General features: G+C 35.2%; 2 protein-coding genes, 1 long non-coding RNA gene and 1 pseudogene across 4 annotated transcripts in view; 2 read left to right on the plus strand and 2 right to left on the minus strand.

The window, feature by feature from the left end:
• LOC105632663 (uncharacterized) overlaps nucleotides 1-9,753 on the plus strand; it is a 13,925-nt gene extending 4,172 nt beyond the window's left edge. Inside the window, exons 4-10 of the mRNA XM_089716312.1 lie at nucleotides 1-41; nucleotides 441-541; nucleotides 4,473-4,539; nucleotides 7,329-7,556; nucleotides 8,040-8,498; nucleotides 9,263-9,335; nucleotides 9,429-9,753. The exon at nucleotides 1-41 is cut by the window's left edge and continues 368 nt beyond it. Coding sequence (XP_089572438.1) covers nucleotides 1-41; nucleotides 441-541; nucleotides 4,473-4,539; nucleotides 7,329-7,556; nucleotides 8,040-8,498; nucleotides 9,263-9,335; nucleotides 9,429-9,655 — 1,196 coding nt within the window. The 3' untranslated portion in view covers nucleotides 9,656-9,753. The remainder of the gene's footprint in view (nucleotides 42-440; nucleotides 542-4,472; nucleotides 4,540-7,328; nucleotides 7,557-8,039; nucleotides 8,499-9,262; nucleotides 9,336-9,428) is intronic.
• A 7,022-nt stretch (nucleotides 9,754-16,775) lies between these two features.
• Nucleotides 16,776-18,841, plus strand: LOC149492822 (uncharacterized). The gene is made up of 3 exons (XR_016318667.1): nucleotides 16,776-16,912; nucleotides 16,983-17,049; nucleotides 18,791-18,841. It is a non-coding gene; the product is annotated as an uncharacterized LOC149492822 (long non-coding RNA).
• A 10,684-nt stretch (nucleotides 18,842-29,525) lies between these two features.
• On the minus strand, nucleotides 29,526-58,188 carry LOC149492823 (uncharacterized; annotated as a pseudogene). Its single transcript, XR_016318765.1, has 20 exons — nucleotides 58,033-58,188; nucleotides 57,338-57,629; nucleotides 57,126-57,194; nucleotides 56,424-56,561; nucleotides 56,217-56,334; nucleotides 55,754-55,836; nucleotides 55,454-55,549; nucleotides 54,922-55,090; nucleotides 54,626-54,768; nucleotides 54,468-54,554; nucleotides 53,963-54,318; nucleotides 49,563-49,650; nucleotides 49,361-49,481; nucleotides 48,411-48,604; nucleotides 48,205-48,313; nucleotides 41,914-42,069; nucleotides 41,307-41,409; nucleotides 40,805-40,978; nucleotides 32,787-32,932; nucleotides 29,526-29,936 (listed from the first exon to the last, which is right to left on the minus strand). The product of XR_016318765.1 is annotated as an uncharacterized LOC149492823 (transcript).
• On the minus strand, nucleotides 44,502-47,866 carry LOC149492824 (uncharacterized). The gene is made up of 3 exons (XM_089716107.1): nucleotides 46,976-47,866; nucleotides 46,314-46,887; nucleotides 44,502-45,995 (listed from the first exon to the last, which is right to left on the minus strand). The coding sequence occupies exons 1-3, from the start codon at nucleotides 47,024-47,026 to the stop codon at nucleotides 45,961-45,963; spliced, it is 660 nt and encodes a 219-aa protein (XP_089572233.1). The 5' UTR covers nucleotides 47,027-47,866; the 3' UTR covers nucleotides 44,502-45,960.
• Nucleotides 58,189-60,948: the final 2,760 nt, after the last annotated feature.

The raw sequence follows: 60,948 nt of genomic DNA on the forward strand, positions 1-60,948 counted from the left end.
TGGTTGATGAAGTTCATCTACGCAGATTTGATGGCCTATTGGTAACTGACTCTAAATTTCACTCATATGACTTCAGAATTAGGAAAAATGACACTTCAAGTCACAAAACCAATTGACTTATGATATTGGCTTATGAGGGAGAAGGTTGTGTTCTTTGGGTCTATGTGGACCTAGATTCCAGACCTTTTAGAATTGTCATTTCGAAGGTTATCCAACTTGATTTGAGGGCTTTTCTTAATTAGCCTGTGTTTTATGTTTCATGTTGTGGGTTGTCTTTTCAGTTATAAGAGGATTTCTTGTCCTCCAGAGTGCATGCCATTTCTTTCTTTCCCAATAATAATTAATTTCTTTTCTAAAAAAAAAATATTAGTTTCATGTTAATTGTTTCAATAAGCTTCTTTTATTGTAGCAGGTGCTGATGAAATAATTTTGGACTGTAGGAAAATGGAGGGGTTCATCGCTGTGTTGTTGCTAGCATAACTGTAAAAGCTCCCGTTCGTGAAGTCTGGAAAGTTTTGACTACTTATGAGAGTCTTCCTGAGTAAGCCTATTTTTCCCCCTTGACCTTCTAATTCAAAGTTCAAAAATTAATAAATGATTTTTCAAACAGGATGAAGTGTATGTAATTCTGCATAAAGTTGTTCTATTCTGTGAACTTGAGGCTTTGCTTTTTCTTTTTGTCTGTGATATTTTAGACTGGCTTCAGCCTGGCAGCTTTACTCAGTCCATTATTGGTTTCCAAGGGTTTGTCTTCTTAGGTGTTGCAAGTGAAGTCAAATTAATGCGTGAAAGATAGTTCTTGGAGAAGATATATGAGAAACTTGTATGCAAAAATAGGAGAAATATTTCCGTACTAGGTGGGGGTATGAAGGAACCAAAATGTACAAACTTAAATCAAGTTAAGTGTATAAAATATTTGGACCAGACGATATTAGTGCAGGAAGAACAAAATAAAGGACATCAGTAAAGCTACTTTTATGGGCTCCTTTACGATAATCATATGGAAAACCTTAACAATTTTAGTGTCATAGTGGAAGAAAGGAATGTTAATTATTCTTGGAAAATTAGAACATTAATGGTCTGAGAAGCCTTGAAAAATGATGACGACGGATGTACACGATGGTCTGGAGGAATCTCATAGAAGTGTTAAAGTGTATCAGGAAAGTAGAAATTTTGTGATTAACCATGTTTGATAAGATTCTAATATCAAGAAAACACGTCCAAGAAGTGGAAGAGGATCATCCCCAGTCTTATTTTTAGTGATAAGGAGATAGTCAAAGATGCTCAAACTGTTGAGACGATAAATTAGTGAGTCACATTATAATGAATCACACTATGAAGATTCTAGAGAGTATAATGGTGGACAACAACTTATATGCATATCAATGATCTTTAAAACCAACTAGGTTTCAGATTGATTATGGAGGCAATCTCATAAAAGTGTTGTTGCAGAAGAATGGAGAAACCAGTAATGATATCGACGTGATTTTTTATATATACAAAAAGCATGTGATAGGGTCTTGACTCTTGAGAGAGGTTCCATCGAGAAGTTGGACTGGAAATGAGTATTTTTTTATATAATGAAGGGGAAATTACAAGGGTTGCCGTGTTTGTGTGTGATATGGAAGACTTTATTGTCAAGTTAGATTATACCAAGTATTTTCCTAGGGCCATGTATTTTCTCTTTGACCATGGATGAATTGGTAAAAAATATTTAGGTTCTCCTTGGAGCATCCTTTTTGCTAATGATACTGATCTAATCTCCAAAACATGATTTGGGTTTGATAAATTGCTAGAGAGGGGGTGTATCTTAGAGTTAAGGTTTGAAAATAAGAGAATAGAAATTGAGAAATAGGCATTAAAATTTAAGCAATTGAGGGCATTGGCAAGTGGAGTTGGTTGGGTGGTGTAGAAGTGCCTTAAAGCATGTTTTATACACCTAGATCTATCGTACAAGTGGAAACGATGAGGATTTAAATCGTATAAATGGGTGAAATGGAAAAGTATGCTTAGGGAACATTTTTAAATTTATGATGTGTAGTACCATGCGTTTGGTGGTTAAGAATCAAAACTATACAGGATAAGCATGTTAGAGCAAGGACACTAAAAATAGATGCTCAAAAGTGTGGAAAGATTTAATAAAGAATGATCGATATTGATGACATTGAAAGCAGCAGCGACTAAAGAGAAGTTGAGATAAAAATTTTAGATGATTTTGGTCATTTGGATGGTAAATCAAGAAATCCTCTGGTACCAATGGTTGAGTTATAGTGATTAGTAAAGCTGCAGGAGAGAAGAAAGTGAGATGAAGATAGTTCTAGACTCTTTTTTATGTACATTGAGAATACTAGAGCGGAGAATTAACTAACACAGCACACAAAAAGAAAACAGCTTCTATAAAATGAACCTAAGGGCAAAACACTTAACTATATTTTAATGTTTGTATAGATCTAATTACAAGTTAGCAACTGTGAAACTTGGTCAGAATCATGCCTCACCATGCTTGCCTTTTTACCATAACTAAATAGTGGTTCATACAAATAATCACATACAAACTAACATACTTGTTATCTAAAACCAGTATCTAACTTACTAAGTAAGCTCTTAACAAAAGACAAAATACAATATTTCTTGAATGATTCAAGATAACTTGAGAGTTTCTAAATAAATTCTCAACACTTCTTGTTGAGAATTTTGTTTAGACACACCAAGCATCTTGTTCAAAAATTCAAATATACTCTTAGCTAATGCCTTAGTAAAATATGAGCAATTTGCGCGTGTTCTATGATGCACCAAGTGTACCTCTTGTTCATTTTTACCCTCTATTAAGAAACAAAATTTAGCATTGATATATTTAGCTCTACATCCCAAATTGGGTAGTTAATTAGCAATTGCAATGGGATATTTGTTGTCCACAAGGAGTCAATTTGACGCAGGGGAAGAATTTGAGGCAATTAACTCTCAACAATTAGGCTAGAATAGGATGATTTTGGTTGGAACAAAATAACATATTGGCTTCAAAGAAACCCTTGGAATTAAAATTCTGAATTCATAGATAAAAAACAATCCCTAAAACTAATTATTGCTGTCCTATTTATATTAGTTAGGACAAATCCTAATTCTATATTGAAAAGTATTCCTAATTAGCTAATACTCCTATATTGAATAACATTCCTATTTAGCTAAATCCTAAATAAAGAAGGAAACTGAAAATTATTTCCCGATTAATTAACATTCTTTAATTTAATTAAGAATCCTAAATAAAGAAGGAAACTAAAAGAAAACTTCTTAATTAGTCTTGGATGCTCCTGCATCACAATTTCTCTCACTGACTTCATTTTCAAACATCTAGAGCATTTCTCCATATAACCTATTGCTTCTTTAAATTCTAGCTAAAGGTTTTTGAACCAAGTGTAAAAGCATATCCAGTGGTGCTGCTCAAATCATTAGCACAACCCTCTCAATCATTCTCTGCATACCTCTAAAACTCCTTCCATTTCCAATGTCTTCAAATATCATGTTCTGAGATTGCAATGTCTTTGACATGTCTCACCATTCATTTTGTTGTTCCTCTGCGAGTTCGATTAGTGTTTGCTTGAAACCAGATAGCAAGCCAGCAGTAAGCATCAAATTAGATCTTGACGGTGTGAGGCATATGAGATTGCCAATCGAGCTCCTATAGAACTAGTAATCTAGTTTACTGGCGCCATCTTCTTTAGTTAACTTTTCATCAAAAATTAGTGGAGTGGCAGCTAATTTGCAGCTTTCCATCTTGAACTTTTTTAATAATCCATTGCAATTTTTCTCATGCTAGGCACGTGTTAGTAATTAAATAATAATTCTGATACTAAACAAATAAAGAAAAGAAGGCATGCTCCTGCATTCATTTCCAACAGGAGCAGATTGATGGTGTAATTTATACTCCTAAGGTCTTGCATAACATCTTTCATAAATTGCCTCTTATGGAACAGCTAGTCATGATGCATGAAACTTTTAGCTATGGCAATTTCTGCATTTCGGAATGTTTCCCCGTGTCTGTTTTCCCATATAAAATACCATTTTTTTTTTTGTGTAAAATTATATTTTAAATGTCGTTTTCCCATATCGTTTCCACGTTTCGACGTTACTTCATTTCCATTTCCATGCAACATAGCAGCTTGTCTCCCTTGCCCCTCAAGGAGTGAAAAGAAAAGAATAAAGAAAATATAGGAAAAGAAGGAAAAAAAAAAAAAAGAGGTGTGATATTAGTCATTTCACAAGAGAGAAATGAAATTGGCATTTTATGTGTATTTGATGCTACACTAATGGTTCGTTTGGATACATGTGGACTTGAAATAATGTGCATTTAAATTCTTTTCCAAGTGAAAAAGTATAAAAAAATCAACATGATGAGAAGATCGGCTTTTTGACTTTTGCAATTAAGCTACTGTTATTCCTAAATTTTGTTCTTCTTATGCTACTATATTTTGCAGGATAGTTCCAAACCTGGCTATTAGTAAGATTTTATCACGAGAAAACAACAAAGTTCGCATACTTCAGGTAGAGGCATAATTTTGTATTCATAATGTTCCCTTCTTATTATAGTTTTGATAGTTACAAAGTGCACGATTTGATGAAAGTGGACATTTCTTTTCGTTTGCTTAACTAGGATTAAGATTAGCTGAAATTATAAGCCAAAATTGAGCATGATAGATAAGAGAGTATACTAATAAATAATGCAAGCTTATGATGCTTAGTGCTTCAAAGATTTGAGCCTTGAACCTGTGGCCGTCACCTAGGATTAGGGATAAACAAAATTTGCTTTTCCATAACATCGTTATCAGATGAGAAACAGACATCTTATTTATAATGTTTCTTATGACCATTCTTTTGAGACAAGATGAGAATAGGAGGTGGACAGGGAAGCATAACTAGGTACCTGTCTTTTCTCTCTTTGAAAAATGACTTTCCTTTTAGAACACCTACTCTGATATGGGCCTTCATTTGACACCATAGTGATGGGCCTTTTATGGTGATTTTCTGCTTTTTCTTGTCCTTTCTTTTAGAGGTCACTTTTTTATAGTAGCCTGAGTTATTGTTAAAATCACTTAAGCAACCAACGAATTCTCTTCTTGCCTTGTTTGTTATGAAAGAAGTGAGCTTAGAAATTCTACTTTATGGGCAATAATCCAAACCATTAGGGCTGCACATGGGTCGGGTTGGGTGGGATGATTGATTTAAAGTACCTGACCCTTTTGTGCAGGTCGATGATTTTTTTGACCCAACTCAACCCATTAAATGCGTGAACCGCGGGTTATAAACGGGTTGGGTTGGGTACGGGTTCAATGTAAATCTGCGGGTAAAATAAATGATAATCATAAAATTATTTTTAAATAAAATACAACTCTTTAAGAGGATTAGTTAAAAAAATTAAATATACTTAAAATCTTAGTTATACAATAATTTTCACAAACTACAAATATATTTCAATGACAATATTAAAATTAAATTTCTTAACATATTCATTATTATCGTCATCATAATCATAGTCAACAATAAAAAATTAAATTTTCTGATAAAAAAGACGACCAGTAAAATTAAAAATACTTAGTAATATAATTATATAATATGTTTAATTTAAAGTACGATATACTCCAAAAGCAAAGGTAATATCTACTAAATATGTAAATAATTTAGTATTTATATTCAAAATTGCAAATCAAATCAAATCAACTAAATAATTCATAATTTATTTATGGGTTGGGTCGGGGTCTACGGGTTTATATAGTGAACTTGTGACCCAATCCAACCCGTGAATTATAAAGATGTCGCGCAACCCAGTCCATTATATCTTCAACCCCGCTTGGCTGGGTTGGACTGGGTTAGGTTGCTCGGGTTGAGTCGGGTTATAACGAGTCATAAGCAGCCCTAGTATTTTTACAACATACTTCCTAGGAAGTCAATGACTACAACAAACAAAATTTGTGAGCTTGAAACGATGTACAAACCCTAACAAACCAAAATATCTAAGTTCCAAGGAAGTAACTTCTCAACAAAGTTAGTTGCCAGGAAATTAGCATGTTTGAACCATAAAAAGCCAAAATTTCTTTCCCCTAATCCAACCTCTAGCTCTAAGATGATCTTCAAACATGAACCTTAGGATTCAGCAATGACTTCAGATAAAAGCACTAAACTATCTTCTACCACCATTTCACTAAAAGATCTTTAATTTTTCAAACCCCAACGCTCAAGTACCTCATCTCAAGTGGGAAATGGTTGAGCCTATTTGCAGAAGACTATGTTCTTTTTTTCATTTCTAGATAGAAACTGTAAAACATGTTAGTTAATTTTTTTTGCTTTATCATTTTTTACCTATCCATGTTCCTTTTATGTTTTTTCTTTTTCCCTTTAAAGGTAAAAACTTTAGGATTAGGAATAAGAATTATTTTTTAAAGTGTGTTGGCAATGGTGATGGTAGCCATGGGTTGTGGGCGGTGGAGGGATGTTCGGGCTGGTAACATTGGAGCCTACACATATGTATTACAGAATTATGACACAAAACTAGTAGCACTGCTTGTTAATTGTATTTGCAATTGCATCACTGCAAATTAATTGTCATGGGTTGTCCCTCCAATTCAAAACCAACATCCCTCATTAACTTTAAGATAAAAAACAACCCTTCATATGTATGTAATTTGTTGCACCTGATGTAACTTTAGAAAAAAAATTATAGTTAAATAGGTGACTAGAAAATAAGTAGAACTTAAATATAGTAATCAAATAAGTATGCTATCCAAGTCATGTGTTTTGTTCAGATACAATCTTTAGTGAGGGGTTAAAAACTAGACATGTTGTTCATGTGTAAGTTTATTATCCCAATATTTGGTCCTGTTCGGTTTCGTGTCAGTTAATGTCATTTCAAGCACTAGATACAACACAAATGTGATTCCTAAACTTGAATTGCCACCTCCAATGATGATGGCAGTCAGTAAAAGCTATTTAATGTTATGGGATTGTGATGATGGTGGCAGTGCATGATGATTTCAGTTGTATTGCCATCACTGATAACAGAGTAATATTAGCATTGGTAGCATGGTGGCAGCTACAACTTATGTTTCTTAATAGCCACTAGCTTATTATTGATTCCCTACCTGATGCCAACCTTGGTTGCTTTCGTGGATGTATTGAAATATTACTTAACTTCATAAGTTGCTGACAGTTCGAATAGTCAAATGACCATTTTTATCTGTAATAATAATATGTACTTTCCATTGTCAGCTATTTAACTTTTTTTTATTAATAATTGATGAATGGAAAACTCCGTTGATCAAAGGATGACCCTTTTACAGGAAGGATGCAAGGGTCTACTGTACATGGTACTTCATGCACGTGTTGTTCTAGATTTATGTGAACATCTTCAACAGGAGATCAGTTTTGAGCAAGTAGAAGGAGACTTTGACTCCTTCCAGGGAAAGTGGCTTCTAGAGCAATTAGGAAGTCATCACACATTACTGAAATATAGTGTTGAGTCAAAAATGCACAAAGATTTGATTCTTTCAGAAGCTATTATGGAGGAGGTAATATAGCTTGACATTTTTCAGGATTTTGGCACTCTACTTTGGATATTTAGGATACTGTTTCTATATGATGGCATGCACTTATAAATTCGAAGCTCCTGTATGGAAACTTTCCTGGTTGCTTCTAGGTCAAGTTTAGGCATTATGCAATTGAGTTTGCTTGATTTTCATTTCAAACATTTGCATGACAGTGGCACCTTGAATGATTCACATACGAAACTGCAGTCATTGACAAGCTATTTACATGATGAGACCTGATAAGCAGAAAGTTATTAAACGTTGAAATCATCAAGTGCCATTGAATAGAGTAGCACAGATGTTTAGTTACGAATTTGAGGTAGGAACTTTTTTTGCTTTTACCATCGAAATGCCAAATCTCATGCCATTAATCTTAATGTTTTTTGGCTGGAAGATTTTGTTCTGAATATAGTTATCATGACCTCTATTTGAATTTGATCTTGAAATTTGATATTCCGCTTTTAGGTTATATATGAAGATCTCCCATCAAATTTATGTGCAATTCGAGATTATATCGAGCAACAGGAAGCCGCAAATTCAATGGAAATTCATGAGCTCAAACAATATTCCCAGAAAATTGAATCAACTCATGGTGACGGAGACACCAAGTATAGGAGGGCAACTGAGAGAGTCATTGTTTCGAATAATCCAGATTCACTTAGACAGAGACCAAGAGTTCCTGGCTTGCAGAAGGACATTGAGATTCTCAAGTCTGAGCTCCTGAAATTCATATCAGAACATGGGCAGGAAGGATTTATGCCTATGAGAAAGCAACTCCGTAAGCATGGTAGGGTGGATATTGAAAAGGCTATAACACGCATGGGTGGGTTTAGAAAAATTGCATCATTGATGAATCTTTCTCTTGCATACAAGCGCCGAAAACCGAAAGGATACTGGGACAATCTTGAGAATTTGCAGGAAGAGGTAGCATTTTTGTTGTTGTTTTCTGGTCTTTTACAACTTTGTTAATATTGAATATTCTAATTACATGTTTTAGATGCATAATGAAGTTTTATGTTTGTCTTCAAGATAACTGTGTAGAGTAGATAATAATTTGCTAGAAGAACTCTTCTGCAAAAAATTTTCCCATTTAGAAGAAATAAACTTTTGGAGGGAGAAAGATTGAGGAAGTTTCTGAAAAAATAAAATAATGAACAAACTGCTTGAGATTTGGAGTATGCGTGATTAGGATTTCCTTTTTGATGCATGCACTGTAAGTGTTTGTATTTCCATGTACATTTGTGTGTCAGTCATGAACCTTACAGAGAATGGTTTTTGCATATCTTTGCACATGATGATAAGTACTTTGGTGTAGGATAATTTTATTCAGTGTATTCAGTAAATTTTTTAGTGACTTCTTGCTCAAAAGACCATGTCACCATTTTCTCTTTTTACTTGCACTAGATTTCCTAGAATGAATCGGATTTATCTGAAAATCTGTCATCCCTCTGAGCTCATATAAAAGGGTGATTCAACATACGAGACACCTCACATTTTGTGTGCTCGGGAGAAGAGTTGATATAAGCAACTTTGCCTCTATATTTTTGCTGAGGAGCTGAGTAATTTTACTCTCATACCAAAGCCATCCTCTGATCTCATCTATGGCGCTAATTATCTGGTTGTTATGATGATATTTTGTTGAAATTGATTAATGCACGCCTACTAAACATGCTTTTCCATGAAAACAGATTAGTCGATTTCAGCGGAACTGGGGAATGGATCCTTCATATATGCCAAGCAGAAAATCTTTTGAGCGTGCTGGTAACTTCTGAGCTGTTTGGACTAGAATTTTAGATCTGTAATAGCATTTTTCATTTATTTTTTAAATTGTTGCTTGAACAAAAAAAATGGCAGGGCGATATGACATTGCGCGAGCATTAGAGAAATGGGGTGGACTTCATGAAGTTTCTCGTCTTCTATCAATAAAGGTGAGGCACCCTAATCGGCAGGCAAATGTTACCAAGGATAAGAAGCTTAGTGTGCAAGGGGAAGAAACCAGTCCTTCCAAAACTTCTGTACCACAAGATACGCAAAAATGGATTGAGAAATTGAATGATTTAGACATTAACTGGGTTGAATGAGAATGTTAAGTAGTTGCCTTCCATAATCTCTCTCTCTCTCTCTCTCCCCTTGTTTGGTACAAAAGAATTTTGATTTATAGAATTTATTTTTAAAGATAGATGTTGGTTTAGTTAATATTTTCATAATATTGAACTCGTAGAAGTACTCAGATAACTATTTTAATTGGTATCAACAAAAAGAAATTTGAAGTCACAAGTGAATCTTATAATTTTATATGTATATATGTAGGAATGGGGAGGGAGACATTGGGATTTGCAGTACAAAATTTATAAAATTGACTAAATTTATAAAGATTTAATTTTATTGGTTGAAAAATACAAGTATTTTAATTTGACTGTTTGTAATAATTTTCTATTTAAATTTAAATTTATTGGCTAAAAAATAAAATAAATTTTAATAGTGTACAATAATTATAAATGTGGAAAATATAGTACAATTCCTAATTAAAAAGTTTTACGCTAATTAAAAATTTTCAAAATAATGTCTTATTGTAGAAGTTTTGTCATATTTTAATTAGAAATTATAATCTTATGTAAAAATTGTCTTATCTTAATTAAGAATGGTATATATATAATTTATTTTTATTTATGCAAGTTTTATTTAATTTCGTCATCAAAAGTTTTATTACTTTTGTCTTGAAGGATTCGCTGGCAAAAATTAGAATACTAATTGTTATTATTGCGTCGAATGTTGATGTATCAATATGTCATTTGTTATCGATTGTAATTAAACTTTTAAATTCCCTAAATTTTAACGGCGTAATTTAATAAATGTCATATATTTGGTTTCAATTTTAACAAAATGTAAAAAAAATGATATTTATTAAGATAATAACAAATTCGATCGAAAAAAATTTTAATAATACCAAAATGACCTCACAAGAGAGAAAAGGAAAACACTGAAAAAAAAAAAAAAAGAAAACATTGAAAAAGAAAATATTGAAAAAATGAAAAACTAAAAAAAGGAAACATGAAATTTGTAAGAGCAAATCTTTATACAGCTTACATAATTCAACCACGACGATGAAACCAATAAATACATTGAATTAAAATCAAGTTAATACGATGTATATTTATATATCATGTACCAGTATTAATTTAAACAGAATTGAGAGTCCTATCTTGTCTCTTCAGAGCATAAACAACATCCATGGCGGTAACAGTTTTCTGGTGAGAATTAAACCGCTGATATGCAAACAAAAACGAAATTGCAGAAGAGAAACAAAATTAAAAAAAAAAAAGAAACAGTAGAAGAACATCATAGAATCGCAGTCAATACAAATGGAAAAGAAGACAATAAAAACAGAAACAAAGTATTAGAAAAACAGAAACGAAATCGATTTTCCAACGAAGACTTTGACACCAATCCCGCATGTGATGGCAATGGAGATAGAGTTCACAAAAAAGAAGAAGAAGAAGAAGAAGAAGAAGAAGAAGAAGATCACTCTATTAACGGAAACACTAAAAAAGAAACACTATAAAAATGAAATACTAAAGAAAAGGAAACACTGAAATATTAAAAAATGTAGCGTCCTAACAAAAAAGGGCACAATAGTAAATGTATACCGTAAATGACAATAATTTAAACCTCAAAGTCAAATTGACATTTTTTAAAAATAAGTTTCAAAAACCAACATTTAGTACAATATCTTAACTTAATTTGTGTTTATATATGAGCCAAACTAGTACTAGAGCCTAAGTAGTCTTAAGGTCACCGAAATCCGTAGTGAGCTTGAAACATAGTTTGTTCATCATTAAGCCTATTATAGAAAATAGAAAGGCGAGCCTTTTATGAACATGTACCTGGCAAACTCAATATACCTACAATTGATTAAACATCTTTCCAAGGCTCAATTCATTTATAAATATTTATTCGTCATTCATTGATTTGCATAGACCTGTGTATTTCAGGGTGCACACCACTACTGTTGACCTCATGCCACAGAGGTGCAGAAGCCCCCTATTTGGTTGATCCTAGGTTCCCCTCACAACCAAACCCAAAAATGGTGCTTTAAACACTGAAAAGGTAAAGAAGAAGATGAAGAAAGCGTTTAAAGGTCCTCAGGAACTACCTTTTGTGATTTCTTTGACGATTTGCTCAAAAATGGATGAAGGGAAACCCAACACTTCATCCTTGATCCAAAATCTGAGATTTGAGATTAGAGTTTATGTTTTTAAGATTCTGATTGTCTACAGGGGGTTTTTGATTGATTAACAACAAGTTCTCAACTCAAAGCCAAGGTTTCATCAAGTTGCCTTTAGATTTCTTGGTTGAGTTTTCAAAGTGCAAGAGTTTCCCCTTGTTTCCAAAAGAATCTCCCTTTTAACACACGTCCCAATTCCTATTTATAGGCAAATGAGGGTGGGTGGCCTTATTTTAGGGCTGGCGTGGCAAAAATACCACTGTCGAGCCCCACAATAGGATCGGGCCCACTTTTACAAAATTAGATGGAGTGGCATACAAAACAAGGCGGTGCATCGGGAAGTGTGTCTCGTGGGCTCGAGGCCCTTCTCGAGCCGGGTTTCGTCGCGAAACGCCCCATAACCTGAAAAAGTAAAAATGGTTAAACACATCGGTAATCTCAACTACGGACCATTGATCTAAAAGCTAGGGCGATCGGGAACCCCGATCCAATTTTACAGAAAAAAATGATGTATTATCACTGAACCTTTTTAAGACAAAATTTAAGCGTCTACACCTGCTAAAACCATCAACAATAGAAAAATAATTACGAAAACTTGTACATGAAGCAATAGGTGAAGGCCCCATAGATCAAGATGTATTATTTCCAAGCATGAGATACGAAATACATTCGGTTTTAGAAAGAAAGACGACTAGGTTTGCCTAGGACAAGTGTGACACATATGACATGAGTTTTGAGTACATGTAGGTATTGAAAAATGATGAAAAATAGTTTTAAGAATAGCATGGGAAGGGTGTCCAAAGTGAGCATGCCAATTTATTCGGGCTAGATTTAACTCCAAGGGAAGCGAATATGATGAGAATATGATATAGGCCATACAAGCTAGAACCAATCATAAAGATGTGACCCATGTGATGTTCCTTAACAATAAAGCAATCGAAAAACATTAGAAATTAGCAATTATTATCACGGCAGAAGCGACAGATGGAGATAAGATTTTTTTTAATAGCTGAAACTAATAAAACATGATTTAGATGAAAATGATTATTCTGAAATTGGAAATTCACTTTACTAGTATGTGAGATAAGTAATTTTTGACCATCAACAATAAGAATGGAGTCATTACCAGAATAATGTTGAGGATCAGAAAGATTGTCAAGTTAGGATGTCAAATGATGAGATGATCTGGAGTCAAGACACCAAAAAGAGTTATGAGGTGATGATGTAGCTTTCGCAGTGTAAGCATAATTCCTTCATTGTGGGCATTGTCGAGCTGTAGGGCGATTGCATAATTGACAAATGACCATGGGATTAATTGAGGGTCGTGTTGGTAAGAGAGAAGGTAGAGATGTAGCTGGTGTGTAAGGCCTGGGTGTGTATTTAGGAGGATGATAATTTGAAGTATGAGATCGATTGCCACGATAATTTTTCCCTCTTGACTGATGAAAGGAACCACGTCTGTAACATCCCTTCCCGGTCCACCCGTAAACCCGAATAAACCGAGTCGAGACGTTACAAACTGGTTGACTGTATGGCCTGACATGCTGAAGTCATAATGTATATTGAATATAATATCATGCTGATGTTGTTTACAATAATAATGTAATTTATATTTACAAAACATGATACTAGTGTCAAAATGAAATGGGCCCAACTGTGTGCCCTGTACATGCCATGAAAAGGATAGACAAAAGGTACACATCCAAATGAGTAGCTACCCTGAAGACTGAGTCTTCTACAGATGAACTGCAGCAGTTGTAAGCTGACTCTCTACGGTCCAATCTCAAAACCTACGAGTTAAACAGGTAACTCGCTGAGCAAATAAAGCTCAGTGGATATCTCAACAGATAAAGAAACAATTAAACACATACATGTATAGAAAGAACCATGTAAACACATATGGCACATATAAGCACACACATCATGATACTTTCATGATACCTTGATTATCTTTTGTACTGTTTATAATACTGTATAATTCATGAAATGTTATGTCAAGATATCTGTATGGCTCCATAAGGTTATAGTGAAACCGAAGTGATAAGAAAAACTGTATGAAAATGGATGAATACTGTATGCTTGGCTGCTATGGCCCATATATAATCATATCCACTCAACGGCCTGTAGCCGGAGTATCAAACTGTATGGGGTGCAGATCTGCTATCCTATGTCGCGACATAGCCTTATCTACATGGTTTCTACCTAACCTCAATGGAGCATAATGTTGGTATGTCAATAATATAACACAACATCATATTAATAGTTCATAACTTCATAATGTTTATTTGATTTCACATCATTTGCATGCTTGCATGTTGTTTTAATACATGATTTAATGTTGTATTTTGGTATTTAGATGATTGGAGGCATATAAGTGAAGCAAAGGAATACAATTGCATTGAAAAAGAAGTCCAAAAGTGCATGAAAACACAAGTCGCGAGCGTGCCTTGCAAGGTCGCGAGCGCGTAAAGCACCAGATGAGAGACAGTGAGTTATCGGGCACAAGTCGCGAGCGCGTAGAGTGCAAAATGAGAGACAGTGAGTTCCCAGGCCAAATTCGCGAGCGCGCGATGAAGGTCGCGAGCGCTTACAGGCCAAGGGCTAAGTACGCGAGCGCGCACTTGAAAGTCGCGAGCGCGAGAAGTGCCAAATGAGAGTCAGAGAGTTTTAGGTAAAAGTCGCGAGCGCGCATTTGAAAGTCGCGAGCGCGAGAAGGCAACGCGAGCTCGTCATGCGATTCGCGCGCGCGCTTCGCGTTTTCCAGTCTGCACAGTCTGTACTCTTTTGGATGATTCAAAAACCCATGTAAAGCTAACACATAGAGGAACAAATAACTCTTCTATGACACTTCCTAATTCCATCATTAAATGGGGTCAAAATCAAGATGAAGTTACTGGTAAAATTTCCAGCAAGCCCTGTTTCAGCATAAACTCACTATTTACTTCATTTATTCAATACCTCCCCTGTTCTCCCCTGTTTCTCACCATTACCAGTCCTCCCACTCAACATGAAGCAATATTGTCTCATTAGCAACGCACCACACAAATTCTCATGCAAAGAAAATGGTAAATGAAAAGAGATATCAAACCTTTACTCCAAAAGCTTGAGCTCTTCTTTAACTTCCTTTTTCTACTACCTTTGAACTCACTTCACCTATAAATAAGAATTCTTATGAATTCTAAAATAATAGCACCAATTGATTCAATTATGAACTTCAAGAAGGTTTACTTACTTGGATAGAAGAAAAATTGAAGTTAAGGCTTAACTACCATTAAAATTGAAAGGAAGGTGGAAGAGGAAAGGAAGAAGATGAAGATAAGCATGAAAAATGGGAAAGTGAAGTGATAATCACGGGTAGGCCATCAAAAATCAAAGGATTTTATGTAAAACTTCCTAAATGGTACCTCAATTAGCAAAAGGCTATCACTTAATACCCAAGCTTGATCTTTTAATGCAAATAAATCCTCACCCATATGCTTTGATCTTTTTCTCTCACTCAAGTAACTCCACTTATAAACCCATTCTACCCCAACCGGGTTTGGTTCAACTCGACTCAACTCGACTACTCAACTCTATGCTAAGACTCGACTCGGTAGGATGTCACAACGTCCTTGCTGATTTTTGGGACGGTGCGGTGGACGATTTCCTTGTGAATGTTGTGGTTCAGATGGAGAGGTATCGGAATTTTGTTTGGTTTGAGGTAGCAAATTTGTTGTATAGGCAAAGGCATCAATATTGGGTTTGGTTTTATTTTGGAGATGTTCTTGAAGAAGGAGATCATATAGTTCATCAAAGGTAGTTGATGGACGTAGATGAAGTGAGGTGATAAATTCCTTGTATTCAGTCCCTAAGTTATTAGTTACTGATTCTATGAGATCCTCATCACTAACCTGCACACCAGCCACAGCCAGTGCATCTACTATTATTTTGGCTTGGAGAAGATTTTAAAAAATGGATTTATTAGTGTCTTTTTTTAGAGATTGTAACTTGTCGCGAAGATTGCGAATATGGAGTTTGGATTGGTTAAGAACCATTTATCAAATTGAGGCCATGCATCTTTTGTTGTTTGACAGGGAAGAAGAAGTAGTTGAATTGAAGGACTAACTGTGGCCCTAATCTAGCTAAGTATAATTTTGTCCTTACGTTTCCTTATGGAGAAGGCAGATTTATCATTTTCAGATGGAGGGGAGTCCGTTAAAAGATGGGCATGAAGATCATGAATTTCTAAGACATCAAGGAATTGAGATTTCTAGCAAGGATAATTGGATCGATCCATTGGAGTTATGAAGAGATTGGACACATTAAAGTTGGAAGGAATGGAAGGAGTGGTGGAATTATTGGAAGCGGATGAAGTGATCGAGCTATCTATGGTGGCAGATTTAGTGGACATGGTAGTAATAGTATGAGAAACTTAGATGGAGAGATGGGATAAATTGAGAAATAGATTGGATTAGAGCTTGGATACCATAAAGAAAAATGAAATACACTTGATATGTGGAAGATCCACTTACTGGTTGTATTGTATTGACAGTACATATAGAGTACATTTATGGTATACATATGGAAAGGTATATAATTACAGATTTAATGCTATAATTTCCAAATATCAAGTAATATTTGATCTTAGCCTTGATTTGTTGTCTATGTTTTCTGATTGCCTTTGTGACATCCTACTGAATCGAGTCGTTGCATAGAGTCGAGTCGAGTCGGGCCGAACTAGAACCCGGTTCGAGCCATTTAACTCCAGAGTGGGGTAGAATGTGATGTAACTTAAATAAGTAAGAGAAGTGGACTTACTTGCATAAAACAAAAAGATTAAAGTATAAGGAGTAGGACTTACTTGCACTAAAATATTAAGTTGAGGTATTAAAATGTAACATGTAGAAAATGTAGGTATTATTTGGTAATTGTACCATACAATTAAAGAGATAGTTGGGAAGTATACGAGACTTCCATTTCAGTTTGCTTTCTTCATTTTCTTCATCTTCATCTTCAACGTCTTCTTCATCTTCATCTTCCTCTTTATCTCCTTCATCTTTCTCTTCATCTCCTTCCTTTCTCCATCAATTTTCATGTGATTTAAACACTAAATTCAACCTAGAACTCTATCCAAGTAAGTAGCTTTTGTTAAAGTTCATACTTTTGTGATATTTTAGATGATTTATAAGAGTTATTATGTATAGGAGAGGGGAGCTCAAAGTAGGAGGAAAAGGAAGTTAAGAAGAAGCTTTAAAGCTCTTTTGGTTGAAGGTTTGATATCTCTTTTAGTTTTTCACATTTTCTTGCATGAATACTTGTGTAGTGTGTTGATAATGAAAACATATATTACTGAATGTTGAATTAGAGGTCTGTAAATGGTGATAATGCATGGGATGAATTGAATGAATGAAATAGATATTGAATTCATGCTGAACCAAGTTTATTGGACCACTGACCAGTAACTTCACCCTGATTTTGACTCTATTTAACGATGGAATTAGGAAGTGGTATAGAAGAGTTATTTGTTCCTATATGTTTTATCTGTCCATGAGTTTTTGAATCACCTAATTTGGAGTTATAAATTGAGAGATATGACCAAAATAGTACAGACTGTGCAGGCTGGAAATCAACAGTCTGGACGGACTGGAAGTTGCTCATTTCGGTAAATATTTGACTACCTTACCAACGTAATTAAGAGATGTGGTAGAAGAAAAATTTGTAGCCTAATGTGTTATCTAACCATAGAATGTAGAATCACCTAAATTGGAGTTATAAATTGAGAGCTGTGACCAACATAGTATAACCTGTGCAGGCTGGAAACCAATAGCTGGGCAGGCTGGCAGTTGCTACTTGAGCTTAATATTTGACTACCTTACCAATGTAATTAAGAGATGTCGTAGAAGACAAATTTGTAGCCTAATGTGTTATCTAACCATAGAATGTAGAATCACCTAAATTGGAGGTATAAATTGAGAGATATGACCACAATAGTACAAACTATGCAGGCTGGAAACCAACAGCTGGGCAGACTGGCAGTTGCTACTTGAGCTCAATATTTGACTACCTTACCAACGTAATTCAGAGATGTGATAGAAGACAAAGTTGTACCTTAATGTGTTAGCTAACAATAGAATTTAGATTACTGCAATTGGACTTCTGAATATAGAGTTATGCTAGAATTTGTGAAACATGTGCAGGCTGCCCTGTCATATTTCAAGGCTACATTAGAAATGTTGTTGGCATGCATATGTAGCTTCATGCAACCTAAGATTTACTACTGAATTTGAACCTTCTGAGTTGAGTTACATTAACAGCAATAAATTCCTTAAACTGACTGGTAGAAATTAAGTGATCTAATGATTGGTACAAGATGCCTCACGGGTGCATCAATTAGATTTCCATGCAAATTATCACTTGTGTGCTTTTACTTCGATTTATCTATGATATCCTCTTAAAGCATGAAAGAATCAGACAGCATACAGGTAAACAACATGGGTTATGAATTTGATGAAGAATTGAATATGCTTTTGTTTTGTATTCTTGAAATACCGATAATATGCTCCATTGAGGTTAGGCAGAAACCATGTAGATAAGACTATGTCGCGACATAGGATAGCAGATCTGTGCCCCATACAGTTTGGTACTCCGGCTATAGGCCGTTGAGTGGATATGATTATATATGGGCCATATCAGCTCAGCCATCCAGTATTCATCCAGTTTCATACAATATTCATACAGTTCTTCTTATCTCTTCGGTTTCACTGTAACCTTATGGAGCCATACAGTTCGGAGATTATATTATTTCTCACTTATATGATGTAAAAATTTCATAAGTCATACAGCATAATGAACAGTAAGTAAACTACTGAAAAGCTAATGCACTTGTGCTTATATGTTTATTTATACATTGATATCATGAAAGTATAATGATATGTGTGCTTGCATGTTTATTTATAAGTTGAGATATCCACTGAGCTTTATTTGCTCAGCGAGTTACTTGTTTAACTCGTAGGTTTTGGGTCTGGACCGTAGAGAATCATCTTACAACTGCTGCAGTTCATCTTTTGAAGATCCAGTCTTCAGGGTAGCTACTCATTTTGATATTTTAATTCTGTCTATATTTATCATGGCATGTACAGGGCATATAGTTGGGCCCATTTCATTTTGGACACTAGTATAATGTCGTGTAAATATTAAGCACAGTACTAATGTAGAAAGCAACAACATGATAGTATAGTCAGTATACATTATGATATCAGTATGACAGGACATAGAGTCAACCAGATTGTAGCGTCTCGACTCGGTTCATTCGGGTTTACGGGTGGACCGGGAAGGGATGTTACAGCCTTGATCTTAGGTGTTGGATTTAAAGGGAGGGGAGAGAATAAAAAATAAAATAAATACTCAATTAAATATTGAACTTCATTTGAAATATTTATTTTATTAGGTACTAAATTGAAACTTTTACAACTCAAAAAAAAAAAAAAAAAAAACATTACTCACACAGTCTCACCACGCTCGCACACACCTCACATGTCTAATCTCTCTTTAGCTTTGCTATGTGTTGTCAAACGGGTTGCATGCCACCTATTTATAAGCAAAGTGTCTTGGGTGCAAAGACAATTTCAACGGCTAGAAATTGGCCACTTCCTCCACCAATTTCGAAGTGACACATGGATTTGCTTTTAATATATTTTATTTCCTTTTTTTTTTTTACTTTAATTAGTGATGAATTTTAACACTCCCCCTCATCACTAATTATATTTCTTCATAGATTCTCTTGAGACCATACCAAGTAGCTTTTGAAACTCTTCCATTTTTGCATTAGGTAATCCTTTGGTGAAAATGTCGGCCAACTGATCTTCTATCTTCACCTTCATTATCTTAATCTCATCTTTAACTACTTTCTCTCTTATGAAGTGATATTGCACCTCCACATGTTTAGTTCTTGCATGAAATACTGGATTCTCAACTAAGCTAATTGTTGACAAATTATCATAATACAATGATATTGGATAATTAATTTCTTTTTGCAAGTCCTTGAGCAACTGTACCAACCAAGTGCTCTCTTGTGCTGCCATTGTTGCTGCTCGATATTCTACTTCTAGAGTTGAGAGTGACATTGTCGGTTATCTTCCACACCGAGTAATTATTCCAGAACCCAGACTAAATATGTAGCCAATTGTTGATCTTCTTATGTCATAATCACCGGCATAATTAGCATTAGAATAGCCCTCTAATTTGCAATCAACTTTGCCTTTGTAAAATAACTTGAGATCAAGTTTTCCCTTAATATATCTCTAAATTCTTTGAACTGCTTCCAAATGAGGCTTTTTCAGATTTTGCATGAACTGGCTTGCTACTCCAACTGTGAATGCAATATCTGGTCTTATTAGTGTCAGATAGATTAAACTTCTAACTGTCTGTCTGTACATTTTTGAATCCTCTAAATCTTTGCCTTCCGAAATACTTAGTTTGGTGTTCACCTCAATTGGAAGAACAAGAGATTTACAATTGAACATTCCGTACTTTTGAAGTAGATTTTTGCATACTTTGGCTGACATAGAAACACTCCCTTCTTTGTGTGTTCCACTTCTAACCCGAGAAAGTGATTCAATTCTCTAAGTTCTTTCATTTGAAAACGAATTGATACATTCTCTTTTGTTTTTTGGATCTTAGTTTCATCATCTCCAATCATGATGAGATCATTAACATATTAGGACGATTGCTAGCTCCCCTTCTCAAGCTTTGAAAAATAAACTGGAATCAATTGGCGTAACTGTATAACCATTATTAATAACGAACTCAGCAATTTTTCCATACCAAGCTCTTGGAGCTTGTTTGAGTCCATATGGTGCCTTCTTCAACTTGCAAACATGTTGAGGATAAAGCTTATTTTCAAACCCTTGTGGTTGCTCCATGTAAACTTCATGATCCAACTCTCCATTTAGAAAAGTATTTTTCACATCCATCTGCCACAGATTCCATGACTTACACGTTGCAAGTGCAAGTAAAACACGAACAGTTGCAATCTTGGCTACTGGACTAAATGTCTTATCATAGTCTAGTACATATTGTTGTGAAAATCCCCGAGCTACTAATCAAACTTTGTATCTCACAATTGATCCATCTGGCTAAGTCTTGATCTTGTAAACCTATTTGCACGATATGGGCTTTACATCTCTTGGCTTTGGAACTAATCCCATATTTGATTTTCTTCCAAGACTTTAACTTCTTCCATCATGGCGTGTATCCATTTTACTTTCTGGGATGCCTCTCAATAGGATTCTAGTTTTTCAACTTCCATGAGTGCAACATTAGCATATTTAGGATTTAGCTTCCTCTGCCTAACCGATTTTCTTATTTGTGGTGATGATGGTTGTGGTGGTAATAACTCTGTCATTGGTTGATCTTCTAATGTACTTGTTGATTAGATCTCCTTTTGTCTTCATTGGTAAACACTTGTCTGCCATGGCTTTTCTTGTGGTGCTGACTGGAAGCAGCTTCAGTGCTTCTTGCAATTCTTCTGATGGTTCTTCAAACCTTTGTTGCAGTCTTTCCTCTACCTCCATGGTTTGAGGTAGTGCCACATACTCTGGGGTCCACCAGGATGATGTCTCATCAAATACAATATTGTGTGAGACATAGCATCTACCATTATTAGGATCACAACATCTCCATCCTTTTCTAGTTTCATCATACCCCACAAAGATGCATCTGATCACCTTTTTATCAAATTTGCTTCGAAGATGATCAAGCACTCACAAAGATCCCTCGGGTGGTGCCACAATCTGTTCTACGCACAACAATATTTTGAACTACTTCAACAAGTCTACATGTAAGATACACAAACACATAACAAACATAACCAAATACTTTGAAGTGACTTACAGTGGCTCTCATTTTTATCAATTTCTCAAATGGAGACGCAAATTCTAAATTCGGTTGTGGAAGCCTATTGATTATATGAGCTACTGTTCTCATACATTTGCCCAAAATCGGCTGGGGACATTTTTAGCATGCAACATACTTCGACAGACCTCTACAAGGTGCTTATTTTTCCTCTCAGCAATTCCATTACGTTGTGGTTGCTTGGACAAGTTAATTGTCGTTGAATCTTGCATTAACAAAGATAAGTAGAGAACTCATGAGAGGTGTACTCATCGCCATTATCTATCCGAAGGCATTGAAGTTTCTTCCCTACTTCACTTTCTACCATCAGCTTGAATTCTTTGAATTTTGCTAGAGTTTCAGATTTTTCTTTCATAAAGTAAACCCAAACGTATCTAGAGTAATGATCAATAAATGTAACCATATAATGCATACCATTTACTGATGACTGTTTTACTTTTCCAAATACATCTGAATGAATCAACTTTAGTGGTTCTTTGGCTTTGAAAGTTGAATCCTCATATGGTAGTTGATGCGCCTTCCCATACTGACATCCTACATATACCGTTTCAATATGAACATCAAGATTCGGTACTCTAAGTGAAGACTTGTTCATCATTAACTTCAGCTTATAATAGTTGACATGTCCAAGTCGTGCGTGCCACAAGTCCACCGTCTCACTGCTTCTTATTTTGTCAACATAGGCCTCCTCAGCTAGCATCACATACATGGAGTCTACTTTTACTCCTCCCATTTCAGGTGTATCAATAAGTTTAACCTGTTGACATACCTTGACATCATTTGGGCCGAAAATAACAAATTTGCCGGAGTCTGTCAATTCTAAGATCAATAAAAGATTTTTCTTCATTCTTGATACTCTGTAGACATCCTCTAGCTGCACTTGCTTTTTATTATGACAACAATCAATTACCATAACACCAATATGGGTAATTGGTAATTTTGCATCATTTGTTATTACCACAACTCGCTTGCCTTTGTATTCTGAAGCATTGTGAAGCTTGTCTTTATCTCCTGTCATATGACTAGAACATCCAGAATCAAAAATCCAGTCTTTCTCACAATTTAGTCTATGAGAATCAATAGCACTAGAAGCTTGCTCTTCTTCCTTCACTAATGCCATGAGACTGGGTACTTCAATTACTTCTAAATCGAAATAATCTTTTTGCATTATTGTTGTACATGTACAAAATGCCTCAAGATCCCATTCTGGCTCATTTTGCTAACATCTACTTGTTATTACCGCATTACTTTCTTCAGTCTTTTTATTATGCCAACATTCTCTAGCATAGTGTCTCTTCTTGCCAGACAAAACACTCATCATTTTAACGTCAATGGGTTTAGACTGTCAAATATTCTAGAATTGTCGTTGTTGAGCTCCTCCTAATTGGAAATTTCCTCGTCCCTGGAACTGTCTCTATTGAGCTCCTCCTAATTGAAATTTTCCTTGTGCCTTCCTCCCTATCTTGCCACGAACTTGATTCCTCCTGTTGGTAAAGAGCGCCACCTCTTCTGTATTTGTTGAAACTCCAACCATTTGCTTTGCTAGAGTTTCTTAACTTGCCAAGAGATTCTCCAACTCCTCAATTGAAGGTTGTGTGGCCCAACCTTGTACTACAGTAATAAATCCTCTATATTGGGGTCATAAGCCGTGAATAATTATTTGCCTCATCCTGTCATTTTTTATTCTGGATGCCTCATCCAGTTCTGCATGCCTCGTCCAGTTCTGCAATTTCTCTATAAAGAGACTTCACTTTGTGAAATATTGGCTAATTGTCATATCACCTTATGCGATTGACATTAGCTCACTTTTTAAAACTTATATTCTCATATCATTTTTCTTTGCAAAGCAAGAGGCAAATGCATCCCAAGCCTCTTTTGGTATGATGACTTCTCTGAATCATTTCATCTTCAATTGTTGCCTTAATAGCAAACATACCCTTCCCTACTTTAATTTTCCATTTCTTTAGAAGATTACCATCATCTTGCTGTGGTGGTGTGGTCTCCGTCCCAGCAACAACCTCCCAAAGGTCTTGACCTTGCAAGTATGATTCCGTGCAGGTCTTCCATATATTGTAATTATTATTGTTGAGCTTTTTTATGCTCCCAACATTACTTGATTCTGACATCCTGTCTTGATTTTAGCAGCCTCATAATTTACCAAGAAGGTGTGGTTCCAAACCAACAGACTTCACAGTTTCAAACTGTGCACGAGCAAAATCTCAACAACTCAAACCAAGTAATAGACCAAGAAAAAAATTTTCTGATGTAGAAGGTCAGTCTAAGCTACAACCACAGAGCATACTCAAGAAATTCTTGATTTATTACTTGATTTGGCCAAAGCCTTAGCTCTAATATCACTTGTTGGATTTAAAGGGTGGAGGGAGGAGAGAATAAAAAATAAAATAAATATCCAATTAAATGTTGAACTTAATTGAAAATACTTATTTTATTAGGTACTAAAATGAAACTTTTACAACTAAAAAAAAAAAAAAATATTACTCTCACAGTCTCACCACACTTGCACACACCTCACATGTCTACTCTCTCTTTGGCTTTGCTATGTGTTTTTCAAACGGGTTGCATGCTACCTATTTATAAGCAAAGTGTCTTGGTTGTCAAGACAATTTCAATGGCTGGAAATTGGCCACTTCCTCCACCAATTTCAAGGTGACACATGGCTTTGCTTTTAATATATATATTTTTTACTTTAATTAGTGATGAATTTTAACATTGGGTTGGTAAACTAGCCTCAACGAAATCATCTTCGGAGATTTTATATTAGAAATCCGTAAGTTTGTTCGCTATTATTTTTGCACGTTGAACATAACGAAGATGCTATCGTTATTATGACGTAGATGTACAACTAAGACCTTAATTCTCGAATTAGAGATTTAGATCAGAGGCATAAGCAAGATGCCATTTGTCCCATGCTTCCTTAGCGGTCGTTAATCCAACAATTTGAGGCAATATAAATTCAGATACAAACGACTAATCCAACTTAAGACCATTTGATCTTTTTTATGCCATTAACGATAGGCTAGATTCAAAGCACCATCTAATATTTTGAATATTTTATAAAATAATTATATAATTTATCTAATTAATTAGAAAGTATTATTCAATTTATTATCCAATATAAACTAATCTCACAATTTACTATCCAATATAAATTAATCAATATAAAGGAAATTTTCATTAAAAAAATTGAATTGAATTTGAAAGTTCAAACATATATACATAGCGGTTTGATTCGATTTGGACGGTTTTGAAGCTAAAACTGTAAACCGAATCAAAAGCTTGGTTTTTGAATTTGACAAAATCAAACTAAACTGTAATTTTGAGTCGGTTTGAATTGATTTGAACGGTTTAAGCGGATTAACGAGCACCCTTAGATGATCCTATATTCATGGCTAGTTTTTTTGAGAAAAGGAACAAAAGCACAAAAGAAAAGAGTAGAAAGGGAAAGAAAGAAACATTAAAATCGAGAGAGAAGAGAAGAAGATAAAAAGATGAAGAGAGAGAGTAAAGGGCTAAGATATCATTAACAACAAATTGACAAATATGCCCATTTTGCTTTTCGTTTCTTTTTCTTTGTATAGCTATCACGTTCTCCTAAAAACACTAACTGCTACACATGTTACTTACAAATACATATTACAGTTCAATCCTCAGTAGTAACCAATATTAACAATTAAGTCCTATTATTAATTATAGTACAATTACATTATATTTTACCTTGTTTGTAAAATCTTCCGATTTTACTATACGAGTTCATATACCCTCCATTGATTCCAACTAAAAATGTGATTTTAACAGCCTTGTATGTAACATTAGGGATAATAATAGAAGAGATAACATAGCAGGAACAAACTCAGTCAAGAGAGCAATGTTGTTATTTTACATAGAAAAACCAAACATCTGAGAAACAGTTGTTCTTAATATCGAAAACTGTTGTTCTTAATACGAAGGTGTCTGCAATGGTACCAAAATCTCTGTCAAAGTTTAAGGTGCCAAATCAGATTTCCTCCCCTTAAAGTTCAAAGTGAATTTATGTATTTGACCCCCTCCCTCCCCCTGTTTATCACATGCTTCAAGTTATGGTAGAATATCATGTTAAGACACTTGTGCTATATGTTTGGACAGAAGGAAAATATAGAAAGAAAAAAATAAGAAAACAATATCTTTTTTCTTGTTTGCAAAGGAAAAGAAAAATGAGGGAAGGAACATAATAATATTTAGAGGAAACATGTAAAAAACCTTTAGTAATGATCAAGTGATGGGAAAAATTTTATTTTCCTCTTATACCCAAATATAAGAAAGAAAAAATAATTTTCTTTCAAAGATTCTCTTTTCCCTCTTTATCTTCTTTTTTTCTATGTCTATGATTCAAACATAGTGTCAAGAGTGCATCTATTCTTTGAGGTGTCTGCTTTGGCCCTTAGGCCTCACAAGTTTCCTTTTTCGGAAAAAAGGCCCTAAAGGGTAAGGGTGGCCATGGTTCCGGAACCGGCGGTTCCGGTTCCACAAAAACTGGAACCGAAACCGAATCGAAAAGTTTCGGTTTCAGTTCCGGTTTGGAACCGAACGGTTCCGGTTCCGATACAGAGACCAAACCGACGGTTCTGATCGGTTTTCCGGCGAATCGTATAATTTTAAATTTTAAATGAAATGAGAACCGGTTTTTTAAAAAAAAATACTTGAACATAAAAAATTAAAAAATACACCTAAAAAATAAAAAAAATACTTCAATTAAATTTATTTTTTTAAAACTTGAACATAATTATTTTTTTAAAAAAAAATTTTCAACTGAATTTATTTTTTGTTTAAAAAAGTTTGAACATAATTTAAAAAAAAAAAAAAGGGCTTGAACTTAATTTTTTTTTTTTAAAAAAAAAAAATTAAGTTGCCTACGTATCCTCTTGGGGTTTAGAGGAATCAAAATCCACGTAGTTCTTACTTACCTTATACCAATTTCACCACTTTTACTTTAATCGCTATTTGCACCACCGGTTGATGTTCCCGTTGAGGACTCATCGTATAAATCACATAAATCTTCATTTTCTTTTGGATTTTCTTGTGCTCTTAGTTCGGCCTTGCTCCAATCATCCACGCATGATTGTGCTTCTAATGAATCGGATGTCATACGAGATCGTGTTTCATCAAGTATGTTTTCTCCTTGACTAAAAGCTTGTTCAACCGCAATAGTGGAGACCGGAGCTGCTAAAACTTGTTTTGCAATTAAAGAAAGAATTGGAAAAGTATTTGCGTGACGACTCCACCAATCTAAAATTGGAAAATCAGTATCTGCATAATCATCACCAAACTCAAAAAAAGTGGTTAGATAATTATCAAATTCAGAAAAAGAACTAGATTCCCTTATTCTTTTTTGTCTTTGTAGTAAAACTTGTTGAGCAACACCAACACCATTTACCCTTTGTGTTGGAAATTGTTGAATATTAGATTGAGAAGAAGTAGAAAGTAGATGAACTAGAAACTTGAACAAATTCATTATATAATTGCATAATATTTTGTTTAACTTCATGCAATACTACATTTATATTAACATTATCTTCTACATCAAGATTTAATACTTCATAATAAATAGTTAAATAATCACATAAAACATCAAATTTACATCTAGGATCAAATACAATAGCAACAAGATAAAGGGGTGGTATATTTTTAAAATAAAATAACCATTTTTTTTCATTGAAAAAATACAATCTTTTAATAAATCATCATTTTTAAATTCTTGGAGTGCACTAACAATATTAATACACATAAGTAAAAATAAATGAGATGTGGGATAATAAACCCCACTAAATTTATAGGTAGCATCATTAAAAATTTTTAAAATATCTAAAATTTTTGCACAAATATCTCAATTTTGTGGATATAAATTAATATCTTCAATATTATTAGTAACAAAAAAGCATAATAATTTTTTATAAGAAAAAGACTCGTTTAATAATTCATATGTTGAATTCCAACGAGTTGGGACATCCCTTGGATAATGTTTTGGTCTTTTATTATTTTCTTTACAAAATTTAGCCAACTTTTCATCACTTGGGGATGTCCCCATAAATATGAAATAGGTTTTTTAATTGGAGAAATAAAAGATTCAAGAATTTTTAAACCATCTTGTACATATAAATTTAAAACATGGCATGCACATCTTATATGAAAAAATTTTCTACCAATATTTGGTTCACAAATATTTTTAAGTTCAATAATTGATTTAGTATTAGTAGAAGCATTATCAAATGAAATTGAAAAAAAAATTTTTGTCAACTTATATTCATCTAAAATTGAAACAATTATTCTATAAATATTATTTGCAGTATGTTTATCATCAAAAACACGAAATGCAATAATTTTTTTTTGAATTTTCCAATCATCATCAATCCAATGACATGTAATGCCCATATAAGAATGCATTTGCTAATGATCACTCCAAATATCACAACAAATTGAAACACGAATTTTCATTTGAGAAAATAAAAGCTCTTAACTCTTTTTTTCCTTTATTATATAAAGAAATAATAGTTCATTTTACAGTATTTCTTGGCACTCTTTTAGCAGAAGGATTTAAAGCTTTTTGACAATAATTATTAAAACCTACTTCTTCACCAAAACTAAAAGCTAAATGTTCCATAGAAATCATTTTTGCTAATTCTTTTTTTTGTATTTTTTCAGAATATTGAAATAAAGAAAGGTTAGAAGATGCGTACCCAGAAATTTGTGTTTGAGACCGATCAACTCCTATTTTTGTTGGATGTTTTGTTTCCAAATGCTTCCAAAATGATCCATAGCCGCCCGCTTGTTTAAATTTATAAGATTTTGCACAATAATTGCAAATTACATCGTACATTTTCTCACTTTTGAATTTTTTCGTGAAATGAATGGCGAATATGTCGGAACTTTGTCTTGCTCTTCCAATAATTTGTGCTCGTTGCTCTTGCTCTTCCTCTTCTTGTAATTGCTCATTAAATTCAGATTCTTGAGTTGGAATTTCCAAATTTTCATTTGGATATCCCTCAAAATTAAATTAGTTGGGAGTGAAATCACATATGTCGTTTGTAGGGATAGATGAATATTGTGTTTCTCCAATCTTTCCCTTGCCCTTACCCGAATTTGAATTTCCTCCACTTGCCATTATATGATAATAAGATATAATTTGGAAAATTGAATAAAAAAAATTAGAGAGAATAATAACTTAATAAGAGAGATTGTAGAGTAGAGTTTAGTAGAGTGTAGTATATTGTAGAGAAAGTAAGTAGAGTGTAGTATATTGTAGAGAGAGTAAGTAGAGAGAGTTGAGATTTTTTTTGTAATGAATTTGTAAATAAAATGAGGTATTTATAATAAATCCAAAAAATCATTTTTCCAAAAATACCTTTGAAACTAGCCATTATATAGCCGTTTATGGCTGTTGGGAGGGGTAATTAAGAGATTTCACAACAATATTTAAAAAAAAAAAAAAACTGGTCTGACAGTTTATAACGACTAGAACCGCCGGTTCTAACCGGCCGGGGAACCGGCGGTTTCAATCCAGTTCCGACCGGTTTTCTAGAACCGCCGTTTCGGTTCCAGAAATCTGGAACCGGAACCGAACCAGAAATCTCCGGTTCCGGTTCTCACCGGTTCCGGTTACGGTTCGGGACTGGTTCGAACCGACGGTTCCGGTTCCCGAAACCGTAATATGGCCACCCTTACTAAAGGGTTTGCAAACTCTTAGCTACCTTGATTCCTAGTCGATGTAAGATTGGGTGTCATCACCATGCAACTAGTTTAACTAGAAATTAGTGTAGCAGACTTAAAATTAAGCATTATACTGAACAAAGCAATACAAATAAATTATTTAGATTAAAGATTGGCAAAAGATAATATTAGAAATCCGATTTCTGTCAAAGCATCCCTATGTAAATTTCCAAAAGTTCCTCCAGCATACATTACTCTCTGTTTTACCCATTTCTGGTTTGCATAATACAGTCCTAAGTTGCATCACTTTATTAGGCGTAATATATGCAGTCTATATGTACAACTAAGTAACTAAGAGGTTCCTCTAACCTCATATTGATGGGAAATTCTGAGAGGAGATTGGCTTGAAACAGCCCTGTCTTGTGACCATAGCTCCAAATTAACAGTCCCAGTGCCCCAATGGATGTAACACTTGAACACCTCGCTAGTGTTAAAGCGATCGACTAACCCGACACCCAAACATTTATCAACAAGCATCCATTCTCCTGAAGTGGGAAACGCAGAAAAAAGTATAACAGTATTAACAACATCATTTCAAAAATCATCCATTTTTTTATCATTCATGGAAGTTCTATTATTAAGAGAATTCCAGCTTGCAAGAAGAAAAATCGGTAGCGGAGGAAGGGAAAAATCAAATATTGATCCGTACAAACAAAAGAATTGAAGGGGAAAAAAAAAATACTACTAAGCACTTCTCCAAAGTTGTAAAGCTACAATTAATAATAGATGACTTGACGCCTCAAATTAGTTTTACTTGTTTGATGACAATAATAGGTTTCACCATTTCTTCGCATTTGCTCTATTGACTAACTAAGACAACTACTATAGGACCCTAGTGTATTATATGAACTGCAATTTCACATTTAACTAATTTTGACCATTGTATCAGTATATATAAGAAATGAGAAAAGAATCAGCAGCACATCGCATTTATATACATTTTATGCCAGGAATTTCAGCCTCTAATGTAGCAGTCTAGCAATGTTAATGGCATAATAGTAGCAGAAAAAGGCCTTGAAAATGGCTGGAAATATAATCACCTCGTTGAACCTTATCATAATTGGGAACAACTCATGTAGTTTCTATATATGATTTACAACTTTCTGTGTAGAGGAGGCTCTTTCAGTGAGTCTAGGAACTCATGTTGAGCATTTTGAGTTGCAGGTTGGCAGCCATCATCTTTACTTGGGATTATTGTAATTTTAATCTCTATAATTATGGTGAATTTACCAATTTTGCTTTAGCCTTATGCATGTAGATCTAATTCAAGAAAAGTGAACTATTTGTATATATCATTTTGATTATTTTCTGTTTTTTTGAAATTTTAATTTTCCAATGCAATTAAATTTTGCACTTTTTGAAGTTGCTGATCAGATGATTAGGTAGCATCAGATATTGTTTCACAAGCTAATACATGGAATTTGGTAATTAAATCATGCATGTAACCGAAAAGCATTTCTGTTCAGATGCTTGAGTAAATTAGAAAATGTCACAATGCACAGATACACACATAGGCTCATGCACATAATTTTTGAGGTCTCAAAAGTAAAAAGGCAGGGACGAAAAAAAAAAAAAAAAAAAAAAAAAAAAAAAAAAAAGAAGAAGAAGAAGAAGAAAAGTCAGATTTGATAAGGTGAAGCATGGATACAGACAGACACAAATGCAGAACACATCATAAATACAACTTCACATGAACATACCAATACAGCTATTTCAAAAATTAGTACACAACATGGGAGGGACACAATAATAAAAAATGTTGAAAGAATATTTCGTATTTCTTTTATTGTGTGTTATCTTTTCAATCTTGGTATCAGCCAGACCTATTGTGTTGATTATCAGGAAACATTTGCCCCTGTAGCCAAGATGAACACAATCAGAATTTTGTTGTCTTGTGCAGTCAATCTTGACTGGGAGTTACATCAATTTGATGTTAAAAATGCTTTTCTACATGGTGATTTGAAAGAAGAAGTGTATATGGAGATTCCTCCTGGATTTGATGATGACAAAACCAGAGGAAAAGTTTGCAAGCTGAAGAAGTCATTATATGGGCTAAAACAATCACCAAGAGCATGGTTTGAAAGATTTAGTAAAGCTATGCTTTCCTTTGGGTATATTCAGAGCGATGCTGATCATACTTTATTCATTAAACATCATGAAGGTAAGATCACGTTGCTTATCGTCTATGTTGATGATATAGTGATGACTGGAAATAATGAAGAAGAAATGACTCACTTGAGAAATTTGTTAGCTAGGGATTTTGAGATTAAGGATTTGGGAAAGTTGAGATATTTCATTGGGATAGAAGTTGCTAGGTCAGAAAAAGGGATTTTTATTTCTCAGAGAAAGTATATCCTTGATCTCCTTAAAGAAACTGGTATGTTGGGATGTAAACCTGCAGAATCACCTATTGAAGCTAATCATAAGCTTCAAGCTGGAGTGGGAAGTTCAGTTGACATTGGCAGGTATCAGAGATTGGTTGGGAGGTTGATTTATCTTGCCCATACTAGACCAGATATTGTCTATGCTGTAAGTTTAGTGAGTCAGTACATGCATGACCCTCGGGAGTATCATTTAGAAGCAGTGCATCGGATTCTGAGATATTTAAAATCAGCTCCAGGTAGAGAACTTTTATTTTCTAAACATGGCCATTTAACAATAACAGGCTATACAGATGCGGATTGGGCTGGTTCCCTTGATAACAGGAGATCAACCTCAGGTTATTGTGTTTTTGTTGGAGGAAACCTGGTCACATGGAGAAGCAAGAAGCAGGCTGTTGTTGCAAGGTCCAGTGCAGAAGCTGAGTATAGAGCTATGGCACAGGGAATCTGTGAACTTCTATGGTTGCGCAGATTAATGGAAGAGTTAAAGTTGGTTGAAACAACAAATATATCTTTGTTTTGTGATAATCCAGTCCAGCATGATCGAACTAAGCACATAGAGATTGATCGTCACTTTATAAAAGAGAAGATAGTTGAAGGTGTTATAAGCGTCTCCTATATAGCTTCAAAAGAGCAACTAGCTGATGTTTTCACAAAGGGTTTGCATAGCAAGTTGTTTCATCCTTTAGTTTGCAAGTTGGGCATGAGTAATATCTATGCACCAACTTGAGGGGGAGTGTTGAAATCTTTGTGATTAAAGTAAATATTGTGTTTCCTAGTTTAAGTTTATTCCTAATTAGTGTAAAGATTATGTTTCCTAGTTTAGGGATATTCCTATTTAGATTACTTCCTATATTGGAACAATTTTTGTATATATATAGTGGAGTAGAGGTTGAAAATATTATCACAAATTGAAAGAAATAAAATATATTCTTTCCTTTAATTTCTACATACCATTTGGAAGAAGATTCCCTTGATAAAATTGATCCCCAGATTCAGGCCAAATTTCATGCTTTGATCCATCAATGGAAGTGAAAGAGACATAAGTGTCCATGGGATGCAACAGGGTAAAGGTCGGATGTACTCTCAAGCAAACAAGCCTACATCACAACATTAACAACAACAAAGAGGTAAGAATCAACATTTATTTTTCACATGATAAAATAAAAATTGATCAGAAGAAAGAAGAAAATGTAGCATGCAAGAGAAGCAACCAAGGAAGAAGAAAACTAAAGACAACTCATGATCAAATATGACTGAAATGAAATATCTCAATTACCATCTCAAAGAGACAATAAGATGTACTGAAATTAAATGAACTGCAGAATGTAGCTGCATAATAAGTACCAAGAACTGTGCATAGCAGATTGTCATACACTTTCATCTGCCATTGTCCTGACCAACTCCAAATGCACAATAAATGACATATACTAAAACTTAGTTGGCGCACACCAAGGCATAGCCTAGTGATAAGTGCATATACGACCTGGGAATAGATCCAGGTTTGAATCCGTCACCCCAATACTCAAAAAAAAAAAACACTTATTTACCAACAAGGTATTGGTTGAGGTGGTTAGCGACTTCAATCCATGTAAGGGTGAAACCACAAATTCGATCCCTGGAAGTGCACTTTGCTGGGAGGGCCAAAAACCTTTACGTAAGCGCACTATGCAAGGAGGGACAAAAAACCTTTACGCTAGACGGTTCGAGGGGGATTAAACCTCCTGGTTATAATAAAAAAAAAAAAAACACTTTGTTGGCATTTGCTTCCAGAATGTATTTCATCTTCAAGAGTCATCAGGAATATGATGTCAAGGTATAAAATGTTAACGAACGTATTATTGTTTATTAATGATTAAAAATTTTGAGGAATACATCATTACCATATTTGAATAAAACTATAGTTGAATTAAATCTTTCAAAATTTAGATAGTTATGCTTATTCATTTAAACTACTTTTACCTTGTTAAGGATTAGTTGTAAATAGAACTCTATTAGGAGTTGTAAATATAACTCTATTAGGAGTTAGATTCTTAATAGGTTTATAGTATCTTGTATGTGTATATATATGTGTCCCTATTGATGAATCAAATACAGAAAAAATATTTTCCCACATTAAATCTACATGGTATCAGAGCCTTTGGCTCGTTAAACCTTTTTTTTTTTTTTCCGTTTGCGTTGAAATTCCAGCGGCTGTCGGTCTCGGTGACAGTTCTAGGGTCACCGTTTTGTCTCACCACCTACCTCAGAAGGTTCCCCAGCTGTCGATCGGCGTTCCCTCCAAATCCGGTCACCGGATTCCCTGCGCGTGGGCCCCACGCGCCGCTTTTGTGTTTCTGCTGCAGTACCACGCGCCGGCGTGTGGCGGCGCGTCCGGCTATTTCCGGCGATCGGAAATAGTTCCCTAGCTTCGTTTCAACTTCAGCAATCTACTCAGGTGGTTGTTTTTCCGATCCGGCGAAGTTTTGGTAGGGGCGTTCTCAATTTTTGTCAATTTGGCGTTTTCAGGTTACTGTTTGCTCCTGTTTGCTTTTGAAAGGCTATTTTTTTTGGATCTCTTTCTGGGTTGCTGGTAGGGTGTTTAGTTTTTGTTAATAATGGATCCTCCAACTACAGATTCTAAAACTACTATTACTGAATTAATCCCAGCAATGAATAAGATCACAGAACATAAATTGAAAGGAACTAATTATTTAGATTGGAGTAAGACAATTCGAGTTTATTTGCGAAGCGTTGAAAAAGATGATCATTTAATTGATGGTCCACCAACTGATGACACTAGGCAACGTTGGCTCAGGGAAGATGCTAAGTTATTCCTACTGATTCGCAATTCTATTGACAGTGAAGTGGTTGGATTAATCAATCATTGTGAGTTTGTTAAAGAATTAATAGAATATCTTGAATTCTTGTATTCGGGAAAAGGTAATCTGTCTCGTATGTATGAGGTCTGCAAAGGATTTTATCGGGCTAACCAGCGAGATATGACCCTTACAGCTTATTTCATGGAATTTAAAAAGATTTACGAGGAACTTAATGTTTTATTGCCTTTTAGTCCCGATGTTAAGGTTCAACAAACGCAGCGAGAACAAATGGCTGTAATGAGTTTTCTTGCAGGTCTTGCTCCAGTTTTTGAAACTGCCAAATCACAAGTTCTTTCAGGCAGTGATGTTACCTCTCTTCAGGAGACTTTTGCTAGATTGCTCCGTACTGAAGGTTCTCATACACCTTCCCCATCTGATAATAGTGCTCTTGTGAGTCATAATCAGGTAGCTAGACAGCCAGGAAACAGAGGAAGAGGAGGAAATAACCGTGGTAATGGACCAATCACTCGGGAGACAAGCATTCTTATCTGTCATTATTGTCATGAACCTGGTCACACTAAACGGTATTGCAAGAAACTAATAAATAAGCCACCAAGGGTAAATATGGCACATAAAGATTATGCAGTTACTTCTTCTGACAACAATGTAACAATTTCTGCTGCGGAGTATGCTGAGCTCTCTAGATACCGTTCCTCTAAGTCTACTAATTCCTCAATTGCTGCTGCTGCCAACTCAGGTACTCCTCCTTCTTGTCTTATGTCTACCTCATCAGAGTGGGTCATTGATTCTGGTTGCACCGATCACATGACAGGTAACCCTAGTCTCTTATCCTCATTAAAAGAACCTAAACAATTTAATCGTCATGTTACTCTAGCTGATGGGTCCACATCTCCTGTCAAATGTATTGGCACTGCCAATCCCATTCCATCTCTTCCATTGTCTTCTGTTTTTTGTTTGCCTCGTTTTTCGTTTAATCTATTATCTGTTAGCAAAATTACTCGTATGCTGAATTGTTGTGTCAAATTTTATCCTACATATTGTGTGTTTCAGGATCTTTTGACGAAGCGGATTATTGGTAGAGGACGTGAGTCTGGTGGCCTTTATCTTCTGGATGAACACGTTTCATTATCTCTGGCTTGTGCTGGTGCTCTATCTCCTCTTGAGGTTCATTGTCGTTTGGGTCATCCATCATTGTCTACTTTAAAGAAGTTGTGTCCGCAGTTTCAGTCTTTATCAAGTTTAGAATGTGAATCTTGTCAATTTGCCAAACATCATCGTTTACCTTTAGTTCCTCGAGTCAATAAACGGGTTTCATCCCCTTTTGAGTTAGTTCATTCTGATGTTTGGGGTCCATGTCCTGTTATTTCTAAAACTGGCTTTCGGTATTTTGTAACTTTTGTGGATGATTATTCTCGTGTTACTTGGTTATTTTTAATGAAAACTCGTTCTGAGATATTCTCTATTTTCTGTTCTTTTTGTGCTGAAATTAAAACTCAATTTAATACTTCTGTTCGCATATTGCACAGTGATAATGCTAAAGAATACCTATCTAGTTCCTTCCAATCTTATATGTCACAAAATGGTATTCTCCATCAAACATCTTGTGTTGATACTCCTTCTCAAAATAGGGTTGCAGAAAGAAAGAATCGACATCTTCTTGAAGTTGCTAGGGCACTTTTATTCCAAATGAAAGTCCCTAAACATTTTTGGGCTGATGCTGTCTCTACTGCATGTTTTTTGATTAATCGCATGCCTTCTTCTGTGCTTAATGGTGCAATTCCTTATAATGTCTTGTTTCCTTCTAAACTTCTATTCCCCATTGAACCTCGTATTTTTGGTTGTACTTGTTTTGTTCGTGATGTTCGTCCACAGGTTTCCAAATTAGATCCAAAGTCCCTTCGTTGTGTTTTCCTTGGGTATTCTCGGCATCAAAAAGGGTATCGTTGTTTCTCTCCCGATCTTGACCGTTATCTTATTTCTGCAGATGTCACATTTTTTGAGAATACTCCATTTTTTCCTTCTTCTATATATAAGAGTGAGAGGGAGGATGATGACCTTTTAGTCTATGCTATCCAGCAAGTTCATAACTCTCCTGCTCCTGCTCGTATTCCTGACCTTGCTCCTGCTCCTACTCCAGTGTCTGCTGCTCCTATTCCCGCTCCTGCACCAGCATCTACACGCCCTCGTTTTGAACAGGTTTATTCCAGGAGACCAGGAACTCTTGACTCACTTCCTCCACCTGCCGTTTCAACAGAAGATCCGGTTCTCTCCACTCAACCTGAGCCTGTGCCATCCACTCCCCAGTCAGACCTTGACCTTCCCATTGCTCTTAGAAAAGGTAAACGCAAGTGTACCTACCCTATTTCCTCTTTTGTTAGTTATGATCATCTTTCTTCTTCATCTCGTTGTTTTGTAAGTAACTTAGACTCTGTCTCTATTCCTAAAATTGTTGTCCAAGCCTTGTCCCATCCTGGTTGGTGTGCAGCAATGAAAGAGGAGATGGCTGCCTTAGATACTAATGGTACTTGGGATCTTGTGCCTCTCCCGGCAGGTAAGAAAGCTATTGGTTGTAAGTGGGTTTTCACCGTTAAAGTGAATCCTGATGGGACTGTTGCTCGTCTCAAGGCTCGATTAGTTGCAAAGGGTTATTCTCAGATCTATGGCCTTGATTATTCTGATACTTTTTCTCCTGTTGCCAAATTGTCTTCTGTTCGTTTATTTATTTCATTAGCAGCTACTTTTGACTGGCCTTTACATCAGCTGGACGTTAAGAATGCCTTTCTTCATGGGGATCTTCAGGAGGCAGTTTACATGGAGCAACCACCAGGCTTTGTTGCTCAGGGGGAGTCGGGCAAAGTGTGTAAACTTCGAAAATCTCTTTATGGCCTAAAACAGAGTCCTCGAGCTTGGTTTGGTAGATTTTGCAATGTGGTACATCAATTTGGCATGCAGAAGAGTACTTCTGATCATTCTGTATTTTTCAGAAGTACTAAGATTGGTTTGATTCTACTTGTGGTTTATGTTGATGACATTGTTATTACAGGGAGTGATTCAGCCGGCATTACATCACTCAAATCATTTCTCCAGACCCAGTTCCAGACAAAAGACTTAGGCTTGTTGAAGTATTTTTTGGGTATTGAAGTATCTAGGTGTAAGAGAGGCATCTTCTTATCTCAAAGGAAGTATGTCCTTGACTTACTGATGGAAACCGGAAAGTTGGGTGCCAAGCCATGCAGTGCTCCAATGACTCCAAATATGCAACTTTCAATTGGTGGTGAGCTATTTGATGATCCTGAGATGTATAGAAGGTTAGTGGGCAAATTGAATTATCTTACCGTAACACGTCCAGATATTGCTTACTCTGTGAGCGTCTTGAGCCAGTTTATGTCTTCTCCTACTGTTATCCATTGGGAAGCTTTGGGACAGATTTTGTGCTACTTGAAAGGTAATCCAGGTCGTGGCCTGCTTTACAGTAATCATAGGCATTTGAACATTGAATGTTTTTCAGATGCGGATTGGGCAGGTTCGAAGGTTGATAGAAGATCAATTTCAGGATATTGTGTCTTTGTAGGTGGAAACTTGATATCATGGAGGAGCAAGAAACAAAATGTAGTCTCACGATCGAGTGCTGAATCAGAATATCGAGCTATGGCACAATCTGCTTGTGAATTAATTTGGATTCGTCAGTTGTTAGAGGAAATTGGCTTCAAGTCATCCTTGCCTGCAAAGTTATGGTGTGATAATCAAGCTGCTCTTCACATTGCATCAAATCCAGTATTCCATGAACGAACAAAACATATCGAGATTGATTGTCATTTCATTCGTGAAAAGATACAACAGGGTGTTATCTCTACAGGACACGTTAAAACAAGTGAACAGTTAGGGGATATCTTTACAAAAGCTCTAAACGGACCCCGGGTTGACTATCTTTGTAACAAGTTAGGCATGATTAATATCTATGCTCCAACTTGAGGGGGAGTGTTAAGGATTAGTTGTAAATAGAACTCTATTAGGAGTTGTAAATAGAACTCTATTAGGAGTTAGATTCTTAATAGGTTTATAGTATCTTGTATGTGTATATATATGTGTCCCTATTGATGAATCAAATACAGAAAAAATATTTTCCCACATTAAATCTACATACCTAAAGGCAAATGAAAAAATGTTAAACTTTGTGCACTATTCCAGTATTTTTCAATCCTATTAATTCTATCAATTGTAGAGATAAGTTTTCGATATTGAAAATAATTGTGGCCAATCCAATAAAGTCGTTGTAAGTTCAATTAGGGGAAAAAAACATTATTTCTTAAAAATTTTCTTTTTCATATATAATTCTTGTTTCTTTATCAATCATTGCTTTATAATATGCGAAAGGAAAATAAAAGAACAATATTTTTTTATGTATTAGCATTGTGAAAAAATAAAGGGAAAAAAAAAACAAACGTTTAGGTTCTTTTGCATCTATTTCTGACATGGGTTCTATTCAGTGCACCTCTACCATCAATTCAAATTTTGTTTACCTTTTTATCTGTTAGTTCTATTATAAAAGCTCTTAATTGTAAAGTTGTGTTTTTCCTATTTATTATGTTTTGCATAATCTGAGAACAGGGGAAACGATTGGCTTTGGTAGATTGCAAGATGATCTAAATCTCCTTGAAAAGAGTAGCAATTGTCTAGCTCCAAGTGTTTCCTAAGCACTGTTAGGAAGTAGTAGTGGTACTAGTCAAGAAGTTATTATGTAGCATAAGCCATTAGGACATCCCTTTGTCATTCTGAAAAAATTATATCCTAACTTGTTTGGCCAGTGTCAATTAGAATCCCTAGTTTGAGATGCTTGTGAACTTGCTAAACATGCAAGGAACACTTATGTTTCCCATAATAATAAAAGTTATATTCCTTTCACAACTATTCATTCTGATATATGTGGACTACTCCTATTTCATTATCTAAAAAGAGGTGGTTAGTTACCTTCATTGATTATTGTATTAAATTAACTTGGGTTTATTTGTTTAAAACAAAAAACGAAAGTGTTCTCTTGCTCCATGGTTATCAAAAACATATAAACATATTGCTATGAATCTGTTGATATTGCAAGTTGAGTTGTTGGATTTATCCGTGGTAATCAAAATCGCAATTAAAATCGTACGAGTTCATGATCCCAATTGCCTAAAATGTGTTCACTTGCAAAATTGCAAATTACAAAAATCGTTATGACGTCATGAAATGACTTCAAAAATTGATGAAATAGTTAAAATCACAAATTGCTTCCCATGGAATTTTAGAAAAACACCAAGTCTCTATGAAAATGCAATGCAAATTAGAATCTAATAGCAGATATATTTCGGGCTCTAAAACACTAAGTCTCCATGAAAGAATCAATGTCAATTACCTTATCAGAGAAGATCGAAGAAATCAAGAGATAAATAGAGATAAGAAGATATACAAGCTTTTGATTTTGATCCTTAGAATTGGTGTGAAAAACCCTAACTTTTCTGTAAGAGAAAAGAAGGGAGAGATTTAGAAGAGAAGAGATGGACACTTAAGTCATGAATCATAAGAAAAGAAAAGAGATAGGGACTCAGAGAGGTCGTGAGATGGAATTCAAAAGAGACAAAAAGTTTGACCTTTTCCCAGTTGCTTTTAAGGGAGTTTTATGGATTTAAAGAGATGGGTGAGCTGTCTAATAATGATTCAATGGGACTAATTGCCCTTTGAAGCATATGGACCCTTATTCATGACCAATTTATTTGACGGCTATACAATGGTCCAATTATAGGTCGAGACACCAAGCACAAACTTTGGGTTTTTTACGATATGACTTTTATAAATTAAAATTCAACTAGAAATTTTTATCATATAATAATTTTTTACTATTTTGATTTGAAGTGATAATTAATAATTTTTATTTTAGGCGTGTTTATAAAATCTTCTGATTTCACAATTCAATTTTACAATTTGATTTTCTAGACCCTCTACCTATTCTGCTTAGAAAAGAGATTTTAACAGCCTTGGATTGATCAATATTGCAGGTTGGACAATAGGCAAAATGAATGTATTTTCACCATCCTTACACTCAATCTATTCCGAATTATTAAGTATCACCAGAAATCATTAGCAAAGATATTAAAAATAAATCTCTTTTGGTCTAACCTGGAAAATCCACCAGAACCAGCTCCAACCTTACGGGCTATAATGCCAGAATCGATATGGACAACCTTTGGATCATCTTTTTTAATAGATATATGTCGTTGAAGAACCAATCCTCCTCCAATATCACCTTCCAGTATAAGAGATTCCACCTCTCCTGCATGCTCAAGATCCCGCCTACCCAGCAATAATTTAATTTCTGTAAACTCAAGTCCATAGCAAGCACATAAACAGAAGTGATAGTAGCAGAAATTAAAGTTCCTTTCAAGTATAAACAACCATTAAGAAATTGCAAAGCTCTGACCCTTCCAGGGTATAATAGATTCCTATGATTCCTGAACCTTTGTGGTTCAGGCTGTGGTAAGTATAATTATCTCCAGTGGAGATGGGGTGAAACTTGGACAGCAAGATCTCAGTTTCATAGGAGAAAGATTGCAAAACTACAACTGTGTAAGGAGAACCAAAAGCTTAGCAACACTAGCTTAGCACATCTCGACCCACTTACTCAATGACATTGTATTCCTCTGAGCATCCTGCAGACCGGTACTCCATGCCACTATATTCTTCATATCCATCAACCTCAATCCTGCTATGCAGCCACTGTATTCCTGTGATTGATCATCAAGAAAATAGAAATCATATATTGCATAACTAAATAGCAGAAGGACACAAGAAATTCTCACTTTTATCTTCTCAAAATTCATGAAGCCCCCTAAATGAATCAGCAATAAACCCCCTAAATAAATCCGAAATATCCCTCTTTAAACCTTTGAAAGAGACAAAAATACATTTTCCTTAAATTGTATCTTTGCATCCATTATATGAGCTCTACTAAGAGATGTTAGCCAACCTTCTCCTTGTGTTTGTCTCCTTTTTCCATTTTTTTTGGTATATAAAAACGATATTGATTATTGAACAGAATTTAGCTGACGAAATGGTAAAATTTATTTATTCCAGAAAGAAAGTATGCTTTTGGTAGGGACTCAACAAATTCTACTTCCGAGTGCTCCATTTTGATAGCTTATAATTGGGTAATGACCAAAGAATTGTATAATGTGATCTCAAATAGCTAATGGTATTGTGGATCATATAAAGAGAATTATAATCAGTACCTGATGGAAGATGCTCCATGGAAATAATTCTCCCCCCAATCCAGGGAACTATTTTTAAAATCCAATCGCCACTTTTCAATTCAACTGGGACTCTCGAAAGTTCTGCTCCCTTGGGTCCAGAAACCTCTTCAACATCTGGAATATGCCTAGAGCTTTCTGCATTTAACAATTTAACAATGAGTAAAGAGCTTCACATTCCTATTAAAATCACATGTGATATAAAGAACCATGTGAATTTCAGAACTTATAAGTAAATTTATGCATATAGGAAATAAATTTACTAAATAACCCACTATAAAACTTGAATGCAAGAGAGACATAGCTGTTTTGCACACCTATGTTAACAACGGAAAAAACTAGAAAATAGACATAAAGAGGACAACTCCAAATGGCCTAGCAAAAGCTCAGTCAAAATTGTGTAGTAAGAACAGTTGACACTCATAATTTCTGAGGCATGTTTATCCACAATAATGTGAGTTTCCAACTCCCTTTTCACCAAATTAAATTTTGCAAATTTACATATTGAAGCAATATATTACTTTTAAAATTTTTCCAATTTCCTGATCTTCGAATTTCAGCTGATTAACAATTTAGTTTATGCTTTACTTTCAATTACATCCTTAAAATTCTGAACAAAATTCCAATTCAGCACAGGCACCAAATTTTCATCTATTAACAGCAGTTAACAGTAAATTCAAACCCAAAATCTATGAACTGTAGAAACCACATTTAATTTTATCCCAAGCCCAAGAAAGCAACATACAACCATACCAAAAAGTAAATCTTGTAGCTAAAAGAAATCCAAAGGACAATAATTGAAAAAGGAGACAAGAAAAGAGGCAGCTTTCAACTATGAATTCAAACCAAACCTGCTCATTTAGTATTGTAGAAATTAAAGGAAAGAATATGTTTTATTTCTTTCAATTGTGATATATTTTCAACCTCTACTCCACTATATATATACAAAAAATTGTTCCAATATAGGAAGTAATCTCAATAGGAATAACCCTAAACTAGGAAACATAATCTTTACACTAATTAAGAATAAACCTAAACTAGGAAACACAATATTTACTTTAATCACAAAGATTTCAACACTCCCCCTCAAGTTGGTGCATAGATATTACTCATGCCCAACTTGCAAACTAAAGGATGAAACAACTTGCTATGCAAACCCTTTGTGAAAAACATCAGCTAGTTGCTCTTTTGAAGCTATATAGGAGACACTTATAAAACCTTCAACTATCTTCTCTTTTATAAAGTGACGATCAATCTATATGTGCTTAGTTCAATCATGCTGGACTGGATTGTTCATAATACTGATGGCTGCTTTACTATCACAAAATAAGGATATATTTGAGGTTTCAACCAACTTTAACTCTTCCATTAATCTGCGCAACCATAGAAGTTCACAGATTCCCTGTGCCATAGCTCTATACTCAGCTTCTGCACTGGACCTTGCAACAACAGCCTGCTTCTTGCTTCTCCATGTGACCAAGTTTCCTCCAACAAAAACACAATAACCTGAGGTTGATCTCCTGTCATCAAGGGAACCAGCCCAATCCGCATCTGTATAGCCTGTTATTGTTAAATGGCCATGTTTAGAAATAAAAGTCCTCTACCTGGAGCTGATTTTAACTATCTCAGAATCCGATGCACTGCTTCTAAATAAGACTCCCGAGGGTCATGCATGTACTGACTCACTAAACTTACAGCATAGACAATATCTGGTCTAGTATGGGCAAGGTAAATCAACCTCCCAACCAGTCTCTGATACCTGCCAATGTCAACTGAACTTCCCACTCCAGCTTGAAGCTTATGATTAGCTTCAATAGGTGATTCTGCAGGTTTACATCCCAACATACCAGTTTCTTTAAGGAGATCAAGGATATACTTTCTCTGAGAAATAAAAATCCCTTTTTCTGACCTAACAACTTCTATCCCAAGGAAATATCTCAACTTTCCCAAATCCTTAAGCTCAAAACTCCCTAGCTAACAAAAATCTCAAGTGAGTCATTTCTTCGTCATTATTTCCAGTCATCACTATATCATCAACATAGACAATAAGCAACGTGATCTTACCTTCATGATGTTTAATGAATAAAGTATGATCAGCATCGCTCTGAATATACCCAAAGGAAAGCATAGCTTTACTAAATCTTTCAAACCATGCTCTCGGTGATTGTTTTAGCCCATATAATGACTTCTTCAGCTTGCAAACTTTTCCTCTGGTTTTGTCATCATCAAATCCAGGAGGAATCTCCATATACACCTCTTCTTTCAAATCACCATGTAGAAAAGCATTTTTAACATCAAATTTGATGTAACTCCCAGTCAAGATTGACTGCACAAGACAACAAAATTCTAATTGTGTTCATCTTGGCTACAGGGGCAAATGTTTCCTGATAATCAACACCATAGGTCTGGCTGAATCCTCTGGCTACCAATCTAGCCTTGTACCTCTCAATTGAACCTTCTGCCCTATGTTTAACTGTGAACACCCATTTACATCCAACTGGCTTCTTTCCTGGTGGAGGAGTTACAAGATCCCATGTCTCATTTTTTGCCAAAGCTCTCATCTCCTCAACCATTGCAGCCTTCCATTTTGAATCCTATAATGCCTCTTGCCAATCCTGCGGTATAGAAACAGAAGAAACAGACAAAAAAAGGCTCTATAGGAAGGGGACAGAGCATTGTAGGAGATGAAATGGGAGATGGGATGTTTAGTGCATGTTCTAACTCCTTTTCTAAGAGAAATAGGGATATCAAGGTCATTGTCAAAAGGACTGGAATCAAGGTTACGATCAGAATCAACAGGAATTAAAGAAGACTCACCAAGTTCTTGCTCTTCTGTATCTTCAGGGACTGAAATTGGAGAGGACGGTTGATCAGAGGTCTCATGCTCCATGGTTGTATCTGAATTAGTCCGCGTGTGTAGGTTTTCAAATCAGGTCTATCCAATCTTCCTAGAGATTTAGGTGGTTTCTCTCTCTTACTATCTATGTCTACAGGAATCTCCCCCTGGAAAGAAATGTCATCCATCACCTCTTCCATCTGATATTTCTCCCCCTGAATAGGTGACTGGAAAGAAAAATAAGATTCAAACTCCCGAAAGGTAACATCCATACTCACAAAGTATTTCCTGGAAGAAGGATGATAACACTTGTATCCTTTTTGAGTAGTAGAGTAACCAACAAACACACACTTCAAGGCTCTAGGATCTAATTTGCTGAGACCATTCTGATGAACAAAGCAAACACATCCAAAGACTTTAGGAGGTACAATATAAGAGTTTTTTTCTTGAAGAACCTCTAATGGAGTTTTCAAATTCAAAGTACGAAGAGGTATACGATTGATAAGGTAAGCAGCAGTCAAAATAGCATCCCCCAATATGGTTTGGGCAGATTCATAGTGAACATAAGGGACCTAGCTACTTCCAGTAAATGCCTATTTTTCCTTTCCGTTACTCCATTTTGAGCACAAGTATTGACACAACTAGTCTGATGGATAATACCATTAGAATCTAAATAGGTACGAAAATCTGCATTCATGTATTCAGTACCATTATCAGTTCTTAGGATTTTAACATGCGCATCAAACTGAGTACAAATCATTTTATGGAAATTCTGAAAACACGAAAAAACTTCATTTTTTGTTTTCATCAAATAAACCCAAGTCAATCTAGTGCAACAATCAATAAAGGTCACAAACCATCTACAACCAGAAAGAGAGACAGTTTTAGTAGGACCCCAAACATCAGAATGAATAGTAGCAAAAGGAATCAAATTTTTATTATTAATCGGAGAATAAGAATGCCTGGTGTGTTTGGCAAGTTCACAAGCATCACATACTAATGAATTAAAATCACATTTAGCAGACAAAGTGGGAAATAAACGTCCTAAAACAGAAAAAGAGGGATATCCTAATCTCCTATACCATTGAATAACTTCATCGGAAGGATTTCTAGAAGTTCCTAACAAAGCTTGACTGGTACCCGAATTTGAAAAACGACAAACGTCATCCAACAGATACAGTCCATCGCGCAAGCTACCACTGCCAATCATTGTCCCAGTGTTCAGTTCCTGAAATATACAACGAGTCGGGTAGAAAGTTACTTTGCAATTAAGTGCTTTTGTGATTAAGCTCACAGATAACAGATTAATGGGAAATCTGGGAACATCAAGAACATGGGAGAGTTTAATATTGGAAGTACAGTCAATAGAACCTGTGCCAGCAATTGGTACTAAGGAGCCATCCGCAATGCGAATTTTGTCTATGCCTTGATATTTAAAATATGTGAGGAAATGTTTTCTAGAGCCTGTTGTATGTTTATTTGCTCCAGAAATCTATAACCCAAGAGGGTTTTGCAATTTTTGCAAGAAAGGTAATGAAAACATTACCTGAATTAACAAAATTGGAGGCCACAGTCTGAGTTGAGGACGAATCAAGCTGTGACAATAATCGTTTCAGGGACTGAATCTCCTTATCAGAAAAGCTTCCAGCAGTAGATGGTTCCTCAGATAGAGCTCCACTATCAGATATGTGTGCCTGTGGTCTAGAAGAACTGACCCGCTTTCCTCCACGCCCTTTAGTTGGGCGTCCATGTAATTTCCAGCAGAACTCCTTAGTGTGTCTGTTCTTACCGCAATAGTCACAAAATAATTGATCTCCATCTGAAGAACTGTTCTTTACAGCCTGGATATGTTCTCTTGCAGAATTACCAATCAACCCTGCTTTGTCAATGGTAGATCTGTGAACCATACCGTTCCTCCTAGTCTCCTCTTGCTGTACAAATGAGTATGCTTGTCGTAAGGATGGAAAAGGATCTCGTCCAAGAACTTGGACTCGAATCTGATCATACTCGTTATTTAGGCCAGCCAGGAAATCATACACACATTCTACTTCAATCAACTTCCGAACTTGAGTCGCATCATCAGTACATCTTGCTTGAAAGTCTTGATAATAATCTAGTTCCTGCCATAACCCACTGAGTTCAGCAAAATACTGAGCGATGGTCAGATCTCCCTGCTTGGTTTCATGAACTTTCTATCGCAATTCATACCTCTGAGCATAGTTTCCAGTTTGTGAATACGTCTGTGAAGCAGCATCCCATATCTTCTTAGCTGTATCAAGCAAATATCCTCGAGGAATAGTTGGCTGCATAGAATTTATTAACCAAGACATAATAAGAGAATTCTCAGATTTCCATTTGTTAAAACCCGGATCTGTCGAAACTGGTTTAGTCGCTCCACCATCTTGCAAACCTCTTGCTTCAATAAATAATAAACAAGACCGAGACCAAGCTAGGTAGTTTGTTCCATCTAACTTCACTGGACTAATCTGAAGTGAGGGACTCTCTGAGTGAAAACTTATATCCACCTCCTTTCCGTCACCCATACTGTCAGATTAAAAAAAAAATTCAAACAGCAGTGTGAAGAACCAGCAATGGCAGAAATACACCGAAAAAAAAACGAAAAAAATTCCAAACGCAAAACTGGTGCTGAAGAACAGTAGGGGAAAATCGCCACAACAAGTCGAGCTCGTCGGAACAAGAAACGTCGACGGAGCTTCGCCGGAAACAGCTGCACGCGCCGACGCTTGAAGAACGGCCGAAATCTTCTGGAGGCGCATGTGCACACGCGCGTGGTCGGACGGCGACGCGGCTTGGATGGAGGGCCGATCGGCGGTCCCTCTTCCTTCTGAGCTGGGCGGTGACGGCCAACTCCCAAGCCCGGCGGTACTGTGTGTATCTCAGCCCTATTTCAAACCAAAACCGTTGCCGAAAAATTCACGGCAATGGCTCTAATACCATGTAGAAATTAAAGGAAAGAATATGTTTTATTTCTTTCAATTGTGATATATTTTCAACCTCTACTCCACTATATATATGCAAAAAATTGTTCCAATATAGGAAGTAATCTAAATAGGAATAACCCTAAACTAGGAAACATAATCTTTACACTAATTAGGAATAAACCTAAACTAGGAAACACAATATTTACTTTAATCACAAAGATTTCAACAAGTATACTAATGGCAAATCATGAAATTAAAAAAAAAAAAAAAAAAAAAGACTAACTTATAACAAATTAGAAAGTACAGAAATTAAAATAGGGTTTGGCCAATTGAATGAAAGCATACAATGAAATGAATCAGAACTTCACACTACATATAGTAAGAGTGTAAGACTACAATAGACATTGATCAAGTTACATGCGTGTAAATCCACAAAGAGGAGGAAAAGGGGCGGAAGGGAGCTGCAGGTTAACAGCCCTACAAGAGAAATATTACCTAAACGACTCTTGTGTTGTTTCTCACAAGTGGATATCATCTCAGAAACATCAAGTTCTGAAGGCATTCTTATTTGCACAATTTCTCCATCTATGCCCCATGAATCAACCTGTTTAGGAACATATTAAATAAGTTCTGCAAAATAAATATTTCCAATGGTATAATGCTAATCCTAAGCCAATATCACATGAGTACAAAGGATGTACCATTGCACCTCCACCAAGCAATAACTGCACATGTACACGTCTTTTGGGCCTCTTCCAAACCCCTTCTGTTTTGGAAACTCTAACAGTAACAACTGAAGATTGAAGTTCGGCAACATAGTGTGTGAATAGGTAGCCACCTTTGGTGAATTCATATCCATCACCAGCATCTTCAAATAGTACACCTTTAGCTTTTCCTGCAGATGAGAAGAAGGGATTCACACTACCCTTTTCCTTTTTTTATGTTATTGTGTATGTATTAAGATCTATGACCTCCCCACCAGATCCTAACAAACTTGGTTTTAAAGCCCAAGGTCTCTAATTAATGCTACTGTATGGAAGTATCCAGAAACTCAGTTCAATATAGAGTTACTCGTGGTTAAACTCAATTCACTGTTTAAGATATTAATTATGCGATTTGCAATCAAGTATCAAAAAGTTCATGCATGTTCTTGAAAAGCCTGAAGTCAAATTCTTGAACCGCATGTAAATTAACCCAATTGACACAACATTCTCCAAGCTGAATCATTGTCTATGATTTATATGTGCAAGTCAGAGGTTGAAATTCAACCATTACAAGTTAATGACCAAACTCAGATGTTCCCAGCTCATAATATTATATCACTCCTTTTCGACACTTCAATATCAATAAGCTGTACCAAATATACACCATAATCATGTTCTCCAAGGAAACACATAGGTTTATGCTTGTTGATTTTTATGTTGTACACCAGTCCCTCATGTTTGTTATTTCATGGCTGTATCAGTATCTTAACCAGCGATAAGTCTTTCTAATTATTCTTGGGATAAATGCAGATCATAAACACAGGAGCAACCAAAAGATCAAACTTCATCGAGCAGCCCTAAATTCAGTAATGTTTAAACTTATAATTATCCCTTCAAATGAAAATGTTGAATATATGCTTTATAAAGAATAATGTCTATCAAATTACCATACTCATCTAAGGCTACGAGGAGTGTTAAGTCATCTGACAAATTAGCTTCACCAACATGCTGATGAGGTGGACCCGAAGGAATTATTGATCCACCTCGCAAATATAAATTTGGTAAATCCTGTTAAACATGATTTCAATACAGTCAGGGGCAAGTAAGAATACAAATTCAGAAAGAAGCATGATAAGGTGTGTTAGATACCGGATGTGAATCATCAAAATCAAATCTCAACCAGATTCCTTTGGGCAAAGTCTGAGTCATCTTGTCCATCCCCTGGTCAGGAATTGTGCTACAGCAGATGAAAAGAACTTCAGTACAATTGCATGAGCATAGCACAAAATGGGCCTCCCCAAACAAACAGCTCTCTTTTCCAAATTCAAATTAGAAATTTGCAACTTTAATGGATATTAAACAACAGGAAATGTTCTTTTTCATACAAAACCAAAAAAAAAAAAAGATCTTGAGATTGGAACCTATAAACATAACGGTAAAGAAGAGGTCATTAAAGTTGTGATCTCTGCATCATGCTGCATGATGCGCATGGATGCATAGACCATTCTAATATCAGCCTCGTAGAAAAGAACCAACTTTTAACATCCTTTTGTACATCAATTGTGTTCAAAGACCAAAGTTCAGCTCTATATGCTAACTAAACTATGTTAACCATGGAATAGGCATTTGACGGTGGGTGATGCGGAACCCCAAGAATTGAGTCTTGACACCCCAAATCAGATTTGATATAAAAACCCTAAACCCCAAATTAGGAATTTCTTCTTGGATGGAATTGCGGATCTTGACCCAATACTCAACTAGAAGTATGAACCATAGATATCAAGGTGAAAGGATGAATGTTACAAAGATTAATTATCTTTAATAAGTTCGAAAGCATGTTCAATGAAGAACCAAAAAGAATTTGCCTCTCTTAAAATAAAATGCATAAACTGAAATCGGTCTCAATCATCTCCTTACAATCCTGAAAACTAAGTATTTATAAGCTAAGAAACCCTAAAAATTAAATAAAACATAAAGCTCAATTTAAATATGCCCAATTGTGCTAATTAAAATATAAAACTAATTTAAAGACTCAAGCCCACATGTTTGGACCATGTTAATTAGCATTGAATCTTCTTTTAGGTCCATCTCTTCACGATCACCACAAGCTTGTTGTTTTTCCATTATTCAACACGCATCAGTGGGTTTCAATGAAGGAATAATATTTGTTCAATGTTGGATGAAAATATATAGGATCTACAAAAAAGTAGCTCGGTATCAAGCATAAAGTCTATGGAAACTGCAGTCAATATAAATAGCTATTATTTTAGAATATCTAACCATCATCACTTGTCATCCATATGCATATATCCACTTGCAACTGGATACAACCAACTAATTCTCATCAAAGATTTTCAAGCATGATATCCAATAGCAAGGCTATAAATGAGCCAAGCTGTTTGAAAGTTAGCCTGAAAATGGGTCATTCAATAAGCTTAATAAGCCAAAAACTCGAGCCTAGCTCATTCAATAATAGAACTTAGCTCAAGCGTTCAAATGAGACTTGTGAGTTGACTCACGAGCCTCACTATCAAGCTAAAGAGACTTTAAATAAGCTTGAACTTGGCTCGAACTCCACACTTTTTTTAAACTATAAATTGCAAAAGAGTTGAGCTTGAGCTCAATTTTTCTAGCTCAATCTGAGCTCAAGCCGAGGTTGAGCTCAAGTACAGATTAACAAGGTGAACTAGAGCTCAACAGAATTCACTTCGACTCTGCATACCCTACCAACAGCTACACCAAAGATTCCTTGATACTGAAAAGGTTTTCTTTTATCAAGTCAAAAGGTGAAGTAGCTTCCTCCATGAATAGACATGCCTTTGCAAGAATTTTATCAGAACTGACTACATGTGCTTGATCAGCAAGGTGCTTTATTGATGATACGTTGTGTTAAGGAAAATCAATACAGTGCACGTATTCCTAATTATTTCCTAAGTATATTCCTAATTAGTTTATGATTTGTATTCCTAAATAGCTAGGTAGCGTAGGAATTCCTTATATATAAACCTATGTAATTGATTGATGAGATACAAGAAATACAATTACAATATTTTCTCTTAACATAGTATCAAAGCCTTCCATTCAACAAAAAAAAAAAAAAAAAAAAAAAAAAAAAAAAAATTTCCCGAAACTTCCCTTACACGAAGCCACTGCCACCCTAGGAAGCCTTTCTAGGGTTAGTATTTTGTCTCACCACCCACCTCAGCACATTATCCGACGATCAGCGCATCCTCAGAATCCGATCATCGGATTCTCAGTGAGTGGCCCCCACACCCCACCACTTTCTTCCTCCCCGGATCACATGCTAGCCCGTGAAGGCACATCCGGTGGACTTTTTCACTCCAGCTCCTCTCTCTAACGTCAGCTTGAAGAGAGACGTGCAACCCGGTGAGTTGCATCGTCATTCTTGGGCTTATTCAGTAGGTTTGTTTGCTGCAATTCTGTTGTAGCTGTGTCGGGCAGTCTTCTGCTACTAGTGTTGCTTTAATTTGCTAAGGAAACCTATTTTTCCTTTGGTGCGACAATTGGTTTAGGTAATTTTCAATGATTTTCTAGTGGTTCCTCATTGCATTAATTTGTTTTTTCCATCTCCTGTGCATCAACCACCTTCTCCGGCGTCGACCTCTTGAGAGCAGAGCAACCCCAGTGAGTTGCGTTGTGTTCTTGGCCTTCAGTGGTGTGCTCCATTTGCCAGATTTTCCTTTGCTGCATTTATGAATATTTGCGCTGCTGGGCTTCCTCTTTGAGGCATCGATTATGGAAGCTTGAAACAGCCCTGTGAGTTGTTTTCTGATTCAGTGAGATTTGTTTCTAAGTTCCCCTTGAAATAGCCCTGTGAGTTGTTTTCTGGTTCAGTGAGACTTGTTTCAACAACCCAAGTGTATGCTGTCTTGATTCTGCTATTCGACAACCCAAGTGCCTTTTCTTGATTCTACTACTACTATTTGTTTTGGGATTTTTTTATCACAATTATGAAGTGGGTATAGTTGCTAAGTATGATATTGTGCTTTGCTGAAAGTAGTTTGTAAGTAGTTGAGCATGATTAACATCTATGCTCCAGCTTGAGGGGGAGTGTTAAGGAAAATCAATATAGCACATGTATTCCTAATTAGTTTATGATTTGTATTCCTAAATAGCTAGGTAGCCTAGGAATTCCTCGTATATAAACCTATGCAATCGATTGATGAGATACAAGAAATACAATTACAATATTTTTCTTAACACATTGTTCAATGTCTTGGAATTTTTTTGTTTAAACCAAAATGGAATTGGCGAAATCGGTTAACTAAAGTTTTAGAAAATGGACTCTACTACTTCAGCTAATTGATTTTCAGCCTTCTCACTTCTCCAAACTTACAATCATTTTGCCAAGAAAAACAAAACTCTCTACCGTCATTTCTCAATTTGAAATTGAGGACAATCCCAACACTATTGTACACTTCATAGTTATAAATGCTAGTACACTACCACACAAAAATTAGAACACAATAACCAACTACTAAAGGGGAGAGAGGGTCCACAATTTTAAATGTGAAACATGAGTGGGTAAATGCAAGATAAAGATAATAAAAAGGCGTCACAAGTGACAGAGAGATGAGTTAGACAGCTGTGAAGAGTTATAGAAAAGTCTAGAACAGTATATAACTAGGGCAAAATAAGCAAAAAACAATGAAAAAGAAAACAGGGGCACAATAGCAGAAAACTAGGGTAAACGAACAACAATCTGCATGAATAACTAATCAGTGGATTCCCATGGGAAGGAAAAAGATGAAATAAATCAGCCAATCAAGTAGGGATGACATCTTTGTGGTTAAAACAAGGCAAGGAACTGATACTAAAGTGCTAATCAAAATTAGCTCAATTTTTTGGTAAATTAATGGATTATTAAATTGAAACACATAACCAAACATCAAAACTAACAAGTGCTTAATTAATTAATCCTGTTAAAGTCCATGGGCCCATACACATAAGCTTATAAGAGAGCGAGTGTTGAAACCCAGTTGCAGAAAACCAATTTCAGACTTTTGATTACACAAAAGGAATTTCAGACTTTGGATCCTTCTCTTTTGGAAGCTTATTTCCAGATCATTTCAAACACAAATTCTTTTCGACCAAGTGGAGTTGATGCAACTCCTATTCCTAGAGATTTTAGGAGTACATATTTTAGGAAAAGAAAGTAGAGATTGTAGTGCTTTGTGATTGCATATTCCTACTTATATTAGGATTCCCACTCCTAACATTCTTTAGAACTATTTAAACACTTCGCATTGTAATTAAACTTTGATATGAGAATTATTTTAGCATAATACAATTGAGAATTAGTTTCTCTCTTTCTTAATGATTTGTCCCTTGTTTGCCTTTATTCTTTTTGGTTCTACATCATTTGTAATAAGTTCATACTCATTCCATTATAAGTTCTCTAGTTATTATATTATTATTTCACGTGGATTCATCCCCCAACAAATTTCTCAAATTAGATTTTTGAATCCTAGTTGTCCTTCAATCAGTCATAACATGTAGGTGGGGAAAGGGGAAAAAGAGGCAATTACCAAATGATGACAATGGCATGTAGGACCTTCCAAAGGCAATTTAGGAAACAGGACATCCTATTTTGCATGACTTGGGTAATTTTGTCAATAGCCTTCAAGTATGACTTCATACCTCTGGTGGAGCATTAAAGTCTCCAACTTTCCATCCAGTGTTTACCAAAATAACTTACCAATTGAAGTACCATGGAGATAGACATGTGCAGATGCTCCCAATTTGAAAGATTATCTCCTGTCCGTGTTGCAGCATACCTTTGGCTACCAATATATCCAGCTCTAGTGAGAACAAAGGGACGCTTGTTTTCATTAGCTAATTTCATGCCTTCAAATGTTGATCTTGCCATCAGCATGCCATACACCTAAAGCAAGGACTTCGATTTCAGAAATTGTCTGGTTTTCGATATAAAAAATAAATAAAACAATCACCACATTGAACTGTCCCTAAATTACATCAGCAGAAATCATTCTGCCATTAAAAAATTACAAAAGTCAGGCTCAAGATGAATACATTGTGATAGTATGAGTGATCTTGACATCCTCCAAGTTCACCATCGCCTCGATGAATATTGCTTTCAGGCATCGTCTTAGTTACTGTCTGAAAAGTAAAATAATAAGCCAGGTGGCACTGCAGAAATTGCAAGCACTGAGAATAGACATGGTAATCACCTTAAAAATGGCTGGCTCATTCATATCATTCCATATGCCATCAACACCATTTGAAATAAAATCTTTAACCAAATTAGCCCACCAAGAGCGAACTTTTGACTGAGTGAAGTCTGGAAAAACACAAGGTCCAGGCCACACCTCTCCTGAAAATGGGTAATCAAAAACAATGACAATAGTTTTTCCATTTTTTTTTTTTCCTTTTGCTTTTTCTTTTTTTTTTCTTTTAATCCCGGAGCAAAGGCTGGGAGAAGGCAAGAAAACTAAAGTTAACTACTCATGCGAGACTGAAAACACACCAATAAAAGGTCTTCCATCTGCTCTTTGAATCCAAACATCATTTTCAGAACCACTATCATATACCAAATAGCCCTCTTCACATTTGATACCAGGGTCAAGCATCCAAATTGCTTTAAATCCACTGTCATGGAGATCTTTCACCAAAGATTGAGGATCTGGAAAACATTCCTGAAACAGTTCATAATGAAATCTTCCTATCAAAATTGAGAATCATGAAATTATCAAACAAAAGGCAATCTATCCATGCCAAAAACCCTTCATTCAGAAGATCATTAAAGACAGAAAATAATGAAGTTGTAAAGCTCAGTAATAAATGCATATTATTAACTGCTGATAATATCTCCCTATTCCACTGTTTCTCCTATAAATAAAAATTTAGGAGGGTTAGTTTGCTTCCTTTAAAGACTTGAATACTTCAGTGTCATTGTATTTGCATCCCTAGACATACACTGTTACGTAGGAAGGCAGGTTTCACTTTCTGAGTACAGGTTGCAATAACTTTAATATCCGAAGGATCTAAGAGAAGCATACCTGGTCAAATGTGAAACAGCGAAAACCATCCATGTAGTCAATGTCCATCCATATGACATCACATGGTATATCCTTCTCCCTAAATGCTCTGGCAATCTAGTAAAGACAAATGCAACCATCAAAGGACCCATAGTGCAAGAAATAGAAAAGACTTTGAGAATGAGAAATAATAAAAACTGTATTTCCACAGTTAAAACGGTATAGCTTGAGATCCCAAAGTGTTCAACATGCCATAAGACGGTATAGTTGAGATCCCAAAGTGCTTAACACGTCAACTGCGTAAATGCATCAAAATCATACCGCACGAACCCTCTTATCGGAATCATAGCTCCAACGGCATTGGTGATATCCCAGGGACCACTTTGGAGGCATAAAAACAGTTCCTAACCACAGGTTTTAAGCATAAATTACTAACACAAATAAAAAAATTAGAAAAAAAAAATAAACAAATAGATTTCACCCAAAGGCTACCTGGGTACTGATTTAATTATTTAACCCATAAGGTAATATATACCACATAAATAACAGTTTTGTGTCTTCTACCATTGGTTATAAATGGCATGATCTTTGTCCAAGATGATGGTAGGAATTGAAACTATGAACCACCACCTAGGTCAAAATCCATCACATAAGCTATATATTGTATGTAGAATAAAATATTAACATAGTGTAAGACCAAAGCTGACACAACATGCACACAAAAATATCATCAAAAGACAGAATAGATTAACAAAGAAAAATCTGGAATGGTCAAGAAAATTACCAATAGCTCGGGATAAAGATTTAAGAACATCTGTAGGTGAAGCAAAAGGACCAAATGTAATGATAGGATACAATGCTGGAGCAATGAACTGAATTCTTGACTCTTTCCTCAGATCAATCTGTTTAATATGTTTGGCAGTAAATTAGGTAAATATATAAGCACTTAATTAAAGATTTTAAAACAGTTGCATAATAAATGTAACATAACCTCACAGCGACGAGTGGTGTCAGCAAGAACCCCCAGTGCCTCTCCATTTGGAAGAACAGCTAGCACCCAAGGATGCGATTGGTACAAAGATGTAGTTCCAGGGCCGTAACCCCATGCAACTGTATTCCAAGTGAAAACCTGCATTTTTGAAACGAAACTGCTGAAATTTAGATGTTGCGATCCATAGCATTACTAATTTGGTTTTTATTTGAAAGTCTAAATTTCTCTGATGAATAAGGGAAGGGATTTCTGGAGCTTGTGATCCTGAGAATCTATAAGGATTTGGTTTGAGAAATCTATATGAGTTTGATGCCTCTATCCAACAGGTAGAGATAAAGACTAGAAAACTTTTGAACTAAAATACGCACTCCAGGGTTTATTTGTATGGTTCTAGCTGTGTGGTTATCAGATTTTTGCAATTATTACACACATATACAAACTTGTGCAAAAAGCAAGAGTTTTTGAGTCTATGGAAGTTTGGAGTTATGAGTGAGGATCAAAACTTTCACAAGTAAATAAATGATCACAATTTACAAATTTTCGTCGCATGCCTGTATATATAGACCAATAAATAAGGGTTAACTGCTTATAAACATAAACAAAGAAAGAGGGCTAACTGCAAAAAGAAAACATTGTTAGAGCTGCATGTGAGCAACTTGTTACTTGATGTTTTTGGTATTGACATGAGAAACAATGACTTACTCTCTTCCCTGTCCGCTCGAGTGGTCCACTAACTTCTCCAGTTCCATAAAAGGAGGTACCATTGGGAAACTAGACCAGAAAAAAGGACATTCACATTAAAGATGCTGTGAAGAAGAAAAATAAAACTAAAACCAAACGAGGTTCCAAAAAAGAAACCAACAAAATTTAACTAGTAACTGGGTACAAATATGAAAAATCTATGAATATCTCACCTCAAGTTTAACAATCAGCTTGCCTAGAAGACATTCAAAAGTAGGTATATATAAAGGAACAGAATGATTGTTGATTGGTGTATCCCTATCTCTAGTATTGATAAATGAAATACTAGGATATGCAGCAAGTCTATCATCACCACAACAATCAAATCGGAAAATTCCATCCTCCCATATAGGCTCAAAAATCATATCCCCCGAGATGACATCAGAAGTTACTGTCTTCTTTTCATGATCAGCCATTCTAGACACCAACAATGTCAACTTCTTATCGAGTCTCTTCTTTCTGATTCTGCAAACAAGAATTTAATTCGAACTAGCAAAATAAATTAGAAATTGTACAAAAATCAGCCAAAGTTAATTCAACCAAACAAATTGATCAATCCCAAAATTAGAAAGAAATAAAGAGAGAGAGGGATGATAAATAGAAACACATGAAATAGAGTGTACATTCTACCTTACTTGCTGCATGGTTATGGAATTGAAGTTACATTGTCAGAAATTAAAATCAAAATCAAAATGCATAAATAAATTGCAGACACTTGAAAGCAATCAATTAATCAATAACCAAAAACTGACAAATTAAAATAAAAAAGGAATCAAAATAAGAATCCGAATGCAGAAACAGTTGACACACGAATAAATATTGCACTTTTAGAAACTTGAAAGCAATCAATAAAAAAAAGGGAGAGAACCTGGATGATCGAAACCGAAAGTGGAGTAAGAGTGAAAAGCAAGCGAGTAGGAGAAGCAAGCTTATAATGGCTGGGGAATAAGAATGGCAGTCCTTGTCCAGGTAGTACGTATTCCATTGAAATCCTGTTAAACTGCTTATATATTTATTTATTTATTATTTTGGTTTTATCTTGCAGTTAAAGTGAGAAAGACGAGAAGTTTGCATATCCACGTGGCGTGGATGGTTTCTCTTTGTTTTTTGGGATGAGGCTGAGATATTCATATTCCTCGCTGTGGGCTCTGTTCTGCCCGTGCCCGTTTGGTTTTGAATGCTAGCATTTAGTGGGTCCGCTTAGCCATGGCCATATTACGGTTCCGGGAACCGGCCCGGAACCATAACCGGAACCGGTGAGAATCGGAACTGGGACGAACCGGAATCGGAACCGGAAAAATCCGGTTCGGTTCCGGTTCCAGCAAATGAGGAACCAGAACCGGCGGTTCCAGAGAACCGGTCGGAACCGGACTGGAACCGCCGGTTCTCCATCCAGTTAGAACTGCCGGTTCGAACCGGTTCAAACCGGCGGTTCTAGCCGTTGTAACTGTCAGATTTTTACAGTTTTTTTTTTTTAAATTGTTGTGAAATGTCTTAATTACCCCTCCCAACAGCCATAAACGGCTATATAACGGCTAGTTTTAAGGGTATTTTTGGAAAAATGAATTTTTGGATTTACTATAAATACCTCATTTTATTTACAAATTCATTACAAAAAAATCTCAACTCTCTCTACTTACTCTCTCTACAATATACTACACTCTCTACTTACTCTCTCTACAATATACTACACTCTACTCTATATTATTCATTTATTCTTCTCTACTCTACAATCTCTCTTATTAAGTAATTATTCTCTCTAATTTTTTTTATTCAATTTTCCAAATTATATTTTATTATCATATAATGGCAAGTGGAGGAAACTCAAATTCGGGTAAGGGCAAGGGAAAAATTGGAGAATCATCTATCCCTACAAACGACATTTATGATATGATTCCCGACCAATTTAATTTTGAAGGTTTTCCAAATGAAAATTTGGATATTCCAACTCAAGAATCCGAATTTAATGAGCAATTTCAAGAAGATGAAGAGCAAGAGCAAGAGCAAGAGCAACGAGCAAAAATTGTTACAAGAGCAAGATAAAGTTCTGACATATTCTCCATTCATTTCACAAAAAAATTCAAAGGTGAGAAAATGTACGATGTAATTTGCAATTATTATGGAAAATCTTATAAATTTAAACAAGCGGGCAACTATGGATCATTTTGCAAGCATTTGGAGGAAAAACATCCAACAAAAATAGGAGTTGATCGGTCTCAACAACAAATTTCCGGGTACGCTTCTAACCTTTCTTTATTTAAATATTCTGAAAAAATACAAAAAGAACAATTAGCAAAAATGATTTCTATGGAACATTTATCTTTTAGTTTTGGTGAAAAAGTAGGTTTTAATAATTATTGTCAAAAAGCTTTAAATCCTTGTGCTAAAAGAGTACCAAGAAATACTGTAAAACGAACTATTATTTCTTTATATAACAAAAGAAAAAAAGAGTTAGAGCTTTTATTTTCTCAATTGAAAATTCGTGTTTCAATTTGTTGTGATGTTTGGAGTGATCATTGGCAAATGCATTCTTATATGGGTATTACATGTCATTGGATTGATGATGATTGGAAAATTCAAAAAAGAATTATTGGTTTTCGTGTTTTTGATGATAAACATACTGCAAATAATATTTATAGAGTAATTGTTTCAATTTTAGATGAATATAGGTTGACAAAAAAAATTTTTTCAATTTCATTTGATAATGCTTCTGCAAATACTAGATCAATTATTGAACTTAAAAAAATTTGTGAACCAAATATTGGTGGTAAATTTTTTCATATAAGATGTGCATGTCATGTTTTAAATTTATGTGTACAAGATGGTTTGAAAATTCTTGATTCTTTTATTTCTCCAATTAAAAAAGCTATTTCATATTTATGGATACATCCCCAAGTGATGAAAAGTTGGGCTAAATTTTGTAAAGAAAATAATAAAAGACCAAAACGTTTTCCAAGGGATGTCCCAACTCGTTGGAATTCAACATATGAATTACTAAACGAGTCTTTTTCTTATAAAGAATTATTATGTTTTTTTGTTACTAATAATATTGAGGATATTAATTTATATCCACAAAATTGGGAGATTTGTGCAAAAATTTTAGATATTTTAAAAATTTTTAATGATGCTACCTATAAATTTAGTGGGGTTTATTATCTCACATCTAATTTATTTTTACCTATGTGTATTAATATTGTTACTGCACTCCAAGAATTTCAAAATGATGATTTATTAAAAGATTGTATTTTTTCAATGAAAAAAAAATGGTTATCTTATTTTAAAAATATACCACCTCTTTATCTTGTTGCTATTATATTTGATCCTAGATGTAGAATAGATGTTTTATGTGATTATTTGACTATTTATTATGACGTATTAAATCTTGATGTAGAAGATAATGTTAATATAAATGTACTAGTGCATGAAGTTAAACAAAATATTATGCAATTATATAATGAATTTGTTCAAGTTTCTAGTTCATCTACTTCTATTTCTACTTCTTCTCAATCTAATATTCCACAATTTTCAACACAAAGGGTAAGTGGTGTTGATGTTGCTCAACAAGTTTTATTGCAAAGACAAAAAAGAACAAGGGAATCCAGTTCCATTTCTGAATTTGACAATTATCTAACAACTTCTTTTGAGTTTGGTGATAATTATGCAGATGCAGATTTTCCAATTTTAGATTGGTGGAGTCGTCACGCAAATACTTTTCCAATTCTTTCTTTACTTGCAAAACAAATTTTAGTAGCTCCGGTCTCCACTGTTGCGGTTGAACAAGCTT

This window comes from Jatropha curcas, chromosome 11 (genome assembly GCF_041381405.1).
Source record: "Jatropha curcas cultivar XTBG-Jc1 chromosome 11, XTBG_Jcur_1.0, whole genome shotgun sequence".
NCBI lineage: Eukaryota > Viridiplantae > Streptophyta > Magnoliopsida > Malpighiales > Euphorbiaceae > Jatropha > Jatropha curcas.

Bases quoted from the DNA above. Each gene is read 5' to 3' on its own strand.
- LOC149492824 (XM_089716107.1), bottom strand. From the start codon at position 47,026: ATGGGATGCTGCTTCACAGACGTATTCACAAACTGGAAACTATGCTCA. The intron at 46,888-46,975 runs GTATGAATTGCG...GGGTTATGGCAG, and splicing joins ACTGGAAACTATGCTCAGAG to GAACTAGATTATTATCAAGA. The intron at 45,996-46,313 runs GTAATGTTTTCA...TGTATATTTCAG, and splicing joins CTCCAATTTTGTTAATTCAG to GAACTGAACACTGGGACAAT.